The sequence below is a fragment of the Falco peregrinus genome, chromosome 4, assembly GCF_023634155.1.
Source record: "Falco peregrinus isolate bFalPer1 chromosome 4, bFalPer1.pri, whole genome shotgun sequence".
Taxonomy (NCBI): domain Eukaryota; kingdom Metazoa; phylum Chordata; class Aves; order Falconiformes; family Falconidae; genus Falco; species Falco peregrinus.
Window position 1 is genome coordinate 122596679 of NC_073724.1, and position 70045 is coordinate 122666723.

The window sequence follows — 70045 nt, forward strand, 5'->3', positions numbered from 1 at the left end:
GTAAGGCAGCCTGCCGTCTGCTCCTTTGGTGCTTTTCCAAAGCCATCCATTAAGCCCTTCTGCTGGGCTTCTGAGAATTAAGGAGTGTCTTACTGGAGTGACAAGCTGCAGGGCAACAGTCCTGCTCCCTTCCCTTGTTCAAAAACCAAGCAGAAGAAAGGCAAGGAGCACATCTTTTCCCTTCTGCTGTCTCAGCTATTGAAAGTTACCGGCTTATAACATTGCAAGCTTTTCGGGAGGACACACCTCGGAAGGGACAAAGAGACACAGGTCCCTGCCTTTGTAATGCCAGGAAGTGACAATGTTTATACTAAGCCATGGACTTTTCAGTTTCTCAGTGAGAGAGCTGGAGGGGATGGGAGGGGGCACAGCCAGGACAGGTGACCCAAACTAGCCAAAGGGATGTTCCATACCATATGACATCATGCTGAGTATATAAACTGGGGGAAGAAGAAGGTGGGGGGACAGGGCATTTGGCATTATGGCGTTTGTCTTCCCGAGTACTCATTAGGCGTGACGGAGCCCTGCTGCCCTGGGGATGGCTGAGCCCCTGCCTGCCCATGGGAAGCGGCGAACGAATTCCTTGCTTTGCTTTGCTTGTGTGCGCGGCTTTTGCTTTACCTATTAAATTGTTCTTATCTCAACCCTTGAGTTTTACATTCCTTTCTGATCCTCCTCCCCATCCCTCTGGGTGAGGGGGAGAGAGCAAGCGGCTGCGTGGGGCTGGGTTGCCAGCTGGGGTTAAACCACAACTATGACCCAAGATACACTTCCTTTCACTTATTTAATTGCTTGACTGAGCATTTCCAATGATTGTGCAAAGTCATGTCCCTTTTGAACACAGCACTGTTCCTCACTTCTCCTCTAAGGACTACCACTACCACCACAGAGCTACTTTTGAAGATACTTTTATTTACAGCAACACAAAGAGCAGTAAAAAAAAAAAGACTGGTAAGATACGCAACCACTTGTAACTGTCCCTCTTAATATCTGCCCCCCCCCCCCCCCCCCCCCCCCCCAATGCATTCTGGATAGAAAATCTTTGCAGAAATATTTTGTTGCTCTTGGACCTACGGGTGAATAGCTGTCTCACCACAGTGCAGCAGCATTGTTTCAGTCCTGTTTGGTCCCAGTCAGTGGCTGATCAGGATGTTGCTGAGGCTCAAAGACACAGGCTCTGGGTTCAGGTGTGTCCCAAAGGAGAAGCAGTTCCCACCACCACCAATAAGCAACAACTCCTTCTCATCTGGCAGAAAGACACTACTATGATTATGTAGCATTAATGGCCACTCCAGCTGCTCCTAAGAAAGCAAAGGAGATTTTGAATGTACAGGACTTCAACATGTGGGTACCTCATAATGCTGCAGAGATACTTCATATGGTACCTTCATTAGAAAGTTAAGAACAGCCACACTGGGTCCCACCTAGGACCATTTAGTCCACTATACCACCCACAAATGTGAGTAGAAATAGATAGCTAGAGAACAGAGGAACAAGGAAAACATGATACACTCTTGTAGTATACTCTACTCACCCAGTAACTTGCAGTTCAGTGATTTTTAATGAGGGAATGTACTTCCTGAACCTTATTTTTTTTTCTTCCAAGAACACAGCCTGTCACTTTTGAATCTATGTAAACTTTGGCATCCATGTCCTATGGCAAGGAGTTAGAGCTTACCTATGTTTCACACGAAGCACTCTTTTGAAGTGTATTGCCTGCCAGCTTCTTCTAATGTCTCCCAGTTCTTATATCAGAGGAAGCAATGAACAGTTGTGCCCCCTTCACCACAAAGGAGACAGCCTAAAGTACACAGTTACACATCTGAGGTCCAAGAAACATCTGATTTAGAACCTGTATATCTGACAACCTGAAGAAAAGCTCTTTCATGATGACTTCCAATATTCAAAAGCTCAGGAAAGCGAACCTTGGAGACACACTTGTTGCAGGTATCAGACTGCAGCAGTAACAAAGTTGCTGTGTTGGCAATTCAGATATTGTAGGGGCCACTGCAACCTGAAGAGGACATGTTGTAGAGGCTTCCCTTGTAAAATTCCAGACAGAAGGCAATTTTCATGACAGCACCTTCATCTATATTCTTGAAGAAAGGTTAACGATTAAGAGATATGTATCTGCCCATGGTAACTGTTCCATGGCTTTTTCAAGCACAGAGAAAGCTGCCAGCCAATGGTTTTGGTGCTGTCACCTTCTAATGCATGTATCAATGCTGTATCCAGTACTGCACAGAAAATCACTGACAATCCCAGTCTTTCAAAACTTGGGACCAATCACATATACTGTACAGTACTATCAGTATTTTAGCACAGTACTGGTAGTTCCAAAAGCCTACAGAGTTTCACCTAAGTCCAAGCAAACAGCTCATAAGCAAAGGCAGCTACCAATTCACCTGCATCCACTTACTCAATGTCAACAAAGAAGTTCTGTTCTTTCAGATGCAACTTTATTATCACAGTATCCATTCTCAGCACTATCCAACAAGGATAGCCTATATTATCTAAAGGATATTAGGCCACTTATAACTTCTACTACAGAGTAAGAAAAAACTCAATTACATTCAAGCATACTTCATGCTTTATGCCCTCAGGAAAATGCTGCAAGGTCAGCCAGACACACACATACTGCCTATTATAAAAAACAGACCTGTCACAAATTCTAGTTTCACCAAGGACAGGAACCATATGTACAGATACCTAAAAGAAATGTGTTTCTTTAAGTAAAAGATAAATAAAAACTTGTCAAGCAACAGAAGTTTTCTCATAGAATGGTTTGCATTGGAAGGGACATTTAAAGGTCATCTAGTCCAGTGTCCCTGCAATGAGCAGGGACATCTTCAACTACATCAGGTTGCTCAGAGCCCTGCCTAGCCTGACCTCAAATGTTTCCAGGGATGGGGCATTGACCACCTCTCTCTGGGCAACCTGTGCCAGTGTTTCACCACCCTCATTGTAAAAAAATTCCTCCTTGTATCTAGTCTGAAGCTACTCTCCTTTAGTTTCAAACCATTCCCCCTTGTCCTGCTGCTACAGACCCTATCAAAAAGTCCATCCCCATCTTTCTTATAAGCCCCCTTTAAGTACTGAAAGACCACAATAAAGCCTCCCTGGGGCCTTCTCTTCTCCAGGCTGAACAACCCCAACTCTCTCTCAGCCTGTCATCACTGGAGAGGTGTTCCAAGCCTCTGATGATTTTTGCGGCGCTCCTCTGGGCCCACTCCAACAGGTCCATGTTTTCATTGTACTCCAGGGGGCATTATCACAGGTGAGGGCTACTCACAGATTTAGACTAAGTTTTGCTCAGAGTATGCCAAAATCCTGGTATGTGACATCACCTGTATGATTGTTCTTCACTGAATCACAGAACAAAATCACAGAATAGATGAGGTTGGAAGGGACATCTGGGTATCACCTATTCCAACCACCCCTGTTCAAAGCAGGCTCAACTACAGCAGGTTGCTTAGTACCTTGCCCAGTCAGGTTTTGAGTATCTTCAACGATGACGGGGAACGACAGCCTCTCTGAATCTGTTCAGAGTTCAATCACCTTTACAGTAAGAGGTTTTCTTGTGTTTAAGTGCACTTTCCACTATATCCATGCAATTTTCTCCTTATACTTCAGGAAGCAGCTATAGCACATAGCCATTTCCACCATGAAGTTTTTAATGAAATTATACCACAGACCTCCATGAAGACTAACTTAGGCTCTGGTTTGATCTGTTCTCTTCTTCCATAGGCACCCTGAAATTACTGGGCTTGTGCCTATCTCAGTTCTGCTCCCCCTGTTTGGAACAGAGCAGCTCTGTGCCCTCCAGTCTTCTGCACACTCAGACTCTCCCTCTCTTAACACTGCTCTGTACTCTGGGTTGGTAAGAGCACTTCAAAATTAGATTCCACCTCAAACAAGGAATGTTTATTCCACTCACAGATTTGCCTGTTTTGCATTCCCTACTCTGTTTCAGGGAATACCCCTACAGTTAACATTCCTTCACACTACACTGTTTACCCTGAAAGAAAAATTTCAGTGCTTACCACATTAATCGTATAGTCCAAGCAGAGACCAGTCATTAAGTCAAGAACAGTGATGCCTGGCACAGAGGATGAGTGAAACCACACTCCACCAACAAGCAGAAGTTTTCCATCATGCACATGTGCAGTATGTGAATACCTGTGAGTTCAAAATGAGAAACTCCATTAGTCAGAGAGGTAGGTAGATACAGGCTGAAGATTCACTGCTGAATGCCTTCTACTTACCTTGGGATGAGAGAAGGGTGTGTCTCTACTGTCTGCCACTGAAAGCCATGTTCAAGCTCCCTCAGAAAGAAAACTGAACCTAAGGGCTGCTCAGCTGCTCCCAGACCTCCTGCAATTAGCACTCCTCCCTTCCAGCTGCAGGCACTGTGAGAGTGACGGCTTTCTGGTACTGGACCCTCAACAGGAATCTAGGAAAACGTAAGTCCAAGGGTCAAGTTGGGCAAGCTAAACGTCTCCTTCATGTCAAGGCTCTTAAATCTCTTGCTGTTGCATGTCCTGTGGGATGTAACAGTCCTTCCTGCCATAGGATAGGAACAGTTGCTGGAGGGGAACAGGGTAACCACGATAGGGAACAATTCAAAAAACCCAACCAATACACATTCCCCTAGGGACTGCTGAGTAGAAGTGTTTCCATTTAGACTATCTCCGATATGTCTCTGGCCCTCAGTGTATTTAGTACCATTCAGTCTTGAGAGGGTTTTATTTCTGCACATTTATTAGAGGCAACTTTATGTGCATTCTTACATGCTGCTTTCTGTTCAAGACATGCACCTGAGAACCACAAGTTTACAGACACAGGGACTAATGCAGTGACCAGCAAAGTGCTCAAGCCACAGAGCAAGGTCAAATGCTGAACTGCAGTACTAATGTGCAGAAAGCAAACCTTTAGTGCTTGCACTAAATGAAAAAATGTAAGATGAGGGATTTGAAGAATATCATATCAAAAAAGCTGTGAAGAAAATTTTGGAGGCCATCTGGTCCATTCCTTTCTCCTAAAGCAAATGGATGGAACTATAGCTATTATCCTCTGGAGAGATGGTTATTAAAATTCCTGAAAGTTGCAGCGACTTTTCATCTCTTTAGGCAGTCTACTGCAGCACTTTACAATCTTCATAATTAACAGCTTCTCTCAGTGTCCTGTTGAAGTTGCCCTTTCTAGATTTCCTGTACTGTTCAAGGTAAAAATGGAGAACAATTTGTCCTCTCTGTAGTTTTATTTTACATATTTGAACACTTCTTTCTATCTTGAAACTTCTCCAGGCTCAATAGCCACAAGTCCTTCAAAATCTTCCGCTGTAAGGGTATGTGGTCTGGTCATTCTCTTGCATACCTCTATAGAGCTGTATATAGTATATACCCCGTCCATCCCTTTTTCTCCGGAATCAGCTCCGAGTATTCTACAAGGGTCCTGCTGAGATTAAGAGCACTGAAGAGAACAGAAGGACCGATTCATGTGTCTTAGAGATAACATTACTGGTTACATACCTGAACACACTGTTTAGGCCCTCCACAACAGCATGACCCTGCTTACTCTTATTTAGCCTGTGATCCCCTGTAATTACGCATAGTTCTGCTATGCAGTATTTTTAAAACTTAGTCTATCTTTAATAACCTGCAATTTGTTTTTCCAGAAGTACTTCCTCCATGTCAAAGTAATTTTGAGTTTTCATCTTGTCCGCTAAGGTACTATTGAGACTACTCTGCCTGATGTTAACTACCTATAAAATACAAATACTCTTCACTTCATCATTTTTGTCATTAATAATTGGACCCCAGGACTGATCCTGTGGGACACACCACTATTTCCATGGAGTGTCATTTCTAAATTTTCTCAAAGTCTGACCTCCAAATAATTTTGCACTGCCCTGCAATACTCATCTTTAAACCATGTTTTCTTAGTATGTTATGAATGTGTCACACAAGGTGAAGTCCTACTAAAGTCTTGATACATATGCATTCTTCAGAAAAAAAATCTACTGCCATGCCACAGAAATGCAAATAATGTTAAACAAATCACTTCTTGAACTCTTCTTGGTGGTCACTTATCTCCCAATTATCTTCCAGATATTTATAATCTGTTACTATCAGTTTCTGTATTTTTGAGGACCTGAGATACAGTTGATTTGGCTTCTACACTGTAGAAGTTCAAAGCATATGTGGAGGGTGAGCACCTGTTTCATTAAGTTTACTGGATCACAGTCACTTTCAATCAAAAATGGAATAAGTAAAGGGGGAATTGATAAAACAAAACCAGAGACACAAACCTGACAGACAAGGGACAACAGAGACAATACCAAAGATCAAAAGTCTCCCATCACTAATTCATGGGCCATTAAGAAACTCCAGGCACAGCTTGAGGAGGGTCAACCTGAACTTTGAAACCGATAAGAAGGTGGAAGTGAGGAACAAGAGGATTCAGAAGACTGAAGAAAGGGCCCTGTGGGACTAAACAAAACTTACTAAGAAACGTTTAGAAGGGGATCGTTGGGGAACAGAGGGGAAACAAACACAAAAGGGCACAGAAGGGGTCAGTCGCATGTAAACAGTCACCGGTCAGTACACTTGTCTGACTGAGCTCTGCACCTGATCAATCTATCTTACTGATTAAAGCCTTTCTTAACTACCTTTCTGTGTAATATCACACTACCCCAGGCAAATGATGCATGGACTAGGTGCCTGCAACTGCAAAGACAAGCATTAATGAATATGGAACCAGAAAACGGGAGTCAGAGCAGCAGGGGAAAACACTCCTGGGCCTTTTGTGCCAGTAACTAGAGCAAGCAAGAGCCTCAGCATCAGGAGTTGGAGGGGCCACAGATCTTGAGAGCATCTTCATGCCTCTCAAAGACTTTGCCTCCAGAGTGCCAGCTACTGGAGGGGCCAGTGTGAGTGAATTTGGGACAACAAACGAGTCAAACTGGGAATGCAAGCACTCCTGGGCCTGTGGCATGAGTGGAAGACAAGACCATCACAGGTCACAGGACCTGTGCATGTCCCAGAGGCAACTGCTTGGGTGACTGGGGCAACTGAATCAAGTGAGAAGCTCAGCATCAGCAGCTAGAATAAGACCACGGATTACGGCACTCATGTGTCTGGATGCCAGCTGCTGGAGGGCAGACTTGTGTGTTTGCATTTTCCCTGAACCTTGCATGTATGTGAGCATGCATCTCCACGTCTTGCACTCCATGCCTTTCACCATGTTGGTTGCCTTCAAGGAAAGAATCATAGAACCACAGAATCAGAGAGTATCTCAAGTTGGAAAGGACCCATAAGAATCATTGAGGCCAACTCCCTGCTCCTCACAGGAGTATCTAAAACTAAACCATATGACTAAGAGCATTGTCCAGATGTTCCTTTACCTCTGACAGGCTTGGTGCTGTGACTACTTCCCTGGGAAGCCTGCTTCAGTGACTGGCCACTCTCAGTGAAGAGCCTTTTCCTGATGTCCAGTCTGAACTTCCCCTGATGCAACTTCATTCTGTTTCCTCATGTCCTGTCACTGGTCAACACCTCTCTGCTCCACTGCCTACCCTGAGGAAGCTGTAAGACTGCAATAAGGGCACTCCTCAGTCTTCTCTTCTTGATGCAGAACAGGCCGAGTGACCTCAGCCACCCCTCATAAATCTTGCCCTCGAGACCTTTCACCATCTTGGTCACTCTCCTCTGGACACACTCTAATTTGTCCTTCTTAAATAAAGGCACCCAAAACTGCCCACAGAACTCAAGGTGGGGCTGCACCAGTGCAGGGTAGAGTGGGACAATCACCTCCTGACCAGCTAGCTATGCTGTGCTTGACACAGTTGGCCCTTTTAGCTGTCAGGGTACACCACTGACTCACGTTCAATCAACCCAGTCCCCAGATCTCTTTTGGTGGGACTGCCCTCCAGCCTCTCATCCCCCAGTCTGTATGTATAACCAGAATTACTCCATCCTATGTACAGAATCTGGCACTCACTCTTGTTAAATTTCATATGGCTAGCAATTGCCCAGCTCTCTAGTCTATCCAGATCTCTCTGTAAGGCCTCTCTGTCCCTGAGGGAATCCACAGCTCCTCCTAATTTGGTATCATCAGCAAACTTACTTCATGTACATTCAACTCTTGCATCCAGATCATTTATAAAAACATTAAAGAGCACTGGCCCTATACTTGAGCCCAGTGGAACCCCACTGGTGAGTGGCTGCCAGCCTGACGTAACTCCATTTACTAACTCCTTCAGCCTGACCTGTCAGGCAGTTGTTCACCCATCATATTATGGGCTTGTCTAACTGTATGCTGGACATTTTGTCCAGGATACTGCAAGAGACAGTATCAAAAGCCTTGCCACAATCCAAAAACCCCACACCTACTGGTTTCCCTTTATCAACAAGAAGGGTGACCTTGTCATAAAAGGAAATTATGTTACCTGAACAGGGCTTTCCCCTTCGGGAGCCCATGCTGGCTATGACCAATGACTGCACTGTCTCTCATGTTTTTCAATAACTCCCAGAAAAACCTTCTCCATAATTTTACTAGACAATGAAGTGAGACTGTCAAGCCTGTAATTACTAGGGTCTTCCTTCTTATCCTTCTTGAAAATTGGGACATTCACCAGCTTCCAGTCGACTGGGACCTCTCTAGACTGAAGACTGTTGAAAAATAATGGAAAGAGGTCCTGTGATATCTTTACCCAGCTCTTTCAGTACCCTCGTATGAATCCCATTGGCCTCATAGATGTACGCGCATTCAGCTGAGGCAGCAAGTCTTGGAACAAATTCAGAGTCAGCTGGGAGTTCATCATTCTTCCAGTCATGGTCTTCCAACAGTAGGCTCTGGAGGTCCCAGAGCCCACCACTGGTTTAAGAGACTTGTTCTCCTCTGTCCCTTAAATCTGCTGGGCAGAGGGGACAGGGAATCCTCCATATCACGTGTCTTGTCTGCCTGACAGGTTTGTCCCAGGGAAGGTAGGATTCCAGTAGACTGGTACCACAGTGGGGCACACCCTGCAGCCTGACGGCTGGGTAGCAGCATGTTCCCATGGAAGCTCTGCCTGGGAAGCCGTGTCAGCTGCAGACATAGCCGCCTACCAGACAGGTACCACGGCTCCCTGTTCGAGCCAGCCAAGTTACAGCACCCTGCCATGCAAACCGCCATGACACGCCCTGGCTGACACACCAGGCCCTGTCTGCCTGCCCTGGTCCTAGTGCTCCCCAGAGGTTTCTTTTAGAGGTGTGGGGGGCTTGGCCGCAGTTGCTCCTGGCCCCCATCTCTGCACTCCCCTGAGGTTTTCCCAGTTCAGGAACCTCCCCTGCACCACACACTACAGCATCCACAACAGACTGTGTCGGCACTGGAGCCGCTTGCCTTGGTGACTGAGAATGCTCATGGGGAAATCTCATCAACATGCATAAATGCCCAGTGGGAGAAATGAAAGAAGAGAGAGACAGAATGTTCCCAGTAGTATCCAGCAACAGGGCAACGGGCACAAACTGAAATACAAAAATATTCACTTAAAGATAAAAACTCCTCACATTTTATTATGAAGGTGGTCAAGCACTGGAATAGGTTGCCCAAAGAGGTTGTGGAGTTTCCATCTTCCAAGATAATCAGAACCCAACTGGACAATATCCTGAGCAACCTGTTCTAGTTAGACCTGCTTTAAGCAAGGGGGAGGGACTAGGTGATCTCTAGATGTCCCTTCAAATCTCAGCTATTCTGTGAAGACTGTATTCTGTTAAAGAGCAAGGTGCTTACACATTAGCTCTAACTCTAATCACTGTGGAGTGTGACAGTACTGCCAGTGCCACCCACTTGAGTATGGTAATACCACTGTGATTTAGTTGGGCTTCCAATACAGCAGCATGCACCTATGATGCGAAGGCAACTTCTACTCCCCAGGGCCTCCCTAAGTTCTTACCACAGTGCAGGAAAGTTCTTGAGTGTGCAGGAAATACCAATCACCTAGCACAGGCTCCATAGCAGAGCGGCCACCATACAGAAACAGATACTTCTCACCTATGGAAAAAGACAAGGAGGTGAAAAGAGAAGTTAGAATTTGGTATGTCACAAAAGCAAAAATTTACGTTTGTGTAGAAGGAAAGCTGACCAAAGACAGAAATTAATGCAGTCAGGCAGTAGTTTTACATACTATTTATATTAAGACATCGCAATCCGACAAACATTTCCAGACTTTAGCAATAAATGCAAGAAATTGTTTCAAAGATACAGGAATTACTCTTCTATCTAGATCTTTTATAAGACACATGGAAGACTAAATATTTTTATTAACATTTTTCATGTTTGTGGTCATTAAGAAGACCCCCATCACCCACTTATATTATGTAGTTTCTGAATATGTAAAGTCTGAATGGAAATCATACACTATAGTCTCAAAACCAAAAGGAGAAAGCATGTTTTTTAATATACCTAATGGACATAAGGAATGAAAACTAGGCAATGGGAAGATTACACCTGTAGAACTAATAAAACTAGAAAACCCTAAATACATAAATCATAGCAACACAATGACATCTGTTTATCCCAAGAAAACAGATAAATCCTCATAAGGCAACAAGAACGTGTATTTGTTCCTGCAAAAGGGAGATAATGGTAACTTAAGTGTGTAGGAGTTAATCTGGAGAAGCCTCACAAAGGAAGTACAAAGTGTGCAAAAGTACTCTTGGTAGCTGTCAAGGATGTGTGTTAACTGCACTATGTACTGTCAGCTTACTTCTTCGTAATGGACTGGGTAAATAACACAATTGTTGGTCACTTCAGCTACAAAGCAAAATCAGGGCAAAAATAAAATGATGCAATACAGTCCGACAAAAACAAAAACCGATGTATCATTTATAAAATTTTATTTACCCATTGAGCAGTTGCTTCTTTGATATAAAATTTTGACTGGAAGGCTGAACTCTAGATTACATTACAGTGTTAATTAACACTGCTCCACAAATTCAAAGTATGCTCCAGACTAGACTAATGACTGCTTAACAATTCCCCTGGTGTTCCCCTTCAATAGCTCCCTGCCAGCTAGTGGAGAATGGAACAGTTGAAGAAAGGACAGCTTTCGCTCCCTGAATTCCACTAGGACCCACCACTGACTTGCTAATAAGCGCTGAAGTTTTTGCCCCGTACAGTCAATATATTTTACTAAACAAACCTTCAGCATGCCATTGCAGGGCTTGATTCTAGACCTATTCAGAACTACTAAATATTTGCCAGTTGCTACTAGAAGAGTAACATTTCTTCTGAGGCACTTCTCCTGGATAAAGAGCTAGGGATCCTGCTCCATAATGCTCCAAAATTAAAATATTATCCTTCAGAGAGGAAGTTCTGAAACTTCTTTCTGGTGTGATCAAGCATGAATAACTTTAGCCATAAATGATCTCAAGACCCAGTCTTCCAGAACAGATTATGTCCCTAGGTTTCAATTCTACTTACCACTGGGTAATGTAGCATACAAAAGAGGAAATTATCATATTTCAAGTGTCAAGAAGAAATCTCAAAGCCTCTTTTAATTTCTTTTCTACTGGCAGGCTTAAGAAGTAGGACAATATGGATCTCATGAAGCTTAACAGGGCCATGAGAAAGTCCTGCACATGGCCCAGGGTAACTGCCAGTATCAATACAGGCTGTGGGATACATAGATTGAGAGCAGTCCTGCAAAGGAAGGCTTGGGGATACCGTTTGATTAAAAATTAAATAAGAGCCAGCCATGTGCACCTTTAGCCCAGAAAGCCAATTGTACCATGGGCTGCACAAAAAAAAAGTGTGGCCAGCAGGTCCAGGGAGGTAAGACCCCACCTGGAGCACTGCATCCAGTTCTGGGGTCTCCAGCACAAGACAGACATGGACATCTTAGAGTGAGTCCAGAGGAGGCCACAAAAATTTTTAGAGGGCTGGAGCATCTCTCCTGTGAAGAAAGGCTGAGAGTTGAGGTCATTTAGCCTGAAGAAAAGAAGGCTTTCCCATGACACCTTATTGCAGCCTTTCAGTATTCAAAGGGGGCTTATAAGAAAGAGTGGGAGAGACTTTTACCACGGCCTGTAGTGACAGGACAAAGGGTAATGGTTTTAAACTAAAAGAGGGTAGATTTACATTGGAGTAAGTAAGGAATTCTTTACTATAAGGGTGGCGAGACACTGGGGCAGGTTGCCCCGAGAAGCTGTGGTTGCTCCATCCCTGGCACTGTTCAAGGCCTGGCTGGATGGGGATTTGAGCAACCTGGTCTAGTGGAAGGTGTCCCTGGCCATGGCAGGGGGGGTTGGAACTGGATGGTCTTTATGGTCCCTTTCCAACCCAAACCATTCTGCAATTCTATGATTTACATAACGGCAGAACAGTATTCTCCATTCTGGTTTTTGTTCCTTTACTAGCAATTATTTTAACACTAAGAATTCTTAACATTTGCCTTGCTTTTCTTATAAGCATCTGTTTATACAAAGCCTCACTCACTCGCAGTGCTAGGTTACATGCTAAAAAGCTCACCTGCACAGTCAGAGGAGCACAGAGGCAAAACAAGGTGGCAGAACCCAAATAATATCCTACCTCAGCTGCTTCCAGGAGAGCAATCAAGCCATAAAAGGCTCATTTTCTCACACACAAGAGGAGGCACAGAGAGGCAGTAGCAGGTGTGCAGGCAAGAGAACCCCAATTCACATGCTTATAGAATCAGACGATATGTCCCAGCTCCTCCCAGAGCTGTCCAAAGGGAACTGTCAGCCCCATTACCAGCTGTGAAACTCATCAAAATGAGCAAACAGGAGCAACTCTCTGGAGGTGGGTACTGCCTACAGGGGTATGGGACATGTTATATGATGCAGGGAAAGAGTTTTTGGGGTTTGCATAAGACTTACCGGGTACTCAAGAGAGAAATCAGAGGCAGGAAAAGGGATGGATATCAATGATTTGTGGAGGTACGAACACAGGAAAACAGAGGGATAAAAGGATAAAAAGGGCTAGTGACATGTAAGCAGGTTGCTGGTCAGTAGGCCTGTCTGGTCACATCCTGCATCTTAAACAGGAACAGCTGGAAATGAGTCTTTTCATTTGTGGTAGGTATGTTTGTGAGAGCAGAGCCAATCAAACTGCAGTTGCAAGTGTGTATCGTAGCACTTTTAAAAAATGCATTAATGAACTTTTTTTCAGCACTATACAGTCATTTCTATTTTTTGATTCCTGCCTTGCATCTGGAAAACTAACAAGATTGCAGCTCATCTATAATAAATGTCATTATCACAAGGTATCTGTCATATAGGTTCTGTAATGAATTGACCATGTATTAATGGCATAGATAATGGAAATCCTGCCAAATCATTGGATCAAGCAGTTCAGTTTCTCGGTTCATGAAACTCAGCTGAGACTACTCAGTCTGTCCCTTTTGTCAGATTTAGCAAAGCCTCTCACATATACTCCTGGGCTTGACAAACAAAAAGGCACAACAAGAACAGGGTGGATATGATAAGAATACTTTCACACGAAGTTTAAGCCTTGACTCTTTTAAGCCCAGGGGAAAAAAATCACCACGGGAACAAAACCTTTACAAAACGTAACTGGATTCTCTAAAGTGGTGATGAATCTATCAAGATCATATGCTTTCGGAAATGTTCAGCAAAAAGCTATTGTTTCAAACGAATACAATGCACCAACATTAACTGCATAGCCTGTACTACATAAAAAGTAAGGTTATATCATGACAATTTGCCTTTTAGACCTCACTCTCTGGCCAGGACTACCCCATGTATTCTGGAATTTCTATACCTCTGCATACCTTCAGCCATTTCCACTCTTTCCAGGCTTTTTACCTTTGAACATTACTTCAGTTGTACTGTGTCTCCAACGCAAAGCAGCTGGTTCAGCAGCAGGCTGCACACTTAAAAGGTCCACTGTAATATCACCTAGGTCAGAGGCATTATAGGTTTCAGGGAAATTTAGCCACAACATTCCCAAGCCTGCACTCGCTGGGGATGTTCGTCCTCCTACTACCAGGGCCAGGCTGTTCGAGAGACACGACACAGTATGGTACAACCGCTCATCTGTGGAGATACAGAACATCACAGGTCACACTGGTCTTTCTCCCATGAAATGTATAGGATCATTGATTCATTTAGGTTGGAAATGACCGTTAATATCAAGTCCAACTGCATCACTAAACCATATCCCTAAGCACCATGTCTACATGCTTTTTAAATACCTCCAGGGACGGTGACTCAGCCACTTCCCTGGGTAGCCTGTTCCAGTGCTTGACAACTCTTTCAGGGAATGTTTCCTAACATCCAACCTAAACCTTCCCCAGTGCAACCTGAGGCCCTTTCCTTTCATTCTATCACTTGTTACCTGGGAAAAGAGACCAACCCCCACCTGCCTACAGCCTCCTGTCTGGTAGTCGTAGGGAGTGACAAGGCCTCTCCTCAGCCTCCTCTTCTCCAGGCTAAACAGCCCCAGTTCCTTCAGCCAGTCCTTACAAGCCGTGTACTCTAGACCCTTCCCCAGCCCCCTGCCTGGCTCTGGACACGCTCCAGCACCTCAATGTCTGTCTGTCTGGCCGTGAGGGGCCCAAAACTGACCCCAGGGCTCGAGGTGCAGCCGCACCAGTGCCGAGTACAGGGGGACAGGCACTGCCCTGGCTCTGCTGGCCATGCTGCTGCTGACACGAGCCAGGATGCTGTTGGCTGACTTGGCCACCTGGGCACACTGGGGGCTCACATCCAGCCAGCTGTCGACCAGCACTCCTCCTGTGCTGGGCAGCTTCCCACCCACTCTTCCGCAAGCCTGTGGTGTTGCACAGAGTTGTTATGACCCAAGTGCAGGACCTGGCACTTAGCATTCAGAACCTTCAGATGTCTTTGCCAGCATAACCATGCTGTGACATCACTTTTCCACTAGACGTTATTTCATTGTTAGCACAAAAATTACTTCCACATACTTGCCATCAGTATGGGAACTCACCCCATTTTTTATCAGGGTTTTTCTTTTTCACGCAGCCAGCTTTCCAGTAGCCTGCATGCTTAATTAGCACATGAAAATTTCTCATACGGCAGTGCTGTCCATCCTCCTCCCCAAAGCCTCCAGTGGTGAGAACCACATTGGGTTTTATAAGAACAGAGTGGTGACCGTAACGTCTCAGGCCAGAAACTTCAGAGTGCATTGCACACACTGCTGCAGTGATACTCCCAGCCATCCTGACAGGACCCTCATGATGAGGAACTGCAAGCCAAAGAGAATCAAAGAACTTATGCACAAACAAGAATCAAGGACTACGTTTTAAATGAGAGATTGAGCAAGTCTGTACAGCTTTTCAAGAAAAAAAAATTGTGAAGCAATTTGACAGAGGACACAGACAACCTGACATGCCCTAGAAATAAAGCTGTAATGGTTGGAACTACCATTGTGCCAGCTTTACTTCTGTTTACTGCTCCCTCAACTCCTGACACAGTTCTGAGATTGCTTTAATGGGGTGGAAGTAAGATTAAGAGACTGCAGTATCCTAAACTGCTGTAGCAAGAGAGGAATCACTGCAATACCTTCAAAGGGAGTACCTTTCTGATGAAGACAATATTTGGCTAGTTGAATAGCAAAGGACAAAGACCCGGAAGCTGGATGTCAAAGTTTCTTGATAGATTTGGATCCTACCTTCAGAAAAGCACTGAAATACAATTCTAAAGCATGAGGAATAATCTCTGTTAATTCCAACAGCCCTACTATAAGAGAATATTTTCAGTTATCTAGATACCTTCTCTCTAAATACTACATCCCTTAGTGTGAAACAAGCTTTAAACACAGGACTCTAGCAAAAATTGTACAAATTGTTTTAATGACTTTCAAATTTGTGTCTTCTTTGTTTTAAGCAAGTGCCTTACTCTTGTGTTGTAAGAGATGATGAGGTGCGGGAAAAGCAGCTCTCAGTCTATTTTTTTGTACGCCATACCCAGAAAAATTGTGTCTACTGAATGCTGCTTAGTACAAGACTTTCTATTGTTTGATGAAATAAAAAATTACATCTTCTTGGACTTATATGTCTTTCTACAGATTATTTTTTTAAAGACTGATGGGGGTTTTCGTTTCAGAAAATATACTTACTGTGCTCTGTTTAGAAGGCTTAGTTAGTACTTGCAACTCTCTTGAAGAGGGACCCAGATCTATTTGATAGGATAGTTGGGGGCACATACTGGTATTTGAGACATACCTTTTGCCATTCCCAGTAAAAAAATATCTAAGAATGGATACTTTACCAGACTTTCAAACCCCCTGCTATCAGTTTTCAATACAATAGTCAACAGCAGAAAGACCCTATTCCTGTCTCTAATGAATCAAGTGTCTTCACTGTACTCATGTCAGTTAAGCAAATGCCAGATTTTTTTTAACTTAAGGATAGAGCCTATGCATTTAGGAGCTTTTAAGGTTTTAATATAAGGACTAGTGACAATCACACAATATATTTAACCACACCCACATCCATTTAGCTTCAATTTCACTACACATTTTCAGATCGAATCAAGACACAACACAATGGCCTTGTTAGGTTAACGAACGTCATCCTGCCTTATCCTCTTCCAGCTGCTTTTCCTGCTCTCTAGAACATGGATTTTGACTTTCAGTTACAGACAGATCTACTTGTGGTGCTATACTGTGAACAAGACTAGTGATGTGAAACAGCTTAAAAATAACCTTCTGCTTTCCACCCTCAAAAAGGAAGCAAACAGCCAAAAGCAGGTATTTCTTAGATTGCTACTGCTGCCAAGTGCTTTTAATCACAGAAACACAGTCTTGCTCTTGGCTTTTCCCTAACTGTACCACTTTTCTCCCACCTAAAAAAAAGCAACGTACGGATTTAAAAACATTTTAAAACCGGAAATACTACATGTGCAATTCCACCCACAGGGGATAACAAAACAAAGCACAAACTTCATGACATGCTCCTGAATGCTCTGCTGGATGATACTTTGATAGTGCAGTAAGTAAACATAACAACCTTTTGGAAGCTGGAAGGATAGAATGGCTCAGAGGACCATGTATAGAGGCAAGCAGGAATAAACTGAAAAGGGAGAGTCTGTGGGATACCAAAAATAGGAGGAGGATCATGGTAGACTGGCATTGCAGCCATGCACTGGAAGGCCCCACATGTAAACAGAAAGAAGAGCTGTTCAGACTGGAAGGTTCAATAAACTACAAGAATGAAACTGATCAGAACCATTAGAGTCAGGAGGTGGCCCTGGCCTCACTATGGACAGCAGAACCATTGTTAGAAGGATGGAGAAAGCTACTCAGATGGCAGCATCCCATCTGTTCCTTCCAGGGTTTTACTGTCTCCTAAAATCTCTCAGTGAAGCCTGCATGAGATAAAAGAATACTATGAAAACCAGTCAGTATGTACCTGTCATATTGGATAACAATGGTGTCCAGGAAGGTTCCACCCCCTTTGACGCAGTCAAGACAAAGTAATGGGAACATTTGAGATGCCATTCCTGTAGCAAGCCCAAAGAAAAAAAACAAAAACAAACAATCCCCCTCAAAATCTTAAAGCAATAGTAAGGACCTCAGAACAGTCAGGGTGATCAAAACCTAGCCTAGGTTTCCAATGGTGGCCAAAATCAGGAGACTAAAGCTGAATCTGAGAAAGAGCAAGTGTGTAAATACCTTCCTCACCTCAATCTTCAAAAATGTACAGCTCAGGGATTTTCTAAGCAAGAAGCTGAGTCTTTGTACAGAACAATCCTTGATGGATTTCCCATCCATGAATCTATTCAGTTGCTCTTTGAACTCTAACATAAACTTCTATCATCTGTAAGCTGCTGCAGCAAGGAGTTCCATAGAATAATTACATGTTGCATGAGGAACTTTTTTCTTTTTTTGGAATCAGCTTCCCTTTATGCTTCCCAGTTCAGATCACAGAAAAGAGTGAGGGCTGTATACCAGAGGGATTAAGGTTTCCTAAAGGTCACGGAACAGAAGTGATCCCAAAGAAATTGCAAATGTTCAAAGGTGCAATATGGTCTCAGCTGGCCAATGATACATAAATACGATTTCCAGTCTGGCCTTGGAATCATTCAGAGGCAGAAGCACAAGCAAGAGGATTGCACAGGTAGTCAGGAGCAACACTAGGGTCCACCCCGGCTTTTACGGACATCAGGGAATTTAGTATGTTCATTCCCATGGGGTGGGATATATTCAGCCAACTATGTGACTAGAAGGCATAAATATGAATTTAAAAGGCACAAGAAACCACAATATTAGCATCACTGCCCAAACACCTACCAAAGTAAAAAGCATCTTTTGAAAAGTGATATCCAAAAACTAATGTAAATACTGAAGAATTGAAGAATCCACTATTTACCCCTAGGCAAATTATTCTAAAAATTAATTGTCCTCAGCACTAAGTGTATATTTTACATTTCTTACCTAATTCGATAAAGCTTGTTTATAGTAAGACCTGGACCTTACTTTACCTCACAGGCTAATTGTAGAGCTCTCTGTTACCACATATCTTACTCCTGTGCACATTTTTCAGCTCGGACTTGCGTATGTGTAAACCTCCTCTATAAAAAAATGATAAAATGTCTTTTCTTTCTCACTGTATGAGCAATTGTCTTGATCTACAGTAATTCTTGCAGGCATTTCTACACCACTTTGCAAATCTGCCAGCATCTTTCAGTGATCAATTTTGCATTAATGTAGTAGAGCAAATCCTCCATGTTGGAAAAATAAATGCAAGCATGCTAACTTGGTTTTCATACTACATGCTGTTCGATTTCTAGAGAGAATTATAAACAAGAGAATCACAAAATTGAAAGGGAAACTTCTAGTAAGTGCCCTACAGGATCTTTATCTTGAAGTTACTCAGTATCTTTGACTTCTCTTCTACACTTGAAATAGTTGCAGACTTCGCTAGCAGTTAACACAAAAACGGCAAAGAACAGAGTCATAGTTAAATTTCAGTCATTAATATAGAAAATGGCTGCACAACATCAGACCAAAAAAACATCTGAAACTAGTAACCTGAGTCCAACAATGACAAACAGTAATAGCCTACAGAAACACAGAAGAGCAGGACAAGTACAACTACTTCCCCCAGGAAGGCTCCCAACCATTTGCAGTCAGGAAACTCACAACAGGTTTATTTTTATATTATTCAGTAACCCTCAATACACTTCTCTTTCATTAAAATAATTGCCCCTTGAACCCATGCAAACTTTTAGCATCAACAGCACCTTTTATACCACCAGCTAGTTTGCTATGCTAAGGCTGTCTCCCTAAGAGACCGCTCACTGGGGAAGGAACAAGCAAGAGTCTGCTTCCAGTGCTACCTGACCCAGCGTCAAGTGGAGCTTCCTGCGGGCTCTGCGTGAACTGCCTGATTCAACATCCTTTCTGCCTCCATGAACACCTATGCTTCAGCAACTCTTGTACAGAACTATGACCATAAGAAGTTGCAGACACCTCATCATATCAACACCAGGTCATTGGTGTTCAGAATAAAGAAGGGTTACCTCATATTCATCAAAAGGCTCCAGAGCCTGCAATCTTTGCTGCTCATCTTCTGGAGTACAACAGGTGAAAAACATATTCATATCCATGACACTGCACTCAGTCCAACCCTAAAAGAGAAATCCCTCAAAATTATTAGCTCTGGAAGGATAAACTCACTTCTCACAAGAAAATGAAGACCCTAAATCAAACATCCGCATGGGCCTTTAAGACTCTCTAGCTGGAACAACAGCAGCCTAGAGTCTAGTGAGAATAGATCTCTTACCTGTAAAGCTCCTAAGAACTTAAATTTTTTTGTATCAAAAGCCTCAGAGGAATCCATCTTGCCTTAATGCCATACCAGAAAGTAGACTGCAAGTTGGTTGGAAAGACCTTCAAATGACTAGTCATGCTACTACAGAAGGCAGTGTCCCTGTCTTCTTCAACCCGTAACTGACACATCTGATGACTTCCAAAATTATTTAATGCTACAATCTTTCCCAGGTAAGACACACTTCATGTGTTCCTTAGAGCTGCAGGTACTTACCTTTTCCAAAAAGCGCCTCCGCTGTGCCTCACAATCAGGGTACTTTGACAAAGAATGAAGTGTAGAGTTCAGCTGGCTAAAATGCTGCTGCATGACACGTCCAAAAGGGTCCTCTGGGTGCATCTGCTCATACAGCAGAAAGCATGCCTGAGAGAAATGCTCTGCTGCCCACTGAATCAAGGCATCTGACCTGTCAGGCAGATCGTGTACAAGGAATTAAATCACTGAGGGGCAGACAAAATCTATCTTCCTGCAACACTATAAAGCATGCTATTAAGGCATCCTGACACAGGTAATATACCAAAGAGAATCCTGTGCCGGGAACTTATGAACCTCTCCTCTCCCATCTGTGCAGAGAATTCAGGGGATGAGCAGAACAAAAACCTCAAAATCACTTGTTCAAGGTTTTTCTTCTTATTTTTCCTCCCTTTTAGGATGTCATGGACACAAATTATCCCATCACAATTATGATGTAAGGAGCTGTTTGGGACTTCCACAGAATTGCTGAAGCTTTAGTTACAAGACAGCAGGTCTCCCAGCCATGAGTGGCATACATAAAAAGAAACTTGTTCTTTTCATTTTACCACCTAGTTAACAGCAGATAACTCAACTGACCTGCTGTTTTCCATGTAGGTGAGCACCACCTCTGCTATGAAGAGGGTGGGAATTTCCTTGTCCAGTCCTGCTTCCTCCAGGGCTCTCTCCAGCTCAGACAGCTCTGATAAATCCACTCCCAGTAATTTATAATCCTCTCCAGAAAAGGTAATGACTCCTGGGAGACAAAAAATATCCAGCCTCACTACAGTGCTGATACAATACTGAGACCAAAGGGGACAAACAGGAATATCAGCCCCACAGGCAATCGCTCACAAGCCTGTGCCCATCAACTCAATTTCTCTGGGACATGTACAAGAAAATCCCCATCACTAAATGAACCATAAAGGGATAGTGTCAAGAAGCAATCCATTAAATGCAGATTGAAAACTCCATTATTCTTAATGCAAATTTCACCTATAGATGTCTCACAGAATTATCACATTTAGTATAACAACAAAACTTTATCATATTTACTTTAAGAACATTTTTATAGAGCCACTATAATTCAGAATCAAATCTGAAGGGCTCTCATTTACAGACCTTTCAGTTTAAGCTAAGTACCATTGCTTTGACAGAATTTGAATGGTTTGCCTAACAACCATAAAACCATTCTCAAGGGTTTTTTGAGGTTTGTTTTTTAAAGATTTCATTTCTGTAAAATTGCATTGAATCCTGAACCAGCACATGCTAGCTCCCTGCAATACTAGTCTTCCAGATCACTGCTCTCAGAAATAAGTTCCAATTTATGATTTGTAAGCATTAGATTTAGATTAGATATAAGGAAGAAACCCTTACCCGTGAGGGTGGCGAGGCGCTGGCCCAGGCTGCCCAGAGCAGCTGTGGGTGCCCCATCCCTGGCAGGGCTCAAGGCCAGGCTGGACGGGGCTGGGAGCAGCCTGGGCTGGGGGGGGACGTCCCTGACCGTGGCAGGGGGTCTTTCAGGACCCTTGCAACCCAAGCCATTCTGTGATTCTATGATTATAATACCATACCTCTGTACTCCATAAGCTATAGCTTGTTAAGCTGTTTCAACCAAAACCAAATCAGAAACAAACTGTAAAGTACCTTTAGAAATTACCTACTCTATGTCTCTGTACCAGTGCAATCCAACAACTACACCTGTCCTGAGAACTGTTAATTACACTTCTCAAAGGCATTCATTACTGGAGGCAAAACAGCCTTCTCTAGAAGCCCATCTCCATGTTCCCTATTAACTTCTTCTGAAAACTAACTGATCTACACATCGCTTCCTGCCCTCTGGGCACAGAAAATAGGATATTCCCAACTCTTTTGACACCTACCTTTCAGCTGAAGTAGTTGAAGATTATTGGTATGGACACAATTCTTTGCTACAGGATGCTGCCAGTGAATGGATTCAAAACCAACCACAAAAACAAGAATGGATTCAGGACAAAACTGAGCAAGCTCATGGAAGAGCTACTCACAAAGACTTACTCAGATGTTCATGGCAGCCAGGGACTTGTGCTCTGCACCTGTCTCTGTAGCTGTCTTCCATCTGTATTTAAACTAACCATTACAGTCTAAGCATAGCAGCCTACTGTATTTCATTACTGTCCCTACTGTATCTCATTCCAGATTTTCCAGACCATTCGTGTACTTTGTCAAAATCCTACTCTCATCCACCATATTCAGCTCTCCCTGTTTCTTGCTGGTTTATTACATTTTCACCTTCTACAGCATATCATCTAGAACATTAACGGAAACCTTGAAGGAAATCAGATGCAAGAGAAATCTCTGGCGAACCCCATACTTTACATTCCTCCATTCTTCCACTGAATTGCCCCTTAGTATTTAGCTGGCATAATAATCCTTTCAGCTTTACTTACATTCTATGGTAGTTTCATAAGGCTCATTTTTCTCCTGCCTTGGAGAGTGAAAAGAAAAAAAAAAGGCAGGTAACATAACAACTGATGTTTTATTACATTCCATACACCCAAGAGTCATACCTTTTCTCCTACCCATAAAGGCCATAAATCACAGTATAATTTAGGTTGAAAGGGGCCTTTGAAGGTCATCTAGTCCAACTCCCTGCTCACAGCAGTCACCTGTATCAGGCTGCTGGAGGCTTTGTCCAGTCAAGCTCTAACTATGTCCAAAGCTGGAGATTCTACCGCCTTTCTGGGCAATCTGTTCCCATTTTTTACTACTCATGTGGCAGAAAAAAAACCAAGAAACAAACATTTTCATTACACATTACTGAAATTTCCTTTGCTACAACTTGCAACAATTGCCCCTTGACTGTTTGCTTTGTGCCTCCAAGAAAAGTCTGGCTCCACCTTTTTTCTCCTCTCCTGTTAGACAGTTGAAGACTGCAGTAAGCCTCACCTCAGTTCCTAATGCTGAACAAACCCAGTTCTCTCAGCCTGCCCTCGTATGTCATGTGCTCCACCACTTTATCGTTCTTGTGACCTCTCACTGGACATGCTGCAGTTTGCCACTGCCTTTGTATTAAAGATCCCAAAGCCAGATGCAGTACTTGAGAAACTGTAACTGAAAGAAACTGAACTTGGTTTGATATAATCCATTCCTGACAAATCCATTCCAGCACCTACATGTCTTCTTTTCACCTCCCAATGCTTACAAATTATCTGTTTGTGCCAAAATTTTTCAGCAAAACCATGCTTTTTGTCTACAACTTTGTAGTTCCTCTACCATCATACCTCACTTTCTAAAGGCTGAAGTTATGTTTGCTTCTTCTAAACATTTAGCATCCAGAACACCTTCCATAAATACCATACCTAATCCTTCCCCTCCGGTATCTCCCACCAGTGCTGACAACTCTTTCGTTCTTTTGATCAGAGCAGCTTTTTGGCATGCCACGTTCAGGAAATCCACCTCGTATACCACAGTGTGATGCAGAAGACCTACGTCCTTCAAACGGAAGTATAAGGAGTCAAAGCCAGCACCTAAAGACAGGATCTGCAGAGAAAGTATCAGAAAAAGTTATACTCATCTCTAGCAGCATCCTGAGCATCTAGGTGTGAAAAATATTCAATAACATCATCTATAGTGACAAAATCAGGCAATCCCCTGCACGAGGTAGAAGAAATTTGTGTAGATATTGCCCCCTCCCAGATATTTCTGACAAAGTGACAAATGGACAGTCACAGTAGTGCCAGTCAAATTCTCTGAGTTCTTCTGGGAAAGGATCCGAACAGATGCACTAGTATGCTACTGCTGTGCCAAGATCCCAAAAAGTCTTTTCACACATGTAGTGGAAACTGCCAGTACACCCAGAAAGAGAAAATGTACCTGTGTCCTAGGGTACCTCTGGGTCTTCAGCAGAAAGTCTTGAACACAGTGATCTACAGCACGGGCACGGATGTAGTAACCCCTGTGGAAAGAAATTCAGTTGTAATCACTGTCCAAGAACCCTATTTCTCCACCACTGGCACCCTGCATTTCAAAAAACTTTTTTTCTCTACCCAGTAACCCCACATTGATAGAACTGCACCGCAAGATGTCTGATGACATGTCATATCTAGAGCTTGTTAATAAATACAGATCTCCTGTATTCAGTAAGTGTACTAACCAACAAGACTACGGATAACCCAGAGAAAACATGCAGTCATCCTAGTTGGACCTGTTCCGTTTTGCATAAATCAGTCATCACTGGGTGAAAAAGTATGAATCCATATAGTCAGGATGCTCCTCTGCAATGTGGGTGGCCAGTGCCAGTTCCTGCCCCAAATCATATGCCATAACAATATGAAATTAACTCCTTTACTTAGAAGGGGCTATTGGGTATATCAAAATGAATGACAGTGTGTGCAAATGCAGTGAGTGGGGAACAAAAAAGGAAGAGAAGCAAAGTCAGGGAAGGATTTTCAAAGCATGTGATCAGTAGACTCAGTGCAAAGGGGAAAAAAAATCTATAACTGAAGCATGATAATGTCTGCTCAATGTTATACTCAATTAAGAGTAACGTTAAACCACATTTTAAATTTTAAACTATTGAAACATTATAATGAAATTCTGTATTGATTATGCCTAGTCATACACCTTGCAGAGATTACTTTGAATTCTCTGGTTTTTGAATGAATGGAACCAAGTAAGTCTAACTCCTGGAAAGCATTTACCATTTGCCTAGTCCAGCACGACTAGCACCTCTTTTTCCTTGGCACTGTCTTTTAGTTAGTTTCACCACATCCCCACCAGGCTTACCAGTTCCTATCAACCCCTTTAACAAGCATGTTATCATCCCCACACCTCAAAAGGGCTAAAGATTTCACTAGCTTTTCTAAGATGTCCCAGAACTCATTATGACAGTGTTGACAACTGCAATACTTAACTCTATGAATTTAGTATTTAGTTTGGCTTGCCAATGTCATGCAACAAGTCAACACAGGCTCAGCTTCCTGGTGAGCAACACTCATTTCCATAGGCCTGCAAGCTTCCACACGAATACTGCTTTTTTTTTCGCCCCTCACAATGAAACTCCTTTGGCAATGGGCAGCCATTTGATTGCATTAAACTATTAGTTTTGTATTAAGTAAACTCCACTACCATATCAGCATAGAACCCTCCACACATACACATTAAAACATTCATGCCTGTATCCTGCAAAGCTCCAGAGATCTACTGGTAAGATACCACTGACTCAAAAGATAATATTGTTACCCTGAGCCACCAAATACCTTACCAAATTACAATGTTCTTGAGAATTGTGAAATGTGTTCAATCGCTTCGTGTCGATATGGAACAATGCTAGGACCGCACGATGAAATGTAACCTTCTGTCTTACATACCCTTGTATAACCACACGCTTAAGAAAAACAGAGTGATCAATGTATATAGTTCCTGTATCTTGCAAAGAACACCTGGCTACATACCTAGTTCCTGTACCTTACAAAGGACATCTGGTTACACACCCTGATATGCAGGCTGAGCTGCTAACAGCACAGTGTTAAGTAAGAGAAGTTTACAGGGCGCATGCGTAAAATCTAGGGTCATCCTAAGGGTGAGCCGAGGAAGACTGCTGACTTCATCCACCGACCGCCAGACAGGGGTTAAGAAGACCCTCAGAGACAGAAAGAGCATGTGCCATGAAGTACACGCCTATTCCAAGGATCCATTTACATAAACCAAACCTTTCTTAGAAATAGCTATGAATATGTATTAGTTTAGGAAATATAAACCAAAAATAAATTTTGTATGGAGTGCATCTTGGTGAAGCAGAGACTCCTGGCGCACCCAGCGCTGTTTGCTTGCCTGTTTGCTTAATAAATTGCAAACTTTGATTGTAATCCTATTTTGGGACTAAGTTATTTATCACAAGAATTAATGAGAAAACTACTGACGTGCTAAGATTTTTGGTAAGTTAGTTTTCAGACCTCAAGCAGTTTTCAGCAGCATTGAATACTGGAATTAGGGACCAGTCCGGTGACACATTTCACTCAGGACAAAGCTTTCAATTTTTGCCCGTAAGCCATGTAAAATTATACTGTCTAAAAAGGTGACATCACTGAAAGTCAGTGCTCGGCAAGTTGCCACTCTGTCACCGTGTCCTAAAAACGCATTTCATGGAGTTGTGCCTCCAACCGAAGCGCCAGGAGCCTGGGGAGCCGCCGGAGCCCCTCCGCAGCTGGCAGGGGAGGCTGCGGGCCGCCCGCACCGGGGCCCGGCAGCCGCCAGCCGGGCACCCCGCGCCGCGCCCGCTCCTCACCGGTGGACAAGCGGGGCCCGCCGCCGCCGCCGCCCCACCAGGAGGGGCAGGAACCGGTCCTGGATGTAGCCCCGCGCCGCCGCCGAGCACTTGCTGAGGGCGCTGCTGCCGCTGGTGCCCTGCACCTACCGGGGGACAAGGAGGACACGGCGCTGGCGCAAGGCCGTGGCGACACCGCGGGCCGAGAAGCGCCCGGGCCCGCCGGGGCGGGACGGTGGGGCCAGGCGGCGCCAGGGGGGCTCCGAGCGCAGGGAAGGGCAGTTCCCGCCGGCGCCGCCGAGCCCCGTTCACGTCCCAACCTCCCCCCGCGCCCCCCGAAGCCAGGCCAGGCCCCGCCACCCGGGCCGGGACCCCGCCTACGGAGGGGCCCGCCCGGGGATCACTCACGGCAGCGGGGCACGGGCCGCCCGGCCGCCCGCGGCCCATCGTACGCGCGGCGCCGCGCTCTGACGCTCGGGCGCAGCCGGTGACGCGGCGCCCGCCCGCGGGGCGTCGGGGGCGGGGAGCTGCCGGTGGCGCGCGCCCCCTGGCGGGCCCGCCGCGCTCCGCCCGCCGCCCGTCCCCGCCCCGCCTCCGAATGCCGGCTCCGCTCCGCGGGGCGACTGGCCTGGACCGGCCGCCCGCGCGTGGGATCCCGGGTCCCGGCGGCCCGGCCCGGCCTGGCCGTCCCCCTCCCGGCGGACCCGCGAGCGCGAGGGGTCCCAGGACACGTCGCCACGGCAACGGGCAGCCTCTGCGCGGTAAGCGGAGGGGCGGGGGGAGAAGGGCGGAGCTCCCCGGGACAGGGTGCGGGGCGCCAGGGTCAGGATGCGGAGCTCCTGGGGACAACGTGCGGGGCTCTCCGCGGCAGGGTGCGAAGCTCCCGGGGACAAGGTGCGGGGTTCCCCGGGGCAGGGTGCGGGGCTCCCGGGGCGGAGGGCAGAGCCCGGCGCAGCGGAACCCCCAGGCGTTGTGCACATGCTCCGCTCCCTGTGCGGCCAGTTGGAGCGGGGCTGGCGCTGGGTGGCTGTTGGGGACACGGCTTCTCGAGGGTGGACAAGCTGTAAGTGCCGCGGCCAGACAGGCAGGGCCATGAGGGTGTCTGTGCTTGGAAGTGGTGGATGTTTCATCTCTTTAGGCTTTGTACTAGCAGTTGTAGAGGAGCCATAGCAGCCTGAGCTATGTAAGATGTTAGGTTCCATATTTGTCACTGCTAGTCGTAGCAAGTGATGCAAGTGTTCATCAGTTAGTCTGGATCTGATTGGAGATTTCAGATGTCTCATTCGGGAAAAAGTCTGCTCACAGACATAGGTGCTGCCAAAGATGGTTGCAATTTTGAGTGCGTGGTTCCTGAGATTATGATATGTCTCTGAGGGGAGAGATGCATAGAAATTAGTAAGGCTGCTTGATTTGAATGTATCTTTCAGCGAGTCACAAGTCTGTAGTTCGGCCAATTCCATTTGGTAAATCAGATCAACAGTTTCAGTGTCAACAGAAAATGGGTTCTGGATAAGATGTATGTGCTGTACATGGAGACGAAGCTCTTTAAATCTAGTTTGAAACTCCTTTTGCAACATTTCTAGTACATCCATACATGTTTTGTTTGGGAATGCAACTGCTGGTTTTTCTGCAGACAGGTTTTGAGTTGTGGGGAGATGGCAGAAGTTTTCCTCCTTTACTTGGTTAATGAGCAGGTCTAGTTTGACTTGGAACGCTTTCACATGTGAATACATATCACAGATGAGCTTCCCCTTTCCTTGAAGTTGGACATTGAAATTGTTGAGTAGCTCTGTTACATCTGTCAGAAACGCAAGGTGCCATTTCCATTCTGCATCTTTGAGCTCTGGTACTTCTTTGTTTTTAGAAAGCACAAAATCATAAACCTGTGGAAGGAAGTCATAAAATCGTGTCAAAACTCTCCCTCGACTCAGCCAACAGACTTCTGTGTGGTACAGAATACCTTCATAGGCAACATTTAGCTCAGACAAATTCCTGAAACTGTCTGTGGTTTAGTGCATGAGCTCTAATGAAGTTAACACAAGAAACCACAATTTTCATGACAGAGTCCAGCTTCAGTGATTTACAACGCAGGGCTTGTTGGTGGATGATGCAGTGTTATGGCTATTGGATGTGAATGGTTGCGTTTGTCCATCTCTTTGTTAATGTGTGCAAACCACTCCTTTCACGGACCCCACCATGCTAGGAGCACCATCAGTTGTCACACTGAATAGTTTACCCCAGTCCAGCTCCAAATCATTCATAGTCTGGCAAACTTTCTCATAGATATCCTCTCCTATAGTTGTTCCTTTGATGCTTTTCAGTGCAGCAAGCTCCTCTGTGACTTTGAAAGAATCATTTGTCCCACAAATGAAAATTAGAAGTTGTGCAGAATCATGAACATCATTGCTTTTGTCGAGTGCCAATGAGAAATAGCAAAGTTTTTTTGAGGAGTTTTGCAACTACAGATTCAAATTTTCCCCCATTTCTTCAATCCTTAGTGTAATTGTAGGTCCTGAAAGACTCACTGTACTAAATAAATCCGCCTTCTCTGGACACATCTCTTTAGCCGCAGAAAGAAGGCATTTTTTAACAAATTCTCCCTCTATGAATGCTCTGCAAGTGCACGCTATGAGCTTGGCAACTTGATAGCTTGCTCGAAGTGATGATATATTGAGCTGCTTTTGCTTCACAAAAGTATTTTGCTGAGTTGTCAATCCATGTTTTATTCTTAATATTTTATCTTTTCTTACTTGTCCGACCAAAGAATCATATTTATCTTTATGTTGAGTTTCGTAGTGTCGATGCAAATTGTATTCCTTGAACACAGGCACTGAATTCTGGGCTCTGAAACAGCTCTTTCTTTGTACTCCGTGAAAAAATAATCAGAAGTCCACTTTTCTTGGAACACCCCACACTCGGAGTCAACTTTTCTTTTTTTTGACATCAGAAGTCCACATTTCTTGGAACACCCCACACTCGGAGTCAACTTTTCTTTTTTTTGACATCAGAAGTCCACATTTCTTGGAACACCCCGCACTCGGATTCAATTTTTCTTTTTTTTGACATGCTGGTGCGTGCGCTTCCCACTGGTGCTGGCTTGCTCGTCCTGCCCGGGAGCTGGAGGGAGGGAGAGACGGGGGAGCCGCCCCCCTCCTCAGCCCGGCCGCGCAGTCCGGACAGGGTGGCCAGAAGGGACTGAAGGGACTTTGCCGCGCCGGGGCTCTGGCGACTCGCCCGAGTTGGCTGGGCCTCGCAGTGCAGAGGCTGCCGGCTGAGCTTGCCCGGCAGAGGAGATGCCCGCGCCTCTCGCCCGCCGCGCACCGCAGAGGAGGAGGAGGAGGAGGCGGGCTACGGAGGCCGGCACGGATGAAGGGGCAGGCAGTCATCTGCGGCTTCTTGGCTTCTTGGTTCTACGGCGGGCGTGTGTCTGTAAATACCGGTGGGCCGGACTGAGGAACCTGGGGGGCCGTATCCAGCCCGTGGGCCGTAGTTTGAGGACCCCTGCTCTATGTGTTTTGGTAAAGCATTTAGAAGAGGAATTAAATTATTTAAACTAACCCTGGTACTGAATTGGAAATTATAATTAAAAAACATACCTGCACTGTGGCAAAATACATAGATACACTGTTCATGGTGGGTGGGTTTTTTTTGTTTTTAATGATTTACACAAGTGAGTAAAGTGCTTCGTATGCGAAACTATATTAGGAGTCATCTGAAAATACTGAGAAAAATAAAATATTGTGGAGGCAATATTGAGGCAAAACCCATCACTCGGATGCCTGGAAAAGGCAAGAGCACGCCTGCAGTCCCGGCAGTGAGGCTGTGAAGAGGCTGTGTAAGGACACTGGTGATGACTGATAGGTTGTCCTCTCTAGATGCAGACTTGTGTGGTTTGCAGCAAAACAAAACAGCACGTCAGCACAGGATACGGATGCATTTCCACAAGTCATGACAAAACGAGCTGGTTTGCCTTTACAATTCATTTAACAAAGCCGTGGGGGTCCCGGTCCCAGGGGTCCCGGTCCCGGGGTCCCAGTCCTGGTCCCGATCCCGGTCTGAGCCCTGTGGTTCCCGGTCCCGGCCCAGTCCGAGCCACAGGGGTCACTATCCCGGGGTTCCCGGTCCCAGTCTAGGTCTCGAGCCCTAGTCCCGTGAGTCCCGGTCCGAGCCCGGGGGTCCTTGTCCCGGTCCCAGTCTCGAGCCCTAGTCCCGTGAGTCCTGGTCCGAGCCCGAGGGTCCTTGTCCTGCTCCCGGTCCCGAGCCGCAGGGGTCCCGGTCCTGGGAGTCGCAGTCCTGGTCTGAGCCGCACGGGACCCCGGTCCCGGTCGTCTATATCCTGAGCCATGGGTGTCCCGGTCCCAGTTCCAGTCCCGAGCCGCAGGGGTCCCGGTCCCTGCCGTGGGGATCCTGGTCCCTGACCCAGGCCGCAGTGGTCCCGGTGGTCCCAGTCCCAGCGGACCTGGTTTCGGTCCTGGCCTGAGCCGCTAAGGTCCCGGTCCTGAGCCGCAGGGGCGCCAGTCCCGGCTGTCCTGGTCCTGATCCCGAGCCACGGGGGTCCCTGTCCCAAGCCGCGGTGGTCCCGGTCCCGGTGGTCCCGGTCCTGGAGGTCCTGGTTTCAGTCCCAGCCTGAAGCTGCGGGGGTGCCGGACCCAGACCCGGTCCCGAGCCGTGCGGGTCCCGGTCCCGGGGCTCCAGGTCTTGGTCTTGGTGCGAGACGCAGAGGGTCCTGGTCCTCGGAGGTCCCAGTCAGTCCTGGTCCCTGATCCGAGCTGCAGGATTCCCAGTTCTGGCGGTCCCAGTCCTGGTCCCCGTTTGTGCCGCGGGGGTCCCAGTCTTGGGCCTTGATCCGAGCCGCGGGGATCCCTGTCCCGGTCCGAGCCGTGGGGGTCTCGGTTCAAGGGGTATTGGTCCCGGTCCCAGCCGCAGGGGTCCCGGTCCCTGGTCCGAGCCGCGGGGGTCTGGTCCAGGATTCTTGGCCCCAGTCCCGGTCCGAGCCGCGGGGGTCCCGGTCCCAGGGGTATTGGTCTCGGTCCCGGTCCGAGCCGTGGGGGTCCCGGTCCCCAGGTTCTTGATCCTGGTCCGGGTCCGAGCCACGGGGATCCCGGTCCCGGTTCCAGTTCGAGCCGCATTGGTCCCGGTGCCGAGGCTCCCGGACCCAGACCTGAGTCCGAGCTGCGTGGGTCCCGGTCCCGGGCGTCGCGGTTGCAGTCCCGGTCGGAGCCGCGGGGGTCCCGGTCCCGGGCGTCCCCTTTTCAGACCCTGGTCCGAGCTGTGGGGGTCCGGTCCCAGTCTTGGTCCCGGTCCCGGTCCGAGCCTTGAGGGTCCCGGTCAGAGCCGTGGGGGTCCCGGTCCTGGGCGTCCCCTTTTCAGTCCCTGGTCCGAGCTGCATGGGTCCGGTCCCAGGAGTCTTGGTCTCAGTCCCGGTCGGAGCCTTGGGGGTCCCGGTCCTGGGCGTCGCGGTCGCGGTCCCGGTCAGAGCCGGGGGGGTCCCAGTCCTGGGCGTCCCGTTCGCGGTCCCGGTCCCAAGCCATAGAGGTCCCGGACTGGGGGGTCCCGGTCCTGGTCCTGAGCCGTGGGGGTCCCGGTCCCCAGGGTCCCTGTCCAAGTCCTTAGCCGTGGGGGTCAAGGTCTCAGGGGTCCTGGTGCCGGCCTCGAACCGCTAGAGTCCTGGTCCCCGGGGTCCCGATTCTGGCCCCGGTCCCAAGCTATGGGGGTCCCGGTCCCGGTTGGAGCTGCGGGGGTCCCGGTTCTGGGTGTCCCGTTCGTGGTCCCGGTCCCAAGCCACAGGGGTCTCGGCCCGGGGGTCCCTTTCCCGGGCGTCCCCTTTTCAGTCCCTGGTCCGAGCTGCGGGGGTCCGGTCCCAGGAGTCTTGGTCCCGGTCCCGGTCAGAGCCGCGGGGTTCCCGGTCCTGGGCATCCCGTTCGCGGTCCCAGTCCCAAGCCACAAGGGTCCCGGCCTGGGGGTCCCGGTTCTGGTCCCGAGCTGTGGGGGTCCCGGCCCCGGAGGTCTTGGTCCCGGTCCCGGTCCAAGCCACGTGGGTCCCGGTGGTCCCAGTCCCAGTCCTGAGCTGCGAGAATCCCGGTCCCGGTCCAAGCCGCGGGGGTCCGGTCCCGGAGCCTTGGCCCTAGTCCCTGTCTGACCCGCGGGGGTCCCGGTCCAGGGGTATTGGTCCCGGTCCTGGTCCGAGCCGCGGGGGTCTCGGTTCCGAGGGTCCTGGTCCCAGTCCCTAGCCGCGGGCGTCACCGTCTGTGGGGTCCCTGTCCCGGTCCAGGTCTCGAGTTGCGCGGGTCCCGGTGCCCGGGGTCCCTGTCCTGTACCGCGGGGATCCCGATCCTGGGGGTCCCGGTCCTGGTCGTTAGCCACAGGGGTCCCGGTCCCCGGTGCCCGGGGTCCCGGTCCCGAGCGGCGGGGCTCCCGGTGCCCGGGGTCTCGGCTCCCATCTGCGGGGGTCCCGGTTCCGGGGGTCTCGGTCCCGATCCCTGGTATGAGCCGCAGGGGTCCCGTCGCCGGGTTCTTGAACCCGGTCCGGGTCCGAGCAGCGGAGGTCCCGGTCGCGGTCCTGGTCGGAGCCGCGGGAGTTCCGGTCTAGGTCCCGGTCGGAGCCGCGGGGGTGCTGGTCACGGTCGGAGCCTTGGGGGTCCCGGTCGCGGTCGGAGCCGCGGGCGTCCCGGTCGCGGTCCCCGTCCCGGTCGCGGTCCCGTTCGGAGCCGCGGGGGTCCCGTTCCCGGGCGTCCTGGTCGCGGTCTCGGTTCGAGCCGCGGGGGTCCCGTTCCCGGGCGTCCCGGTCGCGGTCCCGGTCGGAGCGTGTCCGAGTGGGGGGGAAATTAAACCGTGGAGGGGCGCAGCCGCTCTGCACCCCGCGGTCCCCAGGTGGGGGCTTGTCGCCAGGGGCGGGGCCGTTGCAGCAGCGAGCACCCGCGGGCTGCGTTTGTCCCGGGGCTGCAGCGGCGCGGCAGCTCCGTACTCCCGTGCCAAGCACGCTCTGGCAACGTGCTCGGGGGACGGCAGCGGCGCCTCCTTACCGGGAGGCAGCAGCGGGCGCCGCGGCACCACCCCGCAGGCTGCGCGGGATCGCGGTGCCGTTAACGGCGGCCGGCAGCGCCGACTGGGGAGGCGCCACCGCGCATGCGCGTCGCCAGGGCTGCAGCACCGATTTTTGGCCGCCGGGTCACAGCAGCAGCGCTCCCCCAACCGGGCGGGTGCAGTACCCGCTTTTGGTCGCCAGGTGGCAGCAACGGCCCACCAACCCTGTGCGGAGCACTGGCTGGGCGAGCACTGGGCCGGGTCACAGCCCAGTTTACGCCACCGGACCCCGGGAGTGCTGCTCGCTGCGGCTGCGGGGTGCCCTTCCCCCTGCCCTTTGCCCACTCGCAGCCCGGGCATTCATACTTATTGCCTCCGTATGCAAAAGCACCCACGTGGCTCAAGCTGTTAAATCCTTTCCGTATGATGCATTCCGTTTTGCTGTGGGAACTAGGGGTGCATTTGCTCTGTTTGCATTTGGAAGCATCTGTTAGTAACAGCAATTTTAAATGTATATTTTTTTAAATAGGAGAGATTTTGCAGGAGTGCACTTTTTGACTGGGAAAAAGCGAGTGGTGTGAATGTGTAGCTTAGGAAAAGCTCATACAAGGTTTTCCCCTGCACAAGTAAGCCATTATGAGCTGTTGCACGATTTAACCTCTTGTGTTCACAGCCGCTCCCTGCGACGGGAAAGTGAGCCGCTACCGGAGTGAAGGGGTGCAGAGCACGCGGCAGGGCTGAAAGGTGGGACAAGGGAGCGGGGTCTTTCCTCCTCCTGCCTCCCTCCCTCCCCCCCACCCGCCGCCCCCCGCCCCCCGGCAGCGGGTACCCTCCGGCGAGGATTTGCTTTCCGCCGTGCCAGCCGCTCGCAGGGGCAGCTCGGCTGCTCTCGGCAGGGCGTCTGTAAGCAAGTGCAGCGCCTTGCAGGGCGGGGTCAGCGGCGGGCCGGGGGGCTGTGACACCGAGCGGCAGCTGCTCTCGGCCAGCAGCTTCGCCTCGGGACCGAGCCCCCCCAGGCAGCCGCTGTGGGCACAGCCCGCACCCCGCGGGCGGCCCCCGCAGAGCCCCGGGGCCGGCAGGCTGAGGGGAGCCCGCGGCGGCACCGAGCCCCGGCCCGGCGCGGAACGGCAGCCCAGCCCCCACCCGCCGCGGCTCTGAACGGGCGGCTGGTGCTGCTTCTCGTGGTGGTGCTTCTCACTTTGCCCTGGTAGCCATGTGCAGCGCACCACAAGAGCTGTGCTGCCCGCTTTCTGGGGCGAGATGCGGAACCGCGGCCTTTTGCACTTGTCCGCAGCCAAAATGCTGCGTAAGCCTGGTTTTGGCTAGCTAACGACTGTGAAGTCGTTCTCGAAGCAAGTGGTGGAGTCATAGTATACTACTGTGTGTGGGTGAGTGTCCCACAACCCAGGGGAAAAGTGTCTGAGCTGCAGCAACTAGCAAACTAGTTGTCCAATACAACAGTTGAAGGGAAAGCCTCGTGCTTCCCCTGTTCCAGCCCTGCAGTCCTGCTACTGCTTGTTGTGTTTGGTGAGCATAAGGACCGCTGAGCTGGCTGGAATTGACTGAAATAAGGACTGGTTGAGCTGACCAAATAGCGAGTCTCCCCTAGAAAAAGACCATTACTATAGTTATACAGCAAACACCCTAAAAATCATTCTTCTTGTTAAGTTTTGTAATACATATATTTATATATAAAGAAATATTTAAAGAACTGTATAGATCTGTGCTAGAAAACCTAGGACATCTACTTACAGGTAGTACAGTAGAACCCCTTCTTACTGATTCAAAACAATCCATCCAAGACACAAGCTGAGGAAACACTTCTGCTGTTTTTGAGTCGGTTACTGTACTCTGTCAGCAGCACATTGCTGGAGACAGAAGAGAAGAATTAATGTCTTCTGGAAGAATACAGTGTCCAACAGAAACGCAAACCCAGCATCACTAAATTTGCACCCCAATCTAGAATGTTAACTGTGTCCTCAGCAGCATCAAAACAGGTTTGCAAATGCACGAAATTTATAACTATTGCATGTATTCTTGTGATGACGTAATGAAAATAAAAAGGCATACCCAGTGACTAATGTTCACTCTGATTGAATACTTATTTCCATTGAATTTTAAATTCACTAGGTGAAAAACTTGCTCAACTTTTTTTTTTTTTTCTGGAAAGGATCCCTTTAGCAAGTGTTGTGACCACTCCTTAAATGGTTTTCAGTTCATTGGTCCCCCTAAAGAGTTCTCCAGTTAAGCTCATTCTATTATGCACGTGTGAAATATTTTTTTTCTTCCTAGCCTGAAGTTTTCTTTTAACCTAAACGTAGATAGCTTAAATTGATATCACCTAGGCTCTTTTATCTTTATGCTACTCTTTTCCAATAGCCATGATGTTTTGTTCGCCTCTCAGATGGGAAAAGTGTGTGGTTGTAGAATGGTAGTGCATTTTTGTCCATGGGGTACAAAAACAAGGGTGTATTGGAACCCTGCTGTTACAGATCTGAACGTTAAAGCTTGATCTAAAAAAAAAAAGAGTTAACAGAATAGTGATTTGAATTAAAAAAAAAAAGGGAAGGGGGGGGGGGGGGAGGGAGACACGGACAGGACACACACCAGAATACAGCAATATTATCCGGAAATCCTGCGTCTTTGCATCTCACGTACATTCTCATTGTTTCTTCACTCCTTTCCTGTTTGCATAGGTGAAATGGATCAGCACTTCATCTGGCAAGTTGTTTTTCTTCCCTTCCTCCTGAAGGGGAGGCAACTCCCTGGTACTCTTGGACTTGTTTCAGCAACACCTTGATGGAGCAGACAGAGATAAGGAGCATTAGATGCGGGAGCTGGAGCAGTATCAGAAGACTGAAGCCTATAAATCTTTAGCAGGAAAGCACAGGACAGACTAAAGGCAAATCACACAGACAAGGTATTGAATGGGACAAAAATATGTGCCTGGAACAACACAAGATTCCCAGCTGGTTGTGCAGACTGACACTTGTTTACAGCCTTTGATGTAAAGGCTTGTTAAAATGTGGATGCTCATCTCAGGGAGCTCATCTGTGGGTGTGAAATAGAACATTTTTCTTCCGGCAAATCCTAGTTTCATAAATACGACATACAGCAACCTACACCAGAAATAATAATTGCCATTATTTTGTCACAGCAGTGACCAAACCACTGTTAATTGTTCTCCATTGTTCTGGTATTGCTTGTTAAAGAAAATGTGTTTTGAATTCAGAAATTTAAAGTGCTAAAGCAGCTAAGTGGCAGAACCAGGCCTTGTCCCTAGTGTAGCCCTAATCCAAGGCTGGTTTAACACCCAGTTCCAGTTAATCACTGGGAGAACAGAGAAACAACAGATGATCACCTTGTGCACACAGGTGCTCGCAGAAACGCAGGTGTTCCGAGAAAAAAAATCAGTATATGTGAATAGGAATTGCTGTTCAAAGACTAAGTGTGCTTGAAGGAGTGTGTGAGTTAAAGCAGGCAGAAAGAAGATCACGATCCGAGGAGGAGCTTGGAACCGAGGCAGAGACTGGAAGCAAATAGATGAATCAACAGGGACGGGGTCAGGTGATGGATTTGCAGAATGGACAAGACCAAAGGAAACTTCTAAAAACCTCGGGCATTGACTAATCATTTGAGAAGTGTATATAAGCCGTGCTGTATCGTGTTGCTCTCTGCCACTCGCTGGGGCGGTGGCCCAGCTCTGAGGGGCGATTAAAGCAAACCTAGTGGTACCCACGTCTGTGTAAATTTTCCTTTAACACTATATGTGAAGCATATGACGGAAATGCTGGTAATCCACCGGTGTTGTGACTGTTGACTGATGTCCCGTGTTAGAATAAATACAAGTACAATGGCTAACAGGCCTCACATGCATGAAGAACACGAGAACGGTGGTGCTGGGTCAATGGGTCTGTGCTTTTCTCTAGCGCTCTCCTTGCTACCACCTAGCACTCAGCTGGCAAGTTCATGGGCACAGCCAGGACCAGCCCAGCCTCTTGTTTTCCAGGGAGCCGATCACAACACATATGGGAAACAGACAGTAGACAAGACATAGTTCTTCATATCCTTTCCGTTGTTTTGCTAGAGAATCTAAAGTTTGATAGACCTTATTTTGTTTGTATTTACATTGGCACTTCAGTGGGTCCAGACTAAATGGCCACTCTCTACCTGACTGCTGCAAAAATTGGTTTGAGCCCTCGGTTAGTAACCAGCCGTTGGTTAACTTTGTCTTTGAAATACAGCAACCTATGGTGGAATAGGAAACTGAGACAGTTAGGGACATCGGTTGTATTTACTCGAAGGAGGTGGAAAATTTTCTAGGGAAATTTTTTAATAGTGTTAGCATAAAAATCCTGTATGTGGCACATGAGCGACTGCTCTAGGCAAATGGCTTTTTAGAATTAGAAGCCATCCCTGCCTTAAGTGACACATTTAGAAAAAGTCTCTACGTGAATATTAAGCTCACACAGCAAAGCTGCAGCTACCTGATAGCACAGTATTTTTCCTGGTTTGGAGGATTTTTTTATTCATCTAAAACTTTCCAACAGTCGTCACTGCTAGTTTATTCCCTGTATGACAAATAAGTAGTAAATGAAGGTGTTTTCATACAATGGAACAATCTGCATGCTTGCATTTTTTTCACAGCTGTTGCAAAGATGTACTTGAAACCCTGAAGAGCTTTTGCTTTTTATACTACTGAAAACCACACTACACAGCTTTTTGCAAATTTCCAGTCTGGAGAATCGCAGAGTAATTGTTCGTTGTTTCCGTGAAAGAAAAATACCCCAACACATCTTCCTTTAGAGGCAATATTTTGCTGCAGATTTTAGTTCTATCTTTTCTATTTCATCTACCTCTTCTCTAGCTCAGAAAGGTCTAGTTCTTTAGAAATTCTTTTCATTTGATGTGTTAGAATATCTCTGTGTAGTAGTCGAAAAGGAACTGGACCTGCCCTTTGTCTCACTGAATTCTCATTTCTATAATACATGCAGTTTTCCTTTACTTATTAAAGAAAATGACCAAATCCCATACAGCTACCTGGGATCATGGATCAATCTGAATATGCGTGGCCCAGCACTACTTTTTGCAACTGATCTAAAATTCTGTGCCAAATTCTATCGTAACCCAGGAATGAAAATAATAGGGATGACATACTTTGCATATCTTCTCTGCAGGTTGTTATGACCCACTGCAAGTAAATAAGAAAAAATACAGGTAGTGGACATTTCTAAATAAACCTCTGACATCTGAAGAAGTCATTTTAATATCAGATTTATTCTCACCATACTTTCTGCATGGAAGACCAGAAGAATCTATGCTTTTAATACAATTTGTGCAGGAAAGCATTGGCAAAAATACTAGAGTACTTGTAATGTTTGTTCCTACATCAAACATGCTGAGGTGAGGTTTAAAAGCCCACCAGTGAATTCACATTTGCCGCAGTGCTGTTAGTAAAAGCTGTAACTATCCGTGTATTTTGAGAATGCTTAAAATGAAACACAGCCTAACTCTCAGTTATAGAACAGTGTAGCACAGCAAAGACGTTATCATCTAATTTTTTCATTATAAGATGTGGGTGCATAACCAGGAAGAACACTAACAATTATTTCTTAGTAAACCTTTCCAGCATAAAACTATTTAGTGGGGCAGTGCAAATCAGAACATACTCTGACTTTAACACGAAAGAACACTTCTGCTGTATAGGTAGACAAAAAAATTGACTTAGTGGGATATTTTCGTTCTCCCAGTGCTGTTTCCTCTCCTTTCATTGTCAGTAACCTAGCTACCTAGTGATTTTTGTGGGACATTAGGGTTAGCATAGATCTTAGGTTAGCTTTAGATGCTTTACATGTTAGAGATGTATTCCTCGTGATTCTGCTCCACGCACAAGAAAAAGCCCGGTTTGCCTTTGCCTGGAGCGGGACTCAGTATGTTTTCAAACAGTTTTCCGCAAGGATACAAACACTGCCCCACTATCGCTCACAATGCTCTGGCCACAGCCTTAGCACAGATCACCATTCCACCTGGCCTCACAGTGTATCGATACATCGATGGCATCCTCAGCGGGGCAGAAGGGCCAGAAAGCATTACAGATGCAATGAAAACCATTTGGGCAACATTAATCAAGTTGGGACTGGAAGTCCCAGAGTCAAAGTGCCAAGGGCCAGCACGAGAAGTTAAAATTCCAAGGAGTCTGGTGGGTTGCAGGAGCTGCCTCTCTTCCACCAGACTCACTGGAAAGGAAAGAATCTGGGCACAACCCATCCAGTAGGCTGGAACCACAACAAGTTCAAGGGACTGTGAAGTACTGGCGTAACCATATTCCTGCCTTTTCCGTCATTGCTCGTCCCTGGTAGAATTTGTTATAAAAGGGAAAATCATGGCAGTGGACATCTCATCAGCTCTGTGGTACCGTCAAGTCCCCCTTCCTGCAGGAGCATAACAGAGCCTGGCTGCGGGCTCTCCACTCCGCTCCAGCCCCCGTTACTCCTGTCAGCACGTGCTGAGGTTGCAGGCTGCGCTGCTTAGGGAGCCGTGGCAGCACACATTTAGGATGGTGAATGCCAGCCATCCTGAAAGCGATAGCTGTCTCTTACCCTAAAAAGTTTCCTGTAATACTATGCTTCTCTGAGGTCCCACTTTTCTCGAATTGCCCCCACCCCAAAGCAATTTCCCCACAGGGTCCCTAAGCAAGGCAGTAGAGGAGTGGCTCTCTCAAACTCCCTCCCAGCCCTGCCCTGGCTGAAAGAAGGCAGAAAGAAGCCTTCAAATGAGGGAAGTTCTGGCTGCAAGAGAATACAAGCTGACCAGGTCTTGGGATCCACTGACATCAACAGAAATTTAGGTGAAAACTCCCCTTTGACATGAAACTCAACTCCCAACCCAAAAAACAGTTGTGATGGGAAACTATGGTGGGGGTGGGAAATCAGCGCTGAGGGCAGGAAGGCATCAGCAGGATGGGAAACCATTGAGTTGGGAAGTTGTTCTGTCATTAAAAGTCAAACTGTCACAACGATGGCTGACCCGGGTGCTGGCATAATGATCGCCATGGAGATGGAACCCCAGAACACTGTTTGCCCCAACAAACGCCACGCTGGCCAACTGCCGCAGCACAGAGCAGCACGCTCCTCGTGGTGCTCCTGCCCTTCGGGTAACCCCCAACCAGCTGTGCCGGCCAGCATCGCACCCCATCACCCCCCTTTGCTTCTGCCCACAGAGAGGTTCCCCCTCCAGCTGCCGACAGGACCAGAGGTGCCCAGCATGAGCTTCACCACCCTGACCATGCCGCCACCGGTCACTGCTGGTGTGCTGCCCTCTGTCCCGGGGCTGCTGATCACTGTTCGGCCTTCCCAGCTCCACACCATCACCCACCAGCCCGCCCTGGCAACCTGGCAGGGGGTGCAGGGGCCCCTGGGGGACTCGGGGCAGGTCGTGCAGCTGCCACACGTGCTGCAGCTCCCCAGCGGTGTGCAGCTGCCCCCGCTGCCTGCCCCTTGTCCCCCTGCCTATGGCCGGGGACAGCAAGTGGTGATGGGGACACTTGTGCCCCACCAGCCAGTGGGGCTGGGCCCATGGGCCGTGGGCCAGGGGCAGCCCCTCTACCCTACGGGCTGCACTGTGCTGAACGTCCCTGCCCATGCTGGGCCCCTGCCACCCCAACACCCTGCGGCTCAGCACTGCGTGCAGGTCTCCCCTGTGCTCCGCACCCATCCTGGCAGCACCCAGAAGCTGTTGGAGGCCTTTAACAACGACGTGGTGGCCAGTGAGGATGGCGTCCCTGCTGCCACCCCCTGCCAGCCCGCCCTGGATATGCTCTCTGGCAGAAGCAGGACCAAGCACCAAGGTGAGGTCTGCAGGGTGGCAGAGCCCATAGGGGGTGACCTGCACCAAGGAAGGCTTGCATCACCCTGGGGGTGGCTTGGCTTCGTTTGCTTTTTCAGAAGTGGTGACCACCCCGCCAAGCCCAGAGAATCTCCTGGACCTGCCCGAGCTGGGGCCAGATGCCTTCAACGAGGCCTTTCCTGAGCTGGCAGAGGACAATCTGCAGTTTCAGGATGAGCATTCGTCCACCGTGGACAGCAGCGACCCGCTCGCCTGGCTCGACAGCATCCTGGAGCTCCCTGAAGTTCTCAGCGGCTCCTGCTTGACCACCCTCCTCAACAAGTTCCCGGAGTTCTCAGAGTACGTGGCAAAGGGTGGCTGCTCCAAGGAGCAATCACTGGCGGCAGGGCTGGGGGGCAGCGAGGACACCGACCGTGGTGTCCCTGATGTCCCTGTCTTGACCACCACCCTCAACAGGATCCCTGACCTCTTAGAGTGCATGATGGAGGGCAACTGTCCCAAGGACCAAGTGGTGGCCGCAATGCAGGAGGACACCAACCCCTCCTGGCAGAGGGTGGCAACATCCCCCTTGCTGGACGCCAAAGGCAAGCAGGGTGGGCTGGCAGCGGTCTTCCCCACCCGGCTGCCAGAGAGCCCCATGGAGCCCTCTCAGGAGGGTCCTATGGACACTTCAGAGGAGAGCCCCTTGAAGGGATGCTCAGAGGGTGCCCACAAGGGTCTCCCAGAGGGTCCTCAGCAGATCCTGCTGAATAGTCCCCTGGCCAGCCCCCCGACTGCACCCCAGCATCATCTGCCCTGCATGGCCCAGCTGGTGGAGGAGGTGCTGCGGAGGCAGCCCCGGGTCATTCTGACCCACTTGCCACCACCACTGGGCATCTTCTCCTGCCGGGTGGTGCCCAGATCAGGCAAGGCTGCTGGTAAACAGGCCAAGCGCCCCACATTGGCTGACACCCTCGGGATGCCAGAGATGTCCCCACGGGGCAGCATGCCACCCAAGAAGAGGAAGAAGATGGTGGTGTGCCCGGTGGCAAAAAGCTCCAAAACCCTCTGGGAGGGGAAGCCACACAGGGATGCCACGGCAGTGGGCTGTAGTGGGGAGCAGGGGGGCAGCAGCAAGCAGAGGCCATCCAATAGCGACTATGTGCCCACCAAGCGAGCCAGAACCCTGAGGAACACCAGGAGACAAGGTGCTCCACGCTGCCCCAGTCGCCGTTGATATATTGATAGAGAAGGTGTGGAGCACAGATCCCTCTGACGTGTGACCTGCACCCGCCCACTGCAGCCCCGGCCCTCTACCAGATCTGTCTGTCTTAATTCATTAAAGGTTTGATGTTCCTTGCACAGTGCCTCTGCCTGCGGTCATTCACGCAGCGGGAGATGAGGGTTAATGCAGCCCCTGCCACATGCAGAGATCTGACGCTCCACCTTCCCCTCTGTCGAGGTGACACCTCCACCGAGCTGACCCACTCTCTAAAGTATTTACAAATGAAGGGACTTCTCATCAAGGGAGGCAGCCTTGGCAGGGGTGAGGAACAAAGAGCAGGTAGTGAAAAGAGCACCGTTATCTAAGTTGCGCAGGAAGAAGACTTCCAATGAGGAAAGTTCTGGCTGCAAGAGAACACAAGCTGATCAGGTCTTGGGATCCCCTGACATCAACAGAAAATGAGTTTAAAATAGGACAAAGATAATGGTGGCAGTGGGAGATGGGGACCTCTAACTGAAATAGTTCTGCCCCAAAGAGGCCAAAATCCCACTTGGGGAGCATGTGTAGTCCGTAAAACACTTCAGCAGTGCTACTGAGGATGTGTACACATTTGCATTAGAAGCCAGAAACCAGTCACCAAACCTGTGTATGACACATGACTATGCAACGTGCGGCGCTCTGAGAAAGGCCCCGAACCCCTTCTCAGTGTTCCAATTGGACCTAAAAACTTTGCATGCACTTTTTAATCGCTGCCCCCAAAGCGATTTCCCCACAGGCTCAGTAAGCAAGGGGGTGGCGGAGTGGCTCTCTCAGACCCCCTGCCAGCCCTGCCCTGGGCGCCGGTGCCTCCGGCCCTGCCCCAGCAGACGTTGCTGCGCTGATGGAGGGGCTCCCTCCCTCTCCACTGCATTTGCAAAGGGAGTGGCTGGCTCACCCTTTGCTGCCCACGCAGCCAGCCCTCACCTTTAGCTGCTGTCATTCCCAGGGGCGCCGGCTCTCTCCCAGCACCCTCACACCTTCTCCCTGCGACACTGCGAGAGAAGCATTCGCCAGGTACACGGGTGCCATCACTGCCCTGCGCAGCTGCGCACCCCAGACTGGCCCTGCCTGACTGCCTCCCTCACCCAGCACCTCCACCTCCACAGTCTCAAGCTCCATCCCTTTAGACGGAAAGGGGGTCACTTTATTTCGAAGTAACCGTTCCTCATGAGGAACACAGTCTCTTCAGGAGGCAAAATACTTCAACAGCACTTAGAAACAAAGCTGGGGCATCTGGGGGGCCACCTCATCACTACTCCAAACAATGTGTCCTTTGTGGAGAAAAACTAAAGAGCTAGACAGTTTCCAGAGGACAGCAAAACCTGACCTGCTGAGAGCTTAGGACAGTGCACGTCATGTTCTTCTTCACACTTGGTGCACGTTTGACAAGCTGCAGGATGATGGTAAATTACTTCCTTCAGAGAGGACAGCAAGACACTGTTGCCAACTCAGCTTAGGGGTTTTTTTCTTTTTTTTTTTTTTTTTTTTTCTGGTTGGCTAAGCAAAGAAACGGAGGCAGTTTCTAAGTGCGCAGAAGCACAGCTGCAGACATAATTCCTGCTGTCACGCAGGCAGGAGGAGTGAACTTCATCCCTTTGGGTCCTTTTGAGAACACCAAGCACCCAGATTGTGCTGAAGGATGTTTTTTACATAGGGGACCCTCGGAGAGAAGCAGACATGTCCAGTTTTATTCCCTGGGAAAATGCCCTGATGCTGTCCTGCCCCTCAGGTGGTGTAGGACAATTAAACTTATTAGTAAGCATGGGCTGATTCCTGGCTCACCACGATTTGAACAGCAGCCCACAAATCCCTCAACTAGTTTTGTTCAGCCTGCACTTAGGACAGTTACATTGCTCTATGTTGTGGGGGAAAGCAGATGACACAGCTTGCCCCTTTGATGCGCAGGGCTGCGTTTCAAAGGACTACGACAAGCCCAGAAGAGCACTGCACAGTACGGCTTACGAATCAAGTAAATATTGCATCACAAACCATAATGCATGTGTCTGTCTGAGAAAATGGGGTTTATGTAGGCACATGTGAAATGGGTCTGCTGCTCAAACCCCAGCAAATCCTGTTTAGAAAGTTCATATACTGAAACGATAGGGCAACATACTTTTGGATTTGTCTCTAAATCCCCATGTAGAGGTAACTCCTTCACTGCCATCTGAAATTGTACAGCTTGAGGCACTTTTATGTAAAGCCAATAAAGCTCAACTCAGAAGGCAAAGATCCTTCTTAAGGGAACGGATCATCTCTAACTACAAGACACCTTCCCGCCCACTGAAACATAGCAGCAGAGTTAAAAGCAGCTTTTAAATTCCAGTGGAGACATTCAAAGTTTGAAAACTACAGGACATTCTCTTCCTAGCACAAAATAATCAACTTTTTCCTACTTCTCTGCAAACCTTAACCCGTGTTTTCACGCTACAGCACAGAAAGCCAGTACCCACAGCTGCACAAGGACTTCCAGTGCCAGTGTGCAAAGCATTGAGGAGTCTGGGCTCAGTCCTGGCAGTACAGGAGTGATCCACCTCAAATGCACTGCACAGTCTGCACCTGGGGGTATCACAGGTCAATAGTTAATCACTGCTTTTCCTCCCAGTAACAATAAAAAGAGAAAAAAAGAAAATCTCCTTACATCCATGGCTCTTCCTTACAGGCTAGAGGTTTATGGAAGTGATGACCCATTTCACCCAACATTCAAGACACCTTTTGAACAATTTTCAGAACTGTCCCCAAACCCCCAGATCTTACACAACAATCAGTCCAAAGAAAGTACAGAGGTCTCTGCGCTACTGGACACATGCAGGAACACTTGTGTTTACTGGACACCTTTGTGAAGGGAAAAGGCATTACACCAGCATACCAGATCCTTGCCCAAAAGACTTTTCAAATCACCTGTTTGTTGACGCAGTCACTGCACTTCAACTCTTCCACCCATGACAACATCCTCTCAGGGGGCAGACTTGCCTGCTCTCGATCACAGAACCAGTCAGCAGAGTTCATATTGAACCAAGCTAAAAAGTGGGCCCAACCTCTACGTTCACGGTTGGGACACATGGCTCCTATCACAGGGCTCACATGGCAGTCCCACCTGGGTTACGTATCCGAAGTTGCATTTCCCACGGGTCAAATATTCCTCTTCACATCTGCCTTGAAACTGAGGGCTCATGGTCAGTGAGAGAAGAGAGTCCCTTGCCTCCTGTGCAGTCAGGTCATGTTCCCCTGCTAAAAGCAGCCTGCTCAGGCCTCCCATTTGTGTGCAATCTGTTAAAAGAGTAAAATCAAGTCTGAAGGTTATTCATTTGCTTCCTTAAACATCCTACCACTTGCAGCATTGGGCCCCCAGAAGACGACTTCTGACATAGCAACTTCTCCAAGCAACCTGCTATAAAAGGCAAGTCAACAGAATCACCAACAGCCAGGTCTGTACCCTTGGGGAGACACTTTCAAAGCTCTTTGGAGGATCGCACTGGATCTGTGTGCTTTAGACCCCACTGCGTGGATTTACTGTTTTACTGGCAAAGGTTTTATGTACCACACGTGAACATCTTCAAAACACCTACTGTAATGGTCTCATGCGTAAACAGACACAATGATCCTCTAATATCACACATGAAGAACTCAATGGATGCTCCTACCAAGGCAGTGGTTCCCTTCTGTAGCCACTGAACAAGCAAACGGATGGATCAGAACGACATTATCAAGCTCTGAAGCAAAACTTCTGTCTTCCTTTAGCTGTAATTTAGAGCTTCATTGAGTGCTGAAGAGTGTCAGCCTGACAGCTCTGAAGCAGGAAGCGCTTGATCCTCTGTGCCAGAACCACACCGGCACTGGCCACACAAGCTGCCTGCGTACTCGCAGGGTCAGGGTCCGGGTCCGGGTCAGGGTCTGTACTGCCCTGCCACTGCAACACAGAAGTGAGGAAAGTGAAATGGAGATAGAAGTGTTCGTTCTCCACGTAGTTGATGCTGACAGCTTCTTGCCTCCAGCATTCCTGCACCTCAGGAGCCTGGGAAATGACAACAAATGTGAAAGTTCCTGAAAATAATATTTGCCTAACACACCACAGCGTAGCACTTTTGTATGCCCACACCACACCTCTGGCTCCCAGCTGCTCTCCTGTGCTTCCCTTTAGCTACCTGGGAGGCACCTTTTCCATTTCCTCAGATCTGGCCAGCTGAAGAACACCCAACTCATGGCTCTAACATTCTTCCCCTTCCTCTCAACATCTTCCTGGTGGTCTCAGCTTTCTGCCCTCCAGATTAGGGGCTTATCATAACAGGACAAGGATAGCACTGGGTTTTTTTTCTGTAAGGAAGCCAAATACTCTTTATTAAAATATAAAAATTAAGAGGAAGGGAAAAGCCAAAATGGCAGCCAAGTGGAAGTTTCATTTGGTGCTCAAACCACCTGAATACTTCTGCTGCAGCTGCAGCCGAGAGCTGGCCCTTAGATGGCTGATCAGGATAAAGCCCCAAATCCTGCCGCTAAGGTTTCAAATGACAAAATAACATCATCTAAGGGAAGGCAAAATGCATAAACACAAACATCGCCGTATGTTTACAGGGCCTTCACAGCACAGTGGTTCTCTGATGGCACCCAGAACTTAGCAGTATGAAGAATTACAAAGGTCAAGTGCTATTTATAAGCAATGTACCCTTAAATCAACACCAGTGACAAAAGAGCCAAGCACTTGACTTGCAGAACGGCAGGCGATTCGTGACTTTCTCCACAGCTTCTACTACTAATGAAGCTTACAACCACCTCACCATTTGGGAACGACATCCGTTGCTAGTGTTGCTCTGGGTGAAAACTCAGCAGGCTGGCACGTTCATTCCTTCAGAGCCAGAAGGAATTTGTCATTACAGGAATTCTCATGCCACTGAACTGGCAGCAAGGTACACAAGCCTCTTAATCCCTTTTTATACTTCTACACTTGTGCCATAAAACCATTCTCCACTCTCCATCTCACTACCTCTCCAAGCAGAAAAGTCCCATCTGCCACACACTTGTCACAAACTACGTAGGATATGACACAGGTTTCAAATGCATCAGAAAGTATTGTAAGAAACTATGGAATAGGGTATTGTTTATTAAGATTTATGTTAAGCCCAATGTAAAGATTAGGCAACAAAAGATAAGATAACCGCCAGATGTCCAGGATGCCGCTTGTGAAAGATAAGATAACCGCCAGGTGTCCAGGATGCCGCTTGTGCATATGAATGAAGGGTCAACACCTCAACTACTTCATGAACACGAAAGTAAAAAAAAAGGTATAAAAAGGGACTGTTTGAACTGCTCAGGATGGCAGTTGGCGGAGCGCAGACTCCCCTGTCGTCCAGCGCTGTTTTTGCTCATATTCTACTTGCTATAATTAATAAAAATTTTAATTGGATTATGATCTATTGTGGTCTCAATTTATAACAGTATCAAATCAGAAACTTTAAAACATAAAAGAAAATTAAAAAAAGGTGGCAGTGGGAAAATACTTTCTACCTTGACTGTTAGGTTCACAAGCTGCTAGTAGTTAACATTAATGGCTCACTATTTCAAGGTCATGATGGCAACAGCTCTGCAATGTGTGGATATCAGCGAGAGAATTGCTGCCTTGCACCAGTTCAGGTGTTCCACCTTGTCACAGATTTGATTTTTTTTTGTTTTGTTTTGTTTTAAATGCTTATCAGGGTAGGATCTGCCTACCGAGACAGGATTTTAAGTGAAGTTACATTATGCTCCTCTTGATTTAAACACAGCAAGATAGCTCCACTGCTACATTCAGCCACAAGAACGTAAACGCCTCATAGACACCCATACGTTATTTTTGTAAGGAACAAATGACTAAACATGGAACAACACTATGAAAAAGCAAAAGAATGCACACAATCAGCATTTCCCTATTTGGACCAAAACCCGAAAATCTCTAACAGCAGATAAGTCTGAACTAAAAATCAACCACATCCAGATCCCAAATGGGGTAGGGGTTATTGTATGCCACAGACCCGGACTTGACTGTTGAAGGAAATCACACACTATGGAAAATTTGAGGTGGTTCTTCAGAAGTTTAACTAGAGCCTTGGCAACTTTACTTGGGACATGAAAGGTACGTGCGCTACAGTACCACCCGCAATAAAGGAAACTAGTCTCGCAGTTTGAGTTCACCACCACATCCGCAAACAAAATGAGGCTGCTACGTTTGAGGAACACTGACGGAAACCTCACCTGCCATCCCAAAGTTATGCTACGGCATTTCTTCCCTTTTTGCCACTTTCCTCAGCCTTGGTACATCTTTTGCAGAATCTGAAGCAAGGGCCCACAGCTTCTTCCTGTTTCTAACAGTGAATGTCTGGGTTTCACACGTTGGTTTCTTGTGCGGCGCCAATAAGACCCAACACTTGCCTTCATAAATGCATCTGTACACTAGGCAAGAAAAGGAAAATTACCAGTCACGACACTGTACTGCCCACAGGGCAACAGAGTGCCCCACTCGTAAGAGGATTGAAGACAGTAAATAACCCTCAAATATCATCATAAACAAGCACAGTTTAATCATGTGCTTTTAATCTGACCACCGACACAATCTAACAAGAAGACACATTAAGGGAAGCAGAGCTGTAGTTAAAAAAGTGGGGCTTCTCTTTCCTCTCCTGAGGGTTTACCATCCAGAGCTGGCTGAAGTTCTGAACCTGTAAACCACTCCCCCATGCTTGTATGCTCGCTCTGGGAAACAAAGACGGCTGTTTGAATTCTTTTGCAGGTACAATCTTTCTTTACTTTTGAGTTGGAATGAAATGAAAAACTGCCATCAGTCCCACTCACGGCACAGAGACACACCTATGTTCCATGCACATGCCTTCATGCAGAAACGCATGCAGAGGGAAACCATCCCTTGGGTATCAAACACAGAAACAGCACTGAAAACCTTGACTTCTGAGAGTCCCTGCAGTGTTCTCCCAGGTCAGTACACAGCATGCTTGTGGCAGGATCACCACTGCGTGTGCGTCACTTGCTTTCATTTCCATCTTCATCTCTAACCTGGCACTTGCCACCTCCAGACTGCAGCATGCATAAAAGCAATTGCGTTTACTACAAGCACAGCACCGTGTGAACCTTCTGTATGAAGCCCGGTATTTAAAAAAATTGCTATAAAGAATAAAAATCTGCCGGCACCACTGACACACAGACACGCTGTGTTTTCTGAACAGGGATGATACATTAAACCTGCAAACTAAGGACTGCGACAGCTCGCTCCTTGCCCCTCTTCTTTTGCCCTCAGGCTGGTGCAGGAGCTCCTTTCACCAGAGCAAGGCACACCACAGACACAGCCTCACCTAGGGGAAGGGTGGGGAGGGGATAAGGGCAGAGGGGGAAAGGAAAGACCCACAGAAGCAGCTTTGCTGCCCACTGCCAAAGTCACAAGCCGCTCACGGATCCTGTCCCCTCGCCCTGCCTGTGCTGGTCTGTGCCTCTGTCCCCCTTCCTGCCCCTCCACTCCTCTCCCTAGCCCTCTCTCCTGCTGCTGATCCTGCATTCCCTGCGGCACCCCCTGCCCCTCTGTCCTTTCTCCATCCCCCTGCCCGCTCTTCGCCAGTCCCTGTCCTTTCTCCATCCCTGCCCAGCCCCTCCCGCTCCCCCTGCCCCTCTGGCAGCCTCCTGTGCCTCTCCGGCCACCCCTCCGCCTTGACTCACTCCCTGCCACTCGGTGCCTCCCTTCCCCTCGTCCCTGCCCCACGGGGGCTCCGGGGCCGGGGCCTGGGGGCTGGTGTCCCCCCAGGGCCCAACTGCAGGGCAGCGATGTCCCATGGCCTGCTGGGAGAAGGCGTGCCCCGGGGCATGCTGGGAGCTGTAGGCCCAGGGTTGCCCCATGGCCAGGTTGGTCCCGGGGCATGCTGGGAGCTGTAGGCCTGGGGCCACCCCATGGTCAGGTTGGTCCCGGGGCATGCTGGGAGCTGTAGGCCTGGGGCCGCCCCATGGCCAGGTTAGTCCCAGGGCATGCTGGGAGCTGTAGGCCCAGGGCCGCCCCATGGCCAGGTTGGTCCCAGGGCATGCTGGGAGCTGTAGGCCAGGGGTTGCCCCATGGCCAGGTTGGTCCCGGGGCATGCTGGGAGCTGTAGGCCCGGGGCCGCCCCATGGCCAGGTTGTTCCCGGGGCATGCTGGGAGCTGCCATTGCCCACCCTCACCCTCCAGGCAGCCATGATGGGCTGGGCAGGCACAGCCTGTGCTGGGGCTGTGGCCCGGCTGAGGGGACCTGTGGCCGGCTGTGGGGTGAGGGATGCCCCTTGGGCTGGCACAGGGGTGTCTGCTGCCTGCTGGCTGCCCAGGGGTTCTGTGGGGAGGTTCCAGCCCCCCGCTGTGCCAGGCCCCGGGGCAGCTGGAGTCAGGGTTGGCCGGGGCAGCCCTGGGGGTGAGCTGAGAGCTAAGGAGGTAAAGAGGCGCCGGCACCGGACACCCCGACTCGCAGAGCCCCCTGGAGCTGCCCCGGCGTTTGTAGTTCCTGCAGGAATAGGGCCAGCGTGTTTTTCTGCTGACTCCGACAGGGCTCTGGCTACACCTGTCCTGCTGAGGGACTGGGAACATGCAGCTGCCTGGGAGAGTCACCAGCCAGAGTATGAGTGCTCCAGCCTTGTTTCCCTTGCTGGAAAACACTTCATTTTTAAATACAGCCTCTCAGTGGCGAGATCCAGGCAGTCGGGATTGCTTCCTGTAGGTTGCAGCCCCGTGACTGGAGGCTGCTGCCTTCAGTGGCAGAGCTGGACGCTTCTCCTCGCTGACAGGATTAAGTTATGAAGAATCACTCGGAGAGGCTGCAGCTAAAGCAGTGATTAACTCGACCTATTGAATAAGCTCAGTAAGGGGTGGCAGCTTTCTGAGGCACCTGGGCTATTCCAATAGATGAGGGTAGTGGGGTAACGGTGTGTTGCCTTCAAGACCACACAGCACAGAGAATAAATGAAGTTCTATAACAACAAGTAGAGTACAGGTGCCCCAGGAAAGTTCAGCTGAAGTTCACCAGGCTGTTGACCACCAACGATCTCTAAAGACCCCAAGAAAGGCCCCCAGGAACAAAGTGACATATGCAAGTGCCTTATGCATATGTAAATAATTTTGAGGAAGTAGTTAGCGCAAAGTACATCTTCCCATCTGAACATGCTCAGAAAGGACCCTGAGGGGCTGGATATTGAACGGTGGAGTGCGTTGATGGGTCGTGGCATGTTTTTTTTCCGTCTCACACAAAATTTCGTTTTGTTTTGTGGGTAAGCAAAACTGCATATTGCAATGTGTTTCCTTGATTGGTAGTTTTTGCATACACGTGGGATCTCCAAACCCGCAAACCTGTTCTGCAAACGTGTTATGCAGTTTAAACCCTGGTGCCTGAAAACCCCAACAAAGACACATGCCTGGAATAAGGGTTCGCAAGTCTGGGGTGTACCATGGTTCTATTCCACGATTCACAACAAATCACTCACGAACAATTCCTGAGCGGAGTGTTCTGATGGGGTGGGGGTCTTATTCCCATGTTTCAACTCTGTTATCTAGTTTGGACAAAAATGTTTAAGGCACCAAGGCTATACCCCACTTATTAGCCATTTGAATATGCCAACCTGGGGATAACATGACTTTCTATTTGTGGTGTATGGATTCACCGTGGGGTCTCAATACATACCAGTTCCCCCCTTTGCAAGGGGCACAGATCCCCTGCCCAGTAGGCAGCTCGTTGAGGGGCCCACCAGGACCTTCTCTGCCAAGCTTCTTTCCAGCAAGGTGGCCCCTGCCTGTGCTTGTTCCTCCTGGGCTTGCTCCTCCTCAGGGGCTGGAGTTGGCACTTGTTGGACCTCATGAGGTTCCTGCTGGCCCCTTTCTCCAGCCCAGCCCGGTCCCCACCTGCCAGCACAACCAGTGTGGTACCAGACACCCCCACCCCCCATTCTGTGGGTGCCAGCAGTGCCCAATGCCAGACCATCCCCACTGGGTTCAGGCACTGAGGGTGAAGCAGCCCCAGCTGCGGGATGGATGGATGAGCTCCACAGATAGATCCATGGATAGAGGAAAGATTTAACATTTCAGATGAGGGGGCAGGCCAGGGGGGTCCCAGCCCTGCACCCCACCAGCTGCTCACTGGCAGGGGAACCCATTGCTCTTGTGGGAGCAGCGCTGCCACCACGGGGGCTTGCAGAAACAGACACAGTGGTGCCGGCAGTCGCATCTCCACCAAGCCTTTGGGCAGCCCCACAGGTGGGAGCAGCCCTCCTGCAGGCACAGTCCTGCCCAGCACGGTCCTGAGGCTGCCTGCCCATGTGCCCTGCCCACGGGGACATGGTGCCGGGGACTGGGGTCTGCTGGGGTCCTCCTGCCCGGCCCCACGTGGATGGTGCTGCCCAGGCCCATGGAGCTGATTCTGTCTGGAGTCATGGGGCTCCTCTTCCTCATCCCCATTGGGCTCCTTCTGCCCACCTGCACAGGGCTGCTTCTGCTTGGCCCCGTGTCCTCCCCTTGGTCTTTGTCCCCATCTGCCATCTTCTCCATGTGCGCATCTGCCCCCAGCAGCTCCACTCTAAGGCCCTGGGGAAACCCTCTGGGCTCCAGCAGCCCTGGATAGAGCTGCTCCTCTTTCCTGATGCTCCTCTTTCCTGGCGGGGGGGAGGGAGACAACTGTGGGGTGGTGGTGTGCGTGGTGTGTGTCCTACTACAGACCGCCTCTTGCCACTTGGCCATCATTACTTGCAGAAACTTTTGGTACTGCCTGGTCACTATGAGGGTGCCCTGGACGATGCGGACGAGCTCGCCAGTGAGGTTCTGTGTGACCGTGGCTGTGGCTGAGGGGCTGCCGGGGGTGGCTGCACATCGATGGGGCTCTACGCCCTGTCCCTGCCATCCAATGGGGAACTCCTCATGCTTTGGCATCCCTGCCATCCACAAGGAATTCCTGCTCTGGCAGCTCCACGGAGAGGCCCTGGCCAAGGGCAATTCCCGGCTTCCCACTGGCACCCAGGTTGCCCTGATGGACCAGGAAGGTGCAGTGCCGGGCAGTGCCACTGGCTCTGCCATCACACCAGGCCAGTGGTCTGGGACACAGTAGAGGGAGCCCAGGTAGAATGGTCAGTGCATGACAGGGAGGGCAGCAGGGCCTGTGCAGGCTGGTGCTTCCTCCACAGAACATCTGCACTTGCCCTGCAGTGGAGGATGGGGAAGAGAGAGAAGGCTGTTGCCCTGCAGTGCTCATGCACATCTGCAAGCCCACGTGTGGAGGTCCAACTTCTGTTAGGGAGGACTGGCAGGTTTCTTGGACAGGCACTGGGAGGGCAGTCAGGTGTTGTGTTGCCTGAAGATCCTGACCTCTTCTTCCTCATCCAAAGTGCCACGAGTCCCAGAATCACACAATGGTCAGGGTTGGAGGGAACCTCTGGAGATTATCTAGTCCAACGCCCTGCAAAAGCAGGCTGTGATAGAGCAGGTTGCACAAAATCCTGTGCAGGTGGTGTTGGAATGTCTCCAGAGGCCTCTCTGGGCAGCCGGTGCCAGGGATCTTAAGCCGGAGTGCTGCGCGAGGGTCCCTGCGCTGGTGGGGGGCAGTGCCTGGACTAGCTGCAACGTCAAGGCACTGCAAAAGGGCAAGGAGATGATGAGCACAACAAGCCCATGCCACGCTCCCTGCCTCCCCACATGACAGTGCCTGTGCCCAGGTCGCTGATGGCTGCGGAGGCCACCTGGCCCTGGGCACCCTCTATCTGTGTCCCAGCACAGGACCTATGGGGCACCCCTTCACCCCCTCCTGCCCCTGCCTGCACAGGTGGGGCTGGCAGGAGGCTCATCCATCCCCTCCCTGATGCTGCACTCCGGGGTCAGCCCTCCCGGGGGGACCGTGCAGCCAGGTGGGCTGGCTGCAAGGGTCTCTGAGCGGCAGCAGCATCCTTGACACACTGTGTTGCTCCAGGGCTCGTTGGGCGGTGCGTGCGTGAGCAGCAGCACATGGAGTACATCTGACATGGTGAGCGAGGGCAGTGGGGAGGAGGAAGGAGCTAGCACGGAGCTACCCCCGGAAGCTGGGCAAGGGGGGATCTGCTCCCAGCGTGCCTAGGGGGGACGGGGTGTTTCTGCAGGGGGCTGTTCCTGAGAAGCAGCTTCCAGCCGAGCCACCTGTCCCCTGGCTGCCTCCTGGCCCTGGCAATCACAGGGTGCAGTGTGCCCTGCCTGGAGGGGACACAGGGCTGTCACCTCACCTCTGCTGCTTTGTCCCCACAGTGCTTAAAGGCGCAATGAAAGACACCAGCCCCCTGGTCTCCTCCCTGGCAACTCAGACACTCCTCATCCTTGGACGACGAAGGCTGTAAGGGGTGGTTTAACCTATGACTACTGTGTTTATGGCTGCCAAGGACATGGGGGAGGTGGCACTCGACCCCCAGCGAGGGCTCTGCTCAGGCAGAGACGAAGCAGCAGCCCCAGCCCCAGGATGCTCTGCAGGCTTCTCTTCCTGAGGGCTAACAGGGAAGAAGACACCTCAGCCCCAGAGGAGCTGGTGTCCTCTGGAGAGCAGCAGGACAACTGCTCTTTCCAGTGGTCCAGGGCAAAGACGTGCCCTCATGCTTTGCCTTTGCCATAAAGTGCCAGCTGCTCCACTGGGCTGTGAAGCAGAGGGGAGAAGCCCAAGGTGGAGCCGAAGCAGAACTTGAAAGCAATGCCTTCCTTCCCCTCCCCAGGGCCACGCTGCCGGAATAAATGACTTTTTCTGCCACCCACTGTCTGAGCAGCCTGCACTGCCTGGGGCTGACGTGGCCGAGCCCAGGGGCTACCAAGCCGCCGATGCTCTGGCTCCAGCAGCACAGGCCCCTCCATGTCCCCAGCAGGATGGGCAGCTCTGCCTCCTGCCCATGCCACTTGTCCCCACCTGCCCTGCAGCCACTGCTGCCCAGCACGTCACGAGAGCAGCAGTAAGAGGGCACACTGCAAAACCAAGCCCACTGTTGAGCCATCAACAAAGCCCAAGAAACAAAGCCCAAGCCTTTGACCAGTCTCCAAAGGGGAGACCACCTGCGGGCAGCCAGCAGCCCCTCCACGATGCCCCGGGCATGCACGGCAACAGTCTTTGGCCACCTATGGCCGGGGCGGTGAGCCTGTGGCGGCACACAGGCCGGCCGAAGGGCGCTCCCGCTGCCCGCCGGGCTGCCCGCTCCCGGCTGCCCCGCACACCGGCCCCTCAGAGCCCACGCCACCGCCTTCCCGACCCCGCTGCCCCTGCGGCCCCACCGCCCCTCAGCACCGCGGGCCGGCCCCGCGCCTCCGCACAGAGCGGCAGAATCAGACTGGTCAGGGCTGGCAGGGACCTCTGGAGGCCATCCAGCCCAAGGCCCTGCGAAAGCAGCTCCCCCAGGAGCCGGCCGCTCAGGGTCACGGCCAGGCGGGGTTTGAGAGCCTCCAGAGACTGCCCAGCCCCGGGGCAGCCCACCCCAGGCCGTGACACCCCCACAGCAAAGCCCATCTCCTCCTGCTCGGAAGGGAAGGAGCTCCCTGTGTTACCGAAATCTCGGAATGAAGAACTTATCGACACCAATGTGATGTAGATAAGCAGACACTTCTTTATTGACGGCCGGGTGCGTAAGCGAGTCCTCTCACGATCAACGCACGCCAGGTCTCAAAATTAGACACCATATATAGAACTTATTCATACATATTCATTAAGTATTCATGCATAACCCTGATATTTCCCGTAAAGCATTAACATATTCTCCTCCTATATCCGATTCTGCGCAGTAGAGCTTAGAAAGGTCTAGGAATGGGTCTGGGGTACGATTTGGGTAGGTGGTATGTGAGTCGGTGGTCTCGATCTCCCCCTGCCGGAATTCCCTTTTACTAAAGTTCACGGTTTCTTGGCAGGTAACCAGAAGCTGTTCCAGTCGACTCTCCCCAGTTTCCATTCATCTCATATTCTGACATTTCAATACACCTTCTACATACAGAAGACTGGTCAAATAGAAAGAAACCTTTCAAACCCTAAAGTTATTACCGAAGTTTTCACAATGGTTCTAGCCCATTCTTCTAGCCGTGGTACGGGATGTACAGAGGATCTCATAGCAGCTTTTGCTGTGCAACTAGAAGTTTCATAAAAATAGATTTCTTATCCTTCTATCTTTCTATTCTATAAAATAATTTTATAAAATCAAATAATCAATCAAATAAAGTCAATCAATCTTAACTTATTAGCAAATCTATAACATTTCCCCCCTTTGAAAGTGTTGAAAATCATTTTTCAATACTTTCACATTATTTACGTATCATTTGTTTCAACATATTTTGGTGGTGGACGATGTCTTGATGGAATAGTTGGTACTTCTCTCATACGATTGACTGAAATTCTGTTGGTAAACTGTTTCTTCAATTAGTTTCAACTAATCCTGCTCATCATGCCCACACCAGTTATTTCCAGAGGGCTTCCAGTCTGTGTGCCCCCATACCAGTCCAGCAGCTTCCCCTACCCTCTAGCCCCAGAGTTAGGCACTTCCAGAGCCCCACTTCCCTGGAGCCTGCAGGGACCAGCCTCCTGCATTAGGAGGAAAGCAGCAGAACTAAGAAAGCAGCCACATTCTCCTGCGGGGGCAGGACAAAACAGCAACCGCAACACAGCCCACCTCCAGCCACCACCCCTGGCTGCTGCACGGGGAGCTCCATCTTCCCACCTCAGAGAGCCCTTCACCCCCCCCAGAAATTAAGGACAGACTGCAACTGCCCCTCTGCTCCAGGCTCAGGGCACAGACGGCTCGGGCACCTCGACTGTGGGTTCAGAGCATGAACGCCCCAACCCTGGGCAGGGGAACCAGCTGCGCCAGGACACAACAGCTACCATCACCTCAGAAAAGCAATGAGGAAATATACCCAGGGCTGGGGTACAATTCCTGACGTGTCTCAGGAAACCCACATGTGCCAGAGCAGGGTGCCAAGCTCCAGCCTCCTCCCCCACACTCCCTTTACTCCAGTACCTACTACTATGTACTGCTCTGCTTTTGTGCTGTGCCTCACATGGCTGCCAGGGCAGGGTGAGAAGCAGCAAGAGAATTCCTGCCTGGCACCTTCTCCAGGGGAGCAGCGCTGCACTTTGCCAAGGTGAGGTTTTTTGGCTCTGCATGATTTCAAATGTGAGGGGTCTGTTTTCTCACCACAGAAAGCAGGGAGCAGAACTTTTGTGCTGTACCTCACATGGCTGCCAGAGCATGGTGAGAAGCAGCAAAACAATTCCTTCCTAGCATCTTCTCCAGGGGAGCAGCGCTGCGCCTTCCCAAGGTGATTTTTTTGTTCTGTGAATGATTCCAAGTATGAGAGGTCAAATTTCTCAGAACAGAATGCATGGAGCAGAACTTTTGTGCTGTTCCTCTCATGGCTGCCAGGGCACGGTGGGAAACAGCAAGAGAATTCCTACCTGGGATCTTCTCACCATGTCCTTGCAGCCACGTCAGGCACAGCAGAAAAGTTCGGCACCCTTCTCTCTGTGGTGAGAAACTGGACGCCTTTACATTGGCAATCATGCAGAGCCCCAAAGAGTCACCTTGGCAAAGTGCTGCACCGTCCCCCTGGAGAAGGTGCCAGGCAGGAATTCTCTTGCTGCTTCTCACCCTGCCCTGGCAGCCATGTGAGGCACAGCACTAAAGTTCTGCTCCCTGCTTTGCGTGGTGAGAAAATTGACCCAAAAATTTTGCACTCATGCAGAACCAGAGCTGACCTTGACATAAGTGCAGCACTGTTCCCCCCTGGAGAAGGTGCCGGGAAGGAATTCTTTTGCTGCTTCTCACCCTGCCCTGGCAGCCATGTGAGGCACAGCACAAAAGTTCTGCTCCCTGCTTCCTGTGGTGAGCAAAACTGACCCTTCAAAGCTGCAACCGTTAAGAGCCCAAAAAAGGCACCTTGGGAAAGTGCAGCACTCCTCCCATAAAGAAGGTACCAGGACAAAATTTTCTTGCTGTTCTCACCCTGCCCTGGCAGCCATGCGAGGCACAGCACAAAAGTTCTGCTCCCTGCTTTCTGTGGTGAGAAAATGGAACCAAAGTTTTTGCACTCCTGTAGAGCCAAAAGAAAAAAATATATCTTGGGAAAGTGCAGCACAGCTCCCCTGGAGAAGGTGCCAGGCAGGAATTCTCTTGCTGCTTCTCGCCCTGCCCTGGCAGCCATGTGAGGCACAGCACAAATGTTCTGCTCCCTAATTTCTGTGGTGAGAAAACTGACCTCTTTTCATTGGCAATCATGCACAGAAAAAAAATAATCACCTTAAAGCGCAGCGCTGCTTACCTGGAGAAGATGCCAGGCAGGAATTCTCTTGCTGCTTCTCACCCTGCCCTGGCAGCCATGTGAGGCACAGCACAAAAGTTCTGATCTCTGCTTTCTGTGGTGATAAAATTGATCCTTCAGAGTTGCAATGGTTAAAAGCCCAAAAAATCACCTTGGGAAAGTACAGCACTCCTCCCATAAAGAAGGTACCAGGAAAAAATTCTCTTGCTGTTCTCTACCCTGCACTTGCAGCCATGTGAGGAACAGCACAAAAGTTCTTCTCCCTGCTTTCTGTGATGAGAAAATGGACCCAAAGTTTTTGCACTCATGCAGAGCCAAAAGAAAAAATATATCTTGGGAAAGTGCAGCACAGCTCCCCTGGAGAAGGTGCCAGGCAGGAATTCTCTTGCTGCTTCTCACCCTGCCCTGGCAGCCACGTGAGGCACAGCACAAAAGTTCTGCTCCCCGCTTTCAGTGGTAAGAAATTTGACCCAAGCATTTTGCACTCATGCAGAACCAGAGCTGACCTCAGCAAAGTGCAGCGCTGCTCCCCTGGAGAAGGTGTCAGGCAGGAATTCTCTTGCTGCTTCTCACCCTGCCCGGGCAGCCATGTGAGGCACAGGAGAAAAGTGCTGCTCCCTGCTTTCTGTGGTGAGAACATTGACCCTTCAGAGTTGCAGTCGTTAAGAGCCAATAAAAATCATCTTGGGAAAGTGCAGCCCTGCCCCCCTGGAGAACATGCCAGAAAGGAATTCTCTTGCTGCTTCTCACCCTGCCCGGGCAGCCATGTGAGTCAGCACTAAAGTTCTGCTCCCTGCTTTCTGTGGTGAGAACATTGACCAAAACCTTCTGCACTCATGCAGAACCAGGGCTCACCTCAGCAAAGTGCAGCGCTGCTCCCCTGGAGAAGGTGCCAGGCAGGAATTCTCTTGCTGCTTCTCACCCTGCCCTGGCAGCCATGTGAGGCACAGCACAAAAGAGCTGCTCCCTGCTTTCTAAAGTCAGCAAAATTGACTGTCCACAGTTGCACTGATGTAGAGATAAGACTTTCTTACTCAAAAGCAAAACCCAAGAAACCACGTACCCCTGGGAACCCCCTTGTCCTTCCGTGTGGCTGGTGACTTCCCATGGCTCTTCCACAAGGCAGGACAGATAACCACGAATTTGGAAGCCCACGTTAGTTCAAGTACACTTAGTCCTCTGACAGTCACTACTTATGGGCCAGCAGTCCTCTCACCCCTCCACAGATCTGCCTGTTAGTCCTCTAGCAGTCATTCTCCATGGAGGGACCACAAGTCCTCCACACCTACCTACCAGCTCACCAGAAATGAGTCAGACCACGCCAGAAGTGACACTGCCTGACCTGCAGGAGATCTATTAGGCCAGTAACGATGGTTTCAAGACAGAAAAAACACCACCTACCACCAGCACAGCAGAAAAACAACGAGAAGAAACTTCGTACACAAACCAAAGGCCCCCATCCAAACCCCACAAAGGCAAAATAGCTGAAAAAAGGCACTCTCCACAAAAAAAACCCACCACACAGATCACAAGATAAGATAAAAATGCCATAACCCCAGGAACACAGGGCCAACAAACACAGATTCTGTCCATAACAATAACACACTTTGACACTAACTCGCTTGACCTCTGGCATACCATAACCTTGTTGCCGCCAAACCCCAGCACACTGTAGCCCTAAGGCAACACAAAACGGAGCACAAAGTCCCTGGAGATCTCCGCCAGGGCCTTCAGGTGGTCCCTGACCTCAGGCATCACAACCTTCAAGTGAGAACAAGATGGAGGCACCAGGACAACACCGCCATGCATCTTCACACCCTGGAAAAGGGCCTGAGATAAACGCTCCTGGGCAGAGAGGCTGAGGCACTCGGAGGCTTTGAGCCAGCCCTCCACCACCACAGGGCTTCAGCTCATCATTTCTGTGTCAGAGCCACCAGGCAGGTGGCCCCATCCTCCCTGAGAGACCGCTCAGGGCACCTGTACCCAGCTCCAGGGGGCTGGACACACAGCCTCGGATCCATGGGGGGAGGGGTGCTTTAATCCTGGGAGCAGGATTTCTGACAGTGCCCCTGAGGAGGAAAGCCTCCTCAGGCCTGGAAGCCTGAGAGACATCCCCGCGCTGCTCCACATGTCACCAAAAGCAGGGGCTGAGGAAGGCTGCTTTGGGGCCCGTCGAGGGAACCAGCTCCCCTGGGCTGCTCTGCGGCCACCGGCTGCCGTTGCTGTCGCGCGGGTCTCAGTGCTGCTCTGCAGTTGGCCGTCACCTCCCCGCGGGACACTCCCCAGCGCAGCACACGTCTGCACTGGCTCTCCCTGGGCACAAAGATCACAAGCGAGGGATGGGCTTGGCTTTGCCCCCAGTCCCAGGCTGCCCCCAGAGAGACCTGCCACCCCCGCCCCAGCTGTGCGATGTGGGCACCACGTACAGCTGCAGCTGTGGGTCAGGGCAGCTGTGGGCAGGGGGCAGGCCCCGTGGCGGTGCCCCCGGCGCTGGCAGCAGGCAGAGCTGGGGAGAGCGAGGGGCAGCCCAGGGCAGCCGGCAGCCGGCGGCGGGGCCCGGCAGGGTGCAGCACCCTCAGCAATGCCCGGCTCCTTGCGCCTCGGCCCCAGGGCTGCAGCGCAGGGCTGGCCCCAGCCGGGGCTGGGCTGGGAACAGCCAGGCAGGGCCCCTGGCACCCCGGCACGCACCTGCTCCCTGCGTGGGGCGGCCTGGTCCTTTGCAATCGACCCCGTGGCATCCAGAGAAGAGCCCTGCCCTGAGCCTGAGCCATCGCTGCAGGGATGAGGCCTTCCTCGGCGTCCGTCCCTCAAATCCCTCCCTCCGGCCCCCACGGTCCGTCCCTAAAACACTTCCCCTCGCCCCCGGTCCCTGCTGGCCCTGAAGGCTGGCCACAGCACTTGGTTTCAAGCCTGAGCTGGTCATGTCATGGCTGTTCTGGAATGTGGTACAGTGAAAGGAGAGACTGAAATGGCAAATTTTTCCCCGCAGGGCGGTCAAATGCTGGCAGAGGTTGCCCAAGGAGGTTGTGGAGTCTCTGTCCTTGGGGATCTTCAAAGGCCAAGGGCACACAGTTCTCAGCAACCTGCTCGAGGCGAGCGTGCTGGAGCAGAGGGCTTGGCCCAGAGGACCTCCACGGGTCCCTTCCAACCCCCCCTCCTGTGTGGCTCTGTGCTTTGCTTTTCCTCCTAAAGCCCCTCAGCTCAGCCCCGATGCCCGCTGGAAAGGGTGCTGGGGCAAGGGACCATCCCAATCTCCTCCCCGAGGGTCCACCCCAGCACAAGCGCTCCCCACTCCACAAGACCCTATGGCAGACACAGTCAGGAGAGGGAAAAGATTCTTTTATTGTCAACAGCAGCTGCAGGGGCCCAGGAGTCACAGCTGTTCAGCCGGTGAAAATCAGTCGGCACCTGCAACGACAGAGTCAGAAAGCTCTGATAAGCCCCCAGAGGCAGGAAGAGGCAGGATTTGGTTCCCCCCTCTTTGGGGGACGCTGTTTCCGAGGAATTCCTCATGGCCCAGAAGGGACAGCTCTTGCTGGCCTCCACTCGAGGCCGGCTCCGGTGCCTTCTCCCCAGGGGTGATGTCCCTAGGGAGCTGTGCGTGCGCAGGGATGCTGACAGTGCCCCTGTGCCGCGCAGCAGGGCTCGACGGGGAGCCCCCGGGGAGCTGCCGTGGGACTCATCCCAAACCCTGCTCAGCACCAGCCCTCGCCGGCCCTTGCCAGCCAGCTGGGCTGACTTAGGGCCGTGTTCAGGGCTGGGAAAGATGGGCAGCAGCGCGTGGTACGCACCTGGCCTTCCTGACGTGCTGCAGCTTCCTGCATTTTCTCAGGTTTGGGTCCACAAAGTCATTTCCTCTCTTCTCCGTTTTGTTTGTGCTTGGCTGTCCCTCTCCTCTGCCCAGGCTTCTTTTCTCTTCCTTTTCCTTGACTTTTCCTTCTCCTGGTGGGAGCCTGCAAACCTTTCCATCCCACAGCGTGATGAGATGGGGAAAGCCCCAAGCCCCTGCAGCGAGCTCTCAGGTCAGGCAAGGGGAGCTCTTCCTACCTGGTTTCCTGGGGCAGGCTGGTCAGTTGTGGCAGGCGTGCCAGGGACTCTGCCGTGCCCTCGGGGGTGCCTGGAGGCAAATCTGGAGGTGCCTAAACCAGAAACTTGGGAGGTAACGGGTGGCAAGTGACAGCCTGGGGTAGTGAGGGCCTGACTGCCAAATTGCTGTATGAGCTCTACAGAGGAGATGCTGGTTTGCATTGTGCACATTTTGCACAGTCCAGCCAACGCAGCCTAGACTTGATGAAGCTGCGACGGAGTAGGATTTGAGCAAAAGCCCTCTCAAGGTGGCAGCTACTCCTTTCTGTCCTTTTGTGGGTATTTTGTAGGTATGTTTTGTTTGATGAAGCAGATCATACTTCATGAAATGCATTCCAGAAACAGCCTTTCCAGTTTTCCTTAGCACGCACCACTCTGGGGGGAGAGGAGGAACCCCAAAGGCACAAGAGAGCGGCTGCCAGGAGGAGGCCCAGCGGCTGCTTGGCCTCCTGGGAAATTACTGTCCCACCTGAGACATGTTGCCCCAGCGTCTGTGGAGCTGCCGTACCTCTGCCGCTTTGGGCCCTGCCCCTGTGTCTCCCCCAGCTCCGCTGTCGATGTCCAGCACAGAGGCGGCTGCATCCAGAAAGGCTTTTGCCGGACGCTGGGTCTCTGCTGTGCCTGCAGGGCCACTTTGCTCTTCGCACCGCAGCTCTGGAAAGCAAAAGCACGTGCAGCAGCGCGACTTCTTGGAAGTCAAGAACACCTAAGCAAAGCCCAGCCGAGCCCTACACCACTTGTCTCGTCAGCGCTGAGGTTTCTGGCATCCCAAGCCCCAGTGTCTGTGACAAGCCTCAGTCCCGCCTCCTACCTGTGCCCCTGTCCATGGGTGCTGGCACCTCCTCGGCTGATGGAGGGGAGAGGCCGGCCACCTCCTCCCCAAAGATGTCCCCGCAGTTTTCAATGAGGAACTCCACCAGCACGTTCACCTGCAGACATCAAAGCCTTGGTCTCAAGCCAGGTGCCTGCAGACGTGTCAAGCAGCCTTTCCCACTGCTGACCCTTCGCCTGCGCAGGCGGCTGCGGCTGGGGGTTGCTCTTCCAGGCACGCAGCCCACCAGCACTGGCCCAAGGGAGGAGGCAGCCAGGGACCTCGCAACAGCCAAGCTCCGATGGGCCGGGAAGGCAGCACTGGCTGCTGGGTAGGGCGTACCTTCTCGGTCACCGCCAGCATGGCCTGCAGCGGGAGCAGGTCCTCGTTGGGTGGGCTCAGCAGGTTGGGCCCGACGCAGATGGCCAGGTTGCTGCAGCTCATTCTGCTGGTGGCTGCGTTGTGGCCGATGTGCTGCAGCAGGGCCATCAGCCGCTTCAGGAGGAGGAGGTTGGCCGCAGGCAACTTGTTGGCCACCCTGAGGGAAGAGGAAGACAAGGCTGATGAAGCAGAGGGTGCCCACAGCCGTCCCCGCAGCTGGCCCCAGGCGGGTGGGAGCCAGCGGCCGTGTTGCACAGCTTTGCAGCTGCCCGAAAAGACAGCTTTCTGAGGAGCCCGTGCCTTTGCAGGCAGGTCCCAGAACTCTCCCGGTCCCTGCTCACCAGGCAGGCTGCTGCCCACACTTACGCTTTCAGCTCCTCCACCTTGGCCTGCTTGCTGGCCCTCTCCATGGCTGCCATCCAGTCCTCGTAGAGGTCGACGACGAGGAGCTTGGTGGGGATGCTTCGCAGGAAGTCCTGCAATGCCAAGGGCTGCAGGTGAGCCTTTGAACGCTGCAGGCCAGCCAGGAGCTCCTCCAGCTGCAGGTCAGAAGTGCTCACCTTCAAGATGACGGCCAGCAGCAGCGCAGGCTGGCTTCCTACATCGATGTCCTTGCCGCGGTCCAGGGCCTCGCGCAGCTGCCGAAGTTCTGTCCCACCGGCAGCTCTTCGGAATATCCCCTCCGTTGCTGGTCCTTGCTGGTGCAGGACAGCCAGCAGCTCCTGCAGGAGAGGCAGGAGGCCACTTGCTTGGCTGAAGAACCAAGCGGTGGCAAGGACCAGAGCTCTGCCCCAGACGTGGTTGCCTAAGCGCCACAAAGGGTCTGGGACCAGAAGCAGGTTCTGGGGGTGCAGAGCCCAGTGCCCTGTCCCCGCAGCTGCTGGGGACACGCAGGCCCTCTCCAGAGCAGCCAGAGGGACGGCTGGGGACCCCGTCTGTCCAGGCTGGCTTACCTGGATGGGCCGGGGCAGCGTGTTGTCCTCCCCACAGAGGGCTGCCAGGGGCTGCCCAAAGAGCGCCCTGCTGCAGCTGGAGCCCGCCTGCCCTGGCGCCTGGGCAGCGGCCGGGGTGCGCCACAGGGCAAAGGGCCAGGGCAGCCCCATCCTCCTCCTGCTGGTGCTGCTCCCGCTGCTGCTCCCTCCTGCTGCAGAGGAAAACAGAGTAAGACACCACCAATGGAGACCCCAGGCCAGCGGTCCCAGCGCCTGCCCTGCCCTGCGCTGCCCTGCCGGCAGCACGGTGCTGTGTGGTGCGGCAGGATGGGCAGGGAGGCAGCAGCTGGAACCGCGGCTGTGGCTCGGAGGTGTTGACTTAGAGGCTCTTGAGAGCCATCGTGCCACGGGGTCAGCCTGTGCCAGCCTTCGCCCTGCCCTCCTGCAAGCTGCGGGCAGCAGCAGAGGCTCCGTGTCCCCGCAGAAGCATATCCAGCAGGCACTGCCCAGCAGTTGTCCTTGTCCGTCCAGGTGACATCCTTCCGTGGGCTGCCCAACCTGCATGGCGACACTCGGGACAAGTGAGCACAGCATTGCAGGAGGTTGCCTTGCTTTCCCAAACTCACCTGGTGCGGGGCAAAGTCCCCCTGCGTTTGCAGATGGGGCCGTCGCAGGCCCTTGCTTGGGATGAGCCTGCAAGAACCAAGAATCGGGCTGTGCTTGGAGAGCAGCCCCGCAGCAGAAAGGGCCACCAGCAGCCTGAGCGCGGCAGAGCTGGGACCCTCTGCCCTCCCGGGCTCTCTTCCCCATGTGGCAGGGTTCCTCCCAGTGTCACCAGTCAGAACGTGCTGGCGTGCTGCTGGCTTCCCAAAACTCTCTGCTCCCTGAGTGGCACCATCAGACCCTCTGTCCCTCCCGCACAAGCTCACCCCAGTCCCTGCGCATCCCGGCGCAGCCAGAGGCAGGTGCAAGGCAGCCTTTCTCACCTCTGCCTGTGCCTCCATCAGCCTCTCCAGGCTCCTGGCGCACAGTGTCCTCCACTGGGCAGGAGAGAAGGAGGGGAAGAAGGTGAGCAGCCATGGCTCTGCTGCTCGGCTGCAGGAGCAGTGCTTGGGGACAGGGCCAGAGCAGAGAGATACTCACGGCGTGGCGGCGGCTCAGCTCCTTCTCCAGGAGCTTGATGGATGTCAGATGGGTGACGCGGGCTCCCGTGCGTCCTTCTGGTGTCCTGTGCACCGGGAAGGGAGAGGGAGAGAGCTGGGTGAGCCCCAAGCCGTCTCTTGTCTCTTGTCAGGCAGCTGTGCCCGAGAGCTGCCCGCAGCCACGGGGGCACCTTCCCCAGCTGGGGGCTGTGTTCCCCCGTCCATCCAGCTTCTCCTGGAGCATCCCCCCGGCTTACCCCAGCAGCGTGGCCACCCACAGCTCCTTCAGTGCCTGGGATCTGCAGATAGAGAGGAGAGAGAGCGTCAGGCCCTGCTGCCCCCAGCCCTGGGCAAAGGTGGGTGCCTGCACAGCCCTGTGCTGTGGGGCAGGATAGAGGCGCTGTCCAAGCCCTGGGTCGCTCTGTCCTGCCTGAGCGGCTGCATTTGCCCTTCCCTTCTGGGGACCAAAAGGTGACCAGGGGATGCAGGATGGGGAAACATCCCCCATCCCTCCCTCCCTGCCACCGGGCTGCCTGCTCCCTGCCCAGCACTGCATGCAAGGCAGAGGCCTGTGTTCATGGGATGGCGTGGGCACGGCTGGGAACCTCTGCTGCCCGACCACGACTCACCCAAAAGTGGCGATGCAGGAGCCGGTGGGCCAGGCGAGGATGACAGAGGTGCTGTCCTCATCGGTGCCTTCCTCCTCCTCCTGTCCATCCTGCCCCGCAGCCTCCTTCCCGCTGCTGAGCACCCACAGCTGGTCCAGCGCCAGGCGGAGCTGTGGGCGCAGGCTGGTGCCATGTCTGCAGAGAGCAGAGGCGGGCACTGAGCTGGAGGGGGGCTCCTTGGGCTGGGTCCCCACGCGCAGAGCCCTGTCCCCCACCTGCCCTTGGGACGGACATTGGTGCCTCCAGCACCGAGGGGCCGGGGCCTGGGGCTGGTGCCAGGGTGTCCCTGGGCCGGGGCTGGGGGCAAGGATCTGGGCTCTGTGGGTCTTACCGCAACTTGGCGACCACCAGTTCCTCGTGGAGGAGCAGAAGGCGCCTCTCGCTCCTCTTGCGGCCCCGGGTCAGCCGCACGTCCGCGCTCAGCACCGGCTCGGCGTCGCTGAGAGCCTCCCTGCAGAGCAGAGAGCGGCGGGCATGAGCAACGCCAGTGCTGCGTGGCCCAGCTGTGCCCGCGTGTCCCCGAGCCCGGGGGGAGCCCACCTGGAGCCGCAGCAGCAGCTGGCCTGGCCCATCCTGCCCGGGAGAGGAGGGCCCTGGCCGTGCAGCGAGGAGGGGGCCCAGCCGGCGACGGCGAGGCTGGGAAGCGGGGTGCTGGTGCTGTGGCAGCGCTGCTGGGCCAGAGGCTGCCTCCTGCCAGCGCCGCTGCGTGCCAGCACGGCTCTGCCCTGCTGCCTGTGGTGGCCGTGGGCTCCCCGTGACCAACGGTCTGAGCCCAACGGAAAGTGGGCGGGGCCTGCGGGGCGGGGCTGGGGCCCTCTCCAGTATGGCCGGGCCTGCCTCGCCCCGGGGAGCCCCGCGCAGGACAGGGCAGGGGGCAAGGGCCACCTCCCTGCGCCTGCGGCCAGCGCTTTGCCCTGGGGTTTGGACAGGGCCCTGCTCGATAAAAGAAGCCGTTTTTCCTAGAGGTGACCGTTGTGGCCTGAGGCAGACTCCTCTTGGTGGAGGCCGGCCTAGCGGTCGGAAGGCCTCTGGCACACAGGCCGTGCCAGGCCTCAGGCCCCAAGGCGCTGGAACTGGAGCAGGCCCAGCAGGAGGAAAAACTTCCATTTTTACCAAAAGACAGGGGGACTAGCAGCAGTCAAGAGCCGCTCGTGTCCTGCCAGGCGCCACAGGGAAATGAAATGTGTGGTGAGCTTCGGCAGGAATTGTGGTGCCCCTGGAGCACCACCCTTGCTTGGGAAGGCTTTATTCCACCTGGGTGCTAAGGCTTCACCCTTGGCAATCAGGGCTGGGTGAGCGCCACACAGGAGCCCTTGCCCTGTTAGCCATGACCTTCACCCAGCCGGTGGCCGACACGGCCAGGGGCGAGTCTGTGGGGTAGGCCGTGACCATGGCAAAAAAGGGGAAAAGTAGTCAGCTTTTGATGGCCCGTGTCTCGTTTCACTGTTGACCCTAAGCAATGCCTTGCTTCAAATAGAAGTGATTCAGAGAGTTACACACCCGCCCTGTTCAGGAAAAATGCAGGAAATCAGAGACATCTAGCAAATTCTCTTGTGGCTGTTGTACACTGCAGCAAGAAGCAGCGTGGGTCCAGTGGCTAATGCTGGAAGGGGAATTCAGCACTTCTGGGAAAGGGAGATAAAGGCACTCTTGTGGGCCAGGCTGGGATTGGAGAGCCTGGGTGGGTGTCTGGGGTCCCAGCTTTCCCGCAGTGCTGACTGTGGTGCCTGCTGCTTGTTCTTCCCTGCAACGCCGGTTGCATCCACCTGCTGGGGCTGTGCTTGGGAAGGGCTCCGGGGGGTGAGCAAGCCCATGGGAGAGGCCTGGGGAGAAGCTCTTCTCCAGAGATCTACCAGAAACTGTCCAGAGCATCCGAGAGGATGCTCTGTATGACAAGGGAAGGTGCCCGTTGGTCCAATGTATGAGAGCCTGCAGGGCTCCCATCAGGGTCCTTTGACCTACCCATCCTCCAGCCAGCAATCCAGGTGCTGGGGGGTCCCATGTAGGTCTCCTGAGGTACCCTTTAGCCCCGGGCAAGGTGTCGTGCCTCAGTGTGTGCTTGCAGGGCATGTTTCCTTCCTGCTGACAAGGGCGGAATTGCAGTTAAATGCCCCTGGGCGATCCCGAGCCAAGCAAACTTTTTTCTATGGGTCACACTGCTTTGCAGTCCATGTGTGTGGTTCAGCTCCTGCATGGGAGCTGAGGACACGAGGTGACCTAGCTCGGAAGCTGGCCACTCTTGCTCCAGGCAACTCCAGTTGCTTGCGTTTTCCTTCAGCTTCCCCAGCCTGATCATCTCCACTGTCACCTCCTCCCTGTCCTACAAGAAGTATCCCTATCCCAGCCATTAGGACAGTGGCACAGCACTCAGAATCCAGATCACTGGTAGAGAAGAAGGACAGAGGAAAAGAGAAGTTCTCCTTTGAAAGAAATCCTTCTTTGTCCTCCTTTAGCTACTAGTGGATGAAAAAAAGGGGGACAGAATTTCAGGCCAGCCACAGCACTGGCTTTCAAGCCTGAGCTTGTCATCTCATGGCTGTTCTGGAATGCGGTACAGTGAAAGGAGAGATAGAAATGGCAAATTTTCCCCCTCGGGGCGATCAAATGCTGGCAGAGGTTGCCCAAGGAGGTTGTGCAGTCTCTGTCCTTGGGGATCTTCAAAGGCCAAGGGCACACAGTTCTCAGCAACCTGCTCGAGGCGAGCGTGCTGGAGCAGAGGGCTTGGCCCAGAGGACCTCCACGGGTCCCTTCCAACCCCACCCTCCTGTGTGGCTCTGTGCTTTGCTTTTGCCCTGGCGGAGATCTTCAGGGACTTTGTGCTCCGTTTTGTGTTGCCTTAGGGCTACGATGTGCTGTGGTTTGGGGGCAACAAGGTCAAGTATGTCAGAGGTCAAGCGAGTTAGTGTCAAAGTGTGTTACTGTTATGGACAGAATCTGTGTTTGTTGGCCCTGTGTTCCTGGGGTTATGGCATTTTTATCTTATCTTGTGATCTGTGTGGTGGGTTTTTTTTTGCAGAGAGTGCCTTTTTCAGCTATTTTGCCTTTGTGGGGTTTGGATGGGTGCCTTTGGTTTGTGTATGATGTTTCTTCTGGTTGTTTTTCTGCTGTGCTGGTGGATGGTGGTGGGCTTTTCTGTCTTGAAACCATCGATACTGGTCTAATAGATCTCCTGCAGGTCAGGCAGTGTCACTTCTGGCGTGGACTGACTCATTTCTGGTGAGCTGGTAGGTAGGTGTGGAGGACTTGTGGTCCCTCCATGGAGAATGACTGCTAGAGGACTAACAGGCAGATCTGTGGAGGGGTGAGAGGACCGCTGGCCCATAAGTAGTGACTGTCAGAGGACT

At 51.1% G+C, this 70045-nt stretch overlaps 3 protein-coding genes across 4 annotated transcripts; 1 reads left to right on the forward strand and 2 right to left on the reverse strand.

Moving 5' to 3' along the window:
- Nucleotides 1-892: 892 nt before the first annotated feature.
- On the reverse strand, nucleotides 893-26810 carry LCMT2 (leucine carboxyl methyltransferase 2). 2 transcript variants are annotated; one of them, XM_055803269.1, is made up of 14 exons: nucleotides 26709-26810; nucleotides 26322-26446; nucleotides 23909-23990; nucleotides 23395-23527; nucleotides 20654-20810; nucleotides 20039-20228; nucleotides 19515-19622; nucleotides 17402-17492; nucleotides 14977-15234; nucleotides 13833-14063; nucleotides 9941-10038; nucleotides 4266-4453; nucleotides 4044-4179; nucleotides 893-1301 (listed from the first exon to the last, which is right to left on the reverse strand). In XM_055803269.1, exons 1-14 carry the CDS (start codon nucleotides 26745-26747, stop codon nucleotides 1134-1136), a joined length of 2004 nt encoding a protein of 667 aa, XP_055659244.1. In that variant the 5' UTR covers nucleotides 26748-26810; the 3' UTR covers nucleotides 893-1133. The 2 variants fall into 2 exon arrangements, with proteins under 2 accessions (XP_055659244.1, XP_055659243.1); XM_055803268.1 differs by having other exon boundaries at nucleotides 23395-23575.
- A 5469-nt stretch (nucleotides 26811-32279) lies between these two features.
- Nucleotides 32280-33427, reverse strand: LOC129784363 (uncharacterized protein DDB_G0284459-like). The gene is made up of 2 exons (XM_055802882.1): nucleotides 33421-33427; nucleotides 32280-33317 (listed from the first exon to the last, which is right to left on the reverse strand). Exons 1-2 carry the CDS (start codon nucleotides 33425-33427, stop codon nucleotides 32656-32658), a joined length of 669 nt encoding a protein of 222 aa, XP_055658857.1. The 3' UTR covers nucleotides 32280-32655.
- Nucleotides 33428-40340: 6913 nt separating this feature from the next.
- LOC129784364 (uncharacterized) lies at nucleotides 40341-42601 on the forward strand. Its single transcript, XM_055802883.1, has 2 exons — nucleotides 40341-41169; nucleotides 41267-42601. Exons 1-2 carry the CDS (start codon nucleotides 40341-40343, stop codon nucleotides 42382-42384), a joined length of 1947 nt encoding a protein of 648 aa, XP_055658858.1. The 3' UTR covers nucleotides 42385-42601.
- Nucleotides 42602-70045: the final 27444 nt, after the last annotated feature.

What these genes read in the sequence shown, in the direction of transcription:
- LOC129784364 (XM_055802883.1), top strand. Translation starts at nt 40,341, where the DNA reads ATGGCTGACCCGGGTGCTGGCATAATGATCGCCATGGAGATGGAACCC. An exon ending in AAGCAGGACCAAGCACCAAG is followed by an intron (nt 41,170 to 41,266) that starts GTGAGGTCTGCA and finishes TTGCTTTTTCAG; the next exon opens with AAGTGGTGACCACCCCGCCA.
- LCMT2 (XM_055803268.1), bottom strand. Translation starts at nt 26,747, where the DNA reads ATGGGCCGCGGGCGGCCGGGCGGCCCGTGCCCCGCTGCC. An exon ending in AAACCCTGATAAAAAATGGG is followed by an intron (nt 14,064 to 14,976) that starts GTGAGTTCCCAT and finishes GTATCTCCACAG; the next exon opens with ATGAGCGGTTGTACCATACT. An exon ending in CACCCTTCTCTCATCCCAAG is followed by an intron (nt 4,180 to 4,265) that starts GTAAGTAGAAGG and finishes TTGAACTCACAG; the next exon opens with GTATTCACATACTGCACATG.